Raw genomic sequence first — 72,089 nt, 5'->3', positions numbered from 1 at the left:
TGCAATGATCTTGCACTGCAAGGTTGATGTTATTAATGCTCCATAATCTGAGCAAAATCTTCATACTTCGTCTAGTGTTTAGGAGGGTTCACTTCTCAAAAATATGTAGTCAAGTATTAGAGTACAAATCAGTTGTACAATTATCTGTTGTTTTAGGAAGAGATGTTCATTTTGATTTTTGGTGTTTACTAGAACTAGCCTAGGTTTTTCAGTTATGAAGTAATTTCTCATCACCATTAAAGACTTTTTAGTTTCTGATTGTCTGTGTTTGAAATTCTTTATACAAAATCTGAAATTTAATGTTATCTCTTTTTAGCAGTTTCCCTCATTATGTATACCCTTGTTGGTAGTATAAACAGTCTTTATAATTTTGGTTTCAACACAGGGGATTGCATTGAGAGGACTTTTCATTATTGACAAGGAAGGAATAATCCAGCACTCTACCATCAACAATCTTGCCATTGGCCGAAGTGTAGATGAGACAATGAGAACGCTCCAGGTGACATTCCCATATATATTCTAAACCTTCAAACTATATTTAGATATTTATTGTTTACCTGTGCTAATGCTTCGCTGCATTCTACAGGCCTTGCAGTATGTGCAAGAAAATCCTGACGAAGTGTGCCCTGCTGGATGGAAGCCTGGTGAGAAGTCAATGAAGCCAGACCCAAAACTCAGCAAGGAATACTTTGCCGCAATATAGATGGGTTATCACCGATATACCAGATGCATATCTATGTTGATTAGGGAGTTGTAGCTGAGTTTTGTTATAATGTAATATCATTTACTGATTGTGAGTTTTTGGAGGCACTCTATGAAAATAAATTCATTGGATTTGAATGAAACTCATTCCTTGTTTATCATGTTGAATGCATACAGAGTCTCTGTATTTGAATGGATGAGTTATGCTGTTCTGATCTAGAAATAACACTCACTGATTATAGAAATTCTTATAAGCCGTAAAATAAAATTTTCACAGTTTCATAAACATGGCAGAGACTTGAATTTAAATTTTTTATTTAAAAATTCTAATATTTTATTAGTTTTATTAACCTTCAGTGTCAACTTTAAATTGATTAATATCCTTCAGCTTGAGATATTATTTTATTTTGATGATTTTAACCTTAATGAGAACTATTAGAAATAACTTTATAATTTTTAAATACACTTACATTATATTTAAAATTTCTGTTTTGATTTTTAAATTATAATCCTTTCATAAACCTTAACTCTAAATCTTGTAAATTATCAAATATTTATTATTTCAATATTTCTTATAGATGAAAATATATTACCTTTTCCATGGAGAAAGTGATCACCCTAGTGAATTCGAAAAAGGAAAAGTAAAATTCAAATTTAAAATTGAAAAATCAAGGTAAAAACAGAAAGAGTAATTAAGAAAATAGGAGGTATAAAAAAGGCTCTAATTAAGTTTGCAATTTAGTTATTTATTTCTAAACATTGGATTGAAATAAAGGGCAAATTAGAGATGTATATGATTTGATTTAACCTATAAAACCAGATTGAACTATTCAAATATTATAATTTGATTTGATTCAATTTATAAAACGGTTTGATTTAAGTTGATAAATTTTGAAAAACCGTTTTAGAATTTAGGTTATGATTAGGATAATTTTCAAACCAAACCAAATTGTAAATTATATTTTTAAAATTATATATATATGCTAGATGACTTTCCCACCAAAGTTTAATAAAATGATATATTTTCATCTTTTCAGTTTGAAAATAAAAACCATTTTCTCGTTTATATGTTAAACTTACTAAATATTTTTAATAAATTATTAAAAAGGTTTAAAAAATCTCAAACTAAATGACACTTTATCCTCAAATTTTTATTAAATAATTTTTTAATCCTTAATTTACGTTAATTTCAATTGAAAATAAAGAAAAAAAATTGTAAATACAAGTATAGATAAAGATGCCAATGACTTATAACTGTATAAATTTTTACGAATTTAAAATGACTTTTTTCAAAGGTTTTTGGAAATTCAAAAAAAATTAAAAGGTGTTTTTAAATTTTTGTAAATTTTAATATGTTTTGTAATAGTTTCAAAAATAACAATTATATCCCATAAAACATAATAAAATATAATAAATTAAAGATTTATTTAACTTATTTTTCTTTATATTTTTTATATATTTATTTTACATATTTATTTCATATTTTAGATAACTTAAAACATAATTTAAACCCAAAATATAATAGTTTTTTAGTTTAATTTAATTTAATTTGAAATCTGAAATTGTTTTATTTTATTTAAAAAAATTCTTAAATCATATCAATTCGGATCTTTTTCACCCCTATGAAAATTTACAAAGTTACAATATGATTAGCTACTAGTAATAAATTATTATAATATTTAGTACTTCAACTACAAAAATATAAAAATAATTTTTGTTAGAATATTGAAAATGACTAAATTATAGAATATTTTATAATCCTTTCATGATGACCCAATGTCACCCTTCCCTACAAATTTACCGTCTCATAAGGAAATTTATCAATGAATGGTTCATATCATGTCTTCCAATTAAATGCTATCAATAAATCTATTAATTCAGTATTGTAACTCTACATGTATCTTAATCTTCCCTTCACTCTATGTGTTTATCTACAATAACCCACACCACGCTATAATTAAATCTACCAATCAATGTTACAACTCTCCTATAAATTCTCCCAGTACTATAATCTAAGGGTGGATATAGTCCAAACCAAACCTAAACACCCATTGATTCAAAATTAGTTCAAAAAAAAAAAACTCAACTCAAATTCAATTCGAATTCATTAAACTAACATTAAAAATAATTCAAGTTTAATTCAAATAAAAATAATTCACTTTGAATTTAACTTAAATATGTAACTCAAATTCATGACTCATTCACTCGTTTAATAATTATTTCACATAATTTGAATTTAGCAACAAATTAAATTCAAATCAAATCATATCATTTATCTAACTCACGAGTTAAATTGAACCAAACTCTATATAACTCGAATTTAATTTAATTTTAAAATGAATCAAAATGCTTAATTTAAATTTAGTTTATATTCAAAATAAACAAATTTAAATTGAATCAAATCAAACCAAACTAATTTTTAAACTCAAACTAATTTGATCTGCATCCAATAATTAAATGGGCAATTAAGAGGCATTGAAAGTTATCATAAAACAGCATTATTAAATAATTTGCCTGGTAAATGGTGATCATGCTTCCTGTTTAGCTAAAATAAATAATAATTAAGTAAATAATATTATATATTAAGATTAGTACTAATGATGATTCATTTTTTTCAATAGCTCACAAAAAGAGGTGGACCCACGTCCTTTTTTCCTATAGAATTAGAGACACAGTTTGCTGCCTCAATTCCAAAAAGAAGTAGAAGTTACTGTGCTCGCCATCGACGGTATAAGGACCGTATATACGTATATACCAAGTACGCAAAAAGCAAAAGGGATGTCATTTCTGTGCTAATCATATAACGTATGACCTGGCAACACCGGATTCAGGAACATAAGCAAGCCTTTCCTCCTCCCACACCAACTTTGATGTTATTTCATCATACTCAGGAACATACTCCTGATAAACAAGATTGAATAAAAATGTCCAAATTATACCAAAGTTTGACGTAAAATTTATAAAATTATAGTTTTTGTTATGCATATAATCTTTACCTCGAGTTGTCTAAATAATTGTTTTGCAGTCGGGGCGGAGACGAGGATGCGACGGGCGGTTGGGGAGATGAAGCCCTCATCGACTGCTTTATCCACGAAAGACAATAAGGAATTGTAGAAGCCATCAACATTCAAAAGACCAACCTGCAACAAGGATAAAGAAGAAGAAACAAACAGCTTTTTAGGTTATGAAATGGAAAATATAAAGAAACAATTATGGCGATGTTGCTTACAGGTTTATCGTGGATTCCAAGCTGAGCCCATGTTATGACTTCGAGCAGTTCTTCGAGGGTGCCATAGCCTCCTGTTAATTAAAATTTGATTTCCAATTATTATATTAATACGATTCAAAATGTGACAAAAGGATGGAAGGGACGGTGCTCAGACCAGGCAGGGCTATGAATGCATCGGCTTGTCGGGCCATCTCGGCTTTTCTCTGGTGCATGTCAGAGACGGCTCTAACTTCTCCAATAGTCTCCCCAGTTATCTATGATAATGGAAAACCATTCAAGTTTTCATCAATATTTAAGTAAATTTATAATTAATTTGACAAAAAACAATGCTTTCCGGCTAATTTTTCTAAAACATTTCACACTTTTTTTCAGAACATTGATTAGATAAACAAACACATGCTCACAAATAACTAATTACTGACATGGTCGAGTTACTATGTTGAGAATCTAAATGGATAAAAAAAATGGAATTAGAGAAGTAATTTACCATTAACATATTGATTTAATTTTCATTCCTTTCGTACAGTCAAGTCAAGCACAATTCATTTCTTTATACAGAAAATTACACACACAAACATCTAAATTAGAAGAGATTAGTAGCTTTAGAGATTCTCAATATATTTACCTGGCTAGGCATCAGAGATCTGGGAATAATTCTGCAAAACAACATGAAGAAGCTGAATAATTAGCACCATTATTTGCTCAAAACCTTTTAAGGGTTTCGAATTGACTGGGACATAACAATGCAAAACTCAATGATTTAGGCCCCAAGGTGCAAAAAGTCGCTTTATAAAGCAGGATTTTGTGTTGCTTTTTGAGAATAAAAGGGGAAAAAGATGCGCTCCTAAAAAGTTCACTAACTTTATATCCAACTTAGCTTTTTCAATGTCTTATGTTCATAAGAGGAAGATACCAATGAGGACTCATAATTTCAAGGATTAAAAACTTTACAATCTTAATAAGACTAAAGGTTTTTTAACCATAAAAACCATGTTTCAGCAGAAACTTTTTCACATGAACGATTTTTTTTTTAAAATATAAAGAAGCATATTTTCTAAGAACCCACTTCATAAAAAGTAGAAAAACTTGCATGGTTCAAGGCTAAAAATGAAATTAAAAAAAAAAAAGTAGAAAATGTTAAGAGTAATAATGTAGAGGAACAAACCCTAGAACATGGCGCCCACCATCATGAACAGCTTGAGAAACAAGACCCATCAAGCCCACACTCCCTCCTCCATAAACCAAATCAATTTTTCTATCAACCTTCATTGAAAACCAAACCATCAACACACGTTTCACAAATCCCATACATAATGACTCATTTATCTTATATTATATATAAATAAAAACGAAATCATTTTTCATTGAACCCATAAATAAGAATAACGATGCAAAGAACACGCTCAAAAGAGTCATGATATCTAGATAGCACGTTTGTTTCATCTCTAGGGAAAAGCAAGAAAGAGAGAGAGGAGAGAAATGGTTTTCATAATTTTTTGTTTTTAAAAATTATAAAATCACAAACTAAAGATCATGCAAAAAGGCTGCTCAACTGACAGCCAGGTTACAGCTATCAATTCATCTTCTCTCATTCATTCATGCTAAACGTAAACCCTAAACCTTCTCTTCTTAAGCTAACATTTTCTCCATTAACAATCATATAACCCCACGTTCATAACCTTTAATTCTTTCATTTTAATAAAAACAAACTTAAAACAAAAACAATAATCAATGCCGATATTAAAATCATTTCTTCATAAACAGAAAATTCTTGCTCAATTATAAGACATAAATTAATGTATTGCACCAATGAAACAAAACTGCAAAGACTCGTCAAAATAAAAACTTCAAATTGTGAAAAAAGATTTTACGAAAGTAATGGAAAGAAATGAAGAGTTGTTGAGTTATTACCAGTTCTTTGCCCAACGCAACAGCGGCTTCTTGGTAGCTAGTTTTATTTCCAGAACTGCTACCACAGAAAACACAGATTCTTCGGAATCTAGACTTTGTCACCTCCATATCTCTCTTTTGTGTTTGTTTTTGCATCTTTTGGCTCTGGGAAAAAATGATCTCAGGGATCAAGGGAGGAGTGTTGAGAATGAGAACAAAGTGAGTAGTTTTTTTTTTTTCTAATAATAATAATTTATTATACGAACTACTACTTTCAACCTCAAGAACGCGTTCGACAAGTTAATAGTATTTATAGAGAAGGAAAATATTTTTTATTGAGAAGAAGTTTTCTTCGTAAAATAAATAAATAAATAAATACCACTACAAGCCTACAAGTCTTAACAAAGTTAGAGCTGTGATCTTCTGCTTCACATGTTAGAAATTTTATTGGTTCAACAACCAATCCACGTGGATATTGGAGTTTCAAGATTTTATGAGTCTCACTCTTTGCTAGCATTTTCATTTTTTAAAATTTTAAGGTTTTAGTTGAAAATAGGCTGATTTTGTTACAATTTTTTTTGTGGAAATGTTTTTCCGATGATTTTGGAGATTAATTAGTAAAATATATTTGCAGCTTGTTAAATTTTAATGGTGACAATGAAAATTTTTTATTATTTATAAATTAAATGAAATAATTTATTTCTTGATTAATTGCTAATTAGTTGGTTTAATCGCTTTCACGCCATTCCCTTAATACTGTCAGTTGTCATGGTTGATTTTAACGATAAATGATAAAAATACATCAACTTAACAGAAAGTTGGTAATGTTCAAATTTAAATATTCATAATTATAAAACTATGTATATACATTTTTCGTACATAATTTAAATATGTAAATGATATGTTATCACATGATTGGATGATTTCGAATAAAAAATAAAGTAATATCAAATTACATAAAAATATATCATCTATATATCCAAATTGTATATATATAATATTACTCTATTTCATTTTTAATAAAATTAATTTATATTCACTTTTAAATACATAAATAGATGCATATAATATGTCATTATATGATTAATTAATTTTAAATGCGTTATAAAATAACAACTAATTATATAATAATATGTTATACATATTTATTTATTTGTTTGTTTGTTTTCTTATCCCATTAGATTTACTTTAAATAAAAAAAAAAGTTAAATAACACTTATAAGGTAATTTATCAAGTTTATTACATTCAAATAAAAAAAAAAAGTTAGACTGAAATTATAACTTAAAAAGAAATCTAATTCAGATTAATAAATCATAACAAATAAATATTATATAAAATAGGAGAGTTTCCCTTAAGCTTCCTATTCATGTAAATAAAACACAAGAGGGGAACATAATGTTAGCCACCTTAAAGAACTTGCCCACTATAATTGATTTTTTTAAAAATGGTCATAATTTGAGAGCCACCTTCCAAGAGCAAGGGGACAAAAATTTATTAATGATATTCTTAGCAGCGAAGCATAAATAAGCATCATATTAATTTTGTAATATATAGGATAAGTCTCATATATTTTCTTTAATAAGTCACCAAACAGAAAATAAAATCTAAATTTGTCACAATAATAACAATCATTTGATATTAAATTAGTATATCCATTAAAAGGGAATCATCATTGTTAAATTCAATAATTACAATTAAAATATAATGACTCTCCCCGCAATATCTATGGAGCTCAGGACAACATCTGCCATTGTCATTGACCACTAAATTAACCTAAAATCATGTTATCCCAACTTTCACTACTAAGAAAACATAAAGAATGAGAGAGGGAGGAGAGATATAATATGCTACCTTCATGGAATGTTGGTATGAATAATAAATAAAATATTATTAAAAAGATAAATTATTTAAAAGATTATTGGATATAAATTATTATTATATTTAAAAAATACTTATAGATATAAATAATTATTGTGTTTATGTTATAAAAAATACTAAGATATTATTTTCTTTAAATATTCTTAATATAATTATTTAAAAATATTATTCATATAACTTGTTATATTAATTAAAAATGAGAGTATTTTTATCCTAAAAAATTAATAAGTAAAATTAAATTATAACAAATTAAAAATTATCTTAGTAATTTTTTAATACATATGATAAAATTGGTAATTTTATTATATTTTTATATTACTTATCACATTATTATCAATAATAAAATATTATCATAATATTTTATGATTTATAAACTAAATAAAATATTATTAATAAAAAAATAAATTATCAAAATAATCTTTTACCATTTTTAAACAAATGACCCCTCAGAGACACTTAGTAGTATTTCTATTTTCTGATCATATTGTAATCTTGCATTTATGAGATAATAACAACACTAAAGATATTAACTATTGATCATTCTTATTGAACTACATAAAAGTTACAGGTTTTTTACTTGTTCTATTATATTTATTTTTGCGTCCGAATCTCTCAAATTTAATGTCTTTCTTGTTCATGCAGACTTGCACATCAACAAATAAATATATTTATAAATCATAAAAAATAGAATATATTTGTCTTCTCTACAATAGAACATGCAGTTTTTAGGTTCTAAAACTAAAATCCTCTATGCTAAGTTTATTTGATAAAGTATAGATTATTAATTATAACTAATGCAACAACTATTTTCGGACCCAATTTTTATTTTTATTTTTTTGGGGGGTAAAATATTGAGTTGGAATTTAAATGTTTTTAATAATTTATATCATAAAGTAGGTTTTGAAGACTGGTAAGTTACAAAAATCATATGATTTTAAGGTGATATCGATGAAATCATATAGCTAGCTTAAATAAATTGTAAATATAAACTCTAAAACGGTTGTTAGTAATTTTTATTCCTTGGAAAAAAGAGAGTAAAAAGAATGAGAGAGAGTCCATTTTAGATAGATTTTATGAAACGTTTTTCAATATTTTTTTAATGATTTTTCTCATAAAAGAAATCAAAGTTAATTATGGCTAATGATATAATAAGTGTACAAGTAAATTATTATTTAAATTTTCATTATAATTTCCAAATAATTGCATTATACTTTAAAATTTGGAAGTGTCATACCCCTTAACTAATTTAATTTTAATTTGACAACTTAAAAATTGGTAATTTTATCTAATTTAAAGTAGTAACTTTAATTCATCCAAATATTTAAAAGTCACAGCATTGTATTAGGAACAGTAGAAATTTACTAGGCTTTGAAAAAGGCTTAAATTAATTAAGTTTATTGACAAGGTGTTTATAATTATTTAATATATTAAGGAAAATTTTTAATAATAAATTTTTTTATTTATAATATCAAAATTTTCAATTTGATTTGACTGATGTGAGAGACAATTTATTCTTCCACTAAAATCTAAAATTAAACCAAAATGTTCTTTTCATATTTGTGTATATATATAACCATATAGTAATTAGGGATCTTTAGTCAACCCCATAGTTTTTATAATTGTCTTAAACACCCTCTAGTATTGGAAATAGCAAGTAAACCCTCATTCCGTTAAAAGCTCTTAATAATAATATGTTAGGATGAAAACTACCGTTTATCCATATCAAAATTTTCAATTTGATTTGACTGATGTGAGAGGAATTTATTCTCCCTTAAAGTCTAAAATTAAACCCAATTTTCTTTTCATAAATATATATAGGGATTTTCAGTCGACCCCATAGTTTTTACAAATTATTAAAGACCCTCCAGTGTTGGAAATAGCAAGTAAACCCTCATTCCGTTAAAAACTCTTAATAATAATATGTTAGGATGAAAACTACCGTTTATGCCCTTCTAACCCCCAAAACCCTTTCCCTTAAACCCACCTAACTCTAAAATCTGACAAATTGACCCCACCTCCAAAAAGTATCACCCCCATACTTTTTTTTGAGAACACACCATCACCCAATAAAAACTTCATCTGTTAGAATTTATTATGATGAAGGAAGTTAATGTTGACGACATTTTTCACAACAAAGCAAGTGAAAATGCCTACAGCCAACATGTGCATAATTTTAATTTGCCGACAACACTCCACCGTAGATCTTCATCACGCAGTCCCGACTGGAGGATTTCAGACCGTGGATGTCAATTCGCAATAAAGTTTAACAGGGGAAAAGCCGAGGGCATCGGGACCTGCGCTGATAAATGAGTGTGACGTAGTGACAGAATACACGTGCGACGAGCCGCCGGCGAAAGTGGGAACCGAAGAAGAACACGGCACAAACTGATGTGTAAGTGAGCACGGTTTCCGGTTTGGTCTTGGTTTCGGTCAAATTACTGCCAATACCGCCCGATGTCACTGTCGTTTCGCTCACATTTACGTGCCGTTTTCTCGAGATCTGCAATGTGACTGAAAGATTATCTCCAAATGTTGACGGTTATGCCTGTGCCAATTCAGTTGAAATATTTTAGAAAAGAAAACAGTAATTTTATCAATATTTTTTCATTTTGTAAAATAATAAAAACAAAAATAAATTATATGATTGTAATACTTTTTAAATAATGTGAATTTCGACCAAATTAATTTTTTTTTTTTTTAAGGCTATCTGATACTAAGCATTTTAATAAGTAAATAAAGGCCGAGGTTGATGGCATGTTGTGAGCCCTCTTGTCGGATAAGCTCAAAGGCCAAGACAACAATGGCTCTTTGAATGGTCCCTCAAAACTCATCGTGATTTATGGTACATCCTTCTTTGTTAATTAGTCTAAATCCATCTCATCGTGATTTCAGCAGTTCTTGGCCTAAGTTTCAATCTGATACCTTTTTCTTTTCACAAAAAATTCGATTAATAAACTCTATATATTAAGAATAATAAAAATAGATAAATAAACTTTGTTAAACATTCAACTATAAAACATCGTTATCTTCATCAAATAATACACAATACGAAATAACATAGGTATAAAACGATACATATCTATGTCAAAGCATAGTGTTCTTCCTTCAAAACTTTATCCAATGGTAATGAAAATATGCCAATTACATAGACAGAAATAAAAGAATAAAACCCTCTAATTTCAAGAATAAAGCCAGCCCTTTGGCAAGAATTAATATTTATTATATTGAATTTCTAAAACATGAAGTAGGGTTTGGTGGATATATAGATTAATGGGCAGATTTTAAGTTATTGATAAACCGTCTTAATTAAGGATTAAGGAATAAAATTCAATCTAGCTGGATCCCAATTCCATTTTTTTAATCGACTGATTAAAATAGGCCAAATTGAAATTGAAATATGTATCTTGTGATAGTAGGTGGATTTCTACCAAAAATAAATTGTTATGAAATTAGCTCGGTTTGCTGTACTCCAATTTGTCCATGAAACAAATTAAATTAAAATTAAATCAATCCCATAAATAATTACAAGTTGATTAAGTTGAATAATATTATGTATATATAATTAAATATATTAAATAATACATATAATTTTATTACAATTATTTTACGTCATAATTAAAGGAAACATTATCCATTGTGCATTATTGATTTTTCTCTCCTCGGAGAAATCTAAAAATTGATTACTTAATTAGACAAATATTTATTTTAATTAATAAATTATCAGTAATAATCTAAAATAAATAATTCAAATCCAACTGGGATTCTTGTTGAGTTGTTGCCAGTAGAGTGGATGCAAACCGATAAACATGGAATTAAATAATAAAATTCGATTTAAAATCATCACTCAAAGGCGTGTTTGGTTCATTAGAATGGAAGAGACTTTCCTAGAAAACGCTCTTTCCATTATTTATCTAAAAATAAAACGTTGGAAGAACTTCTTGAGATAAGAAAAATAGGGAATTTTATTTATTAATTTTTGTCAGTAACGACAAATTTTACCCACATTAAATTATTATTTTTATAAGATTGAATCAATCATATTAAATAAAATAAATTTTAAATTCAATAAATAATTTCACAATTACTAAATCCAAATCAAATAAGTTAAAAATTTGATATTAATATATTATTAGAGAATATTTAAACTTATATTTTTTTATACATAAAATCTTATTTTTTATAACTTAAATTATCTTTTTATGGATGTTGTTATTAATTTACTTGCCTATTTGAGTGATAAAATATAATTTTTATTCCTCTTAATTTTGATAATCTTTTGTCAAACTTTAAAATTAGTAAGTTTTATGAAAGAAAAATTAACGTAATTTTTAATAACAATAACGTAATTCTTAAAAATTTTCTATAAAAATAAAAACAAAAAACCCAAAAAAATAAACTCAAAAAAAAGATGGTTGCGTTTTCTTTAGTTTTTGAATGATATAATATATGATTATTAACTCTTGCGCAAAAGAGAAACCTTAAGTTTTTTTAATAATTATTATGAATTATGATTATCCTAAAGTTTTTATTTATTTATTTTTGTGTGCCAGTACAAAATTTGAAACAAATGTAGTTAAGAAAAAATATAATTAATTATTACAATTATATTATTATTTAAATAGAATACAAAATCATATATAATTATGTGATATAATTATTTATTTTTTCTCTCATAATTATTCTATTGAATGTTAGTACAACATATTGAATAACTAAACCAATATTATTTATTTGTAAATATAATGTTATTTAAATAGGGTGTGGTTAAATTAAAAAACAAAAAAAAAAAATGGGAGCCAAGATCTTATAAGTTCTACAGAATTGGCCCGGAACAATTATCATCTTACAGCCCATGTTTGAATTGGGTTTTTTGTTGGTCCAACATTTTCACTTCGAGCCCTTTGACATATGTTGTAGGCCTTGAAGCCGCTAAACCTAATCAATCAAAGACTTGTTTACAAATTACTTAGCGTACAGTAAGATTATGTATATTCATTTTAAGTATATAAATAAGTATATATTTAATATATATCATTATAAAATTATATAATTTTAAATTAAAGATAAAATAATACTCAGTCATATGAAACACATATAAGTGTGTACTAATTTATATGCATTAAATGGGTACGCATATTATCATTCATGATTCCAAGTGTTTCAGTCATGAATCAACTTGTCAACTACATTTAGTTTGTTTTTAACCTAGATCGGATATTAACCAAGTGATAGAGGTACTCTAGTTCAATCAGTAATTAGATCATTGACCAGTGATTAGACTGAATATTTATTTAAAAATAATATTAACTTTTTTTTTTATATAATTTGTCATTAATGATATAATTATACATAATTAACATTAAAATATGTTTAGTTTGATAATATACATGTTCAAATACAATAAATAAGATCTTTTCCATGTTAATAAATTTACAAAATTTTGAACAGTAATTTTGTTTCTTTCCTTAACTTAAATGATATAAAACTATACAAATTAACTTAAAATTTCGCTTCACATTTATATAAACAATACTCATATGTATTAAAAAAAAAAAAGGAAAAAAGTTTATTGATTAAAATATTTTTTTTTAGGGATTTATTCGAATTAATCAAGAGGTTGAATACTAAACCAATACAGTCTAGTAACTAAATTAAATAGAATTTTGTATTCATCCCTACCCCTTCAACAAAACCCTAATATCTATCAACCCAAACTTTCATTTTTATTATCTTACACTCTCATTTTTTAAATCTAATATATAAAACACAAATTCAAGCAAGAATAATCAGCAATTTCAAGTCTTAAGACCAACATAGACTGACTTTTTGTTTTTAAGTTGGTGTATTGTTGTAATTTATGAAAAAGAACAATATTAACGTGTAAGTAATAATTACATTTATGAAGAAATATCAAATTATCACGTTTATAAATTTTATATTTTTCACATAGTTTAAAGATACGATAACTTACCTTGATCTATCTAATTTTGACGCATACAAAACATAAAAAGAACTGATAAATAATTTAAAATATCTAATTTTGACACGTACAAAACATAAAAGGAATTGATGAAAAATTCAAAGGATGTTAATTTCCTTCCGTTAACCTGTTGTCTTGATGACGAAGAAAAAGAAATTTAAAATTTTCTATTTATTAGATTTTATTGTTGTAAATTCTTGTCAATGATAGAAAGAAGGCAAAACTCCTATTTATAATAGTTAAGTGTAACTTACCATCGAAAGTTACATCATTATAAAGAGTCACATATTTTTATTATAAAGAGTTATTTTTTTATCAGTCAATAAAATTTACGTATTAAAAATTTTATTATGTAAAAATGAGTTATTTTATCAAATAAATACAATTATATTTGATAAAATAATTTTTTAATATTATGTAAGTCAGTCATAAATTTTAATATCTTTATTATATGACTATTATTTATTATAGACTTTGTGAAATCCTTGTATGGTTTCTTCCCCCTTAAATACGTTGTTTAAGAACTATTATTTTTAGAATTGAATTAGAGATAGATTCAATATAGGAGATAATTTGATATGATCGATAGTTATATTAATTCATTGTTTAAAAAATTTGCATTATTTATGATTAATTATATAATTTGATTTATTAAATTTTAAAATAAACTTAGTTTAATAGTATTATATAGATTCAAATGTAATAAATAAAATTTTAAGTTTAAACTTTAATAATAAATTTTTTATATATACAAAGTTAAACTTGATTTTATATCTAATTCAACCAAATGATTCGAATGATTTAATTTAATTTAATTTGGTTTGATTATAAAAACAATTTTTAAGTGAAATTAATCTGTGTAAATCCAATTTTTTAAACTATACAGAGACTAATCACCTCTAATGTCAGTACGCACGTGTGGTTGTGCACGTGTAACGTACTGCAAAAACGCTCTGTTGATCACATAACAAAGCATGTAAAACCAAAAAAGTTGCAACGGTTTTCAGAAAGAGACAAAACGCACGCACGAGGGGGTGGCTCTCTTGAGTAAAAGTAACTGACTTCGAAGCTAAATTGAAACGGTTGTCTCTGTTCGCGCGTGTGGCTAATAATTATTAGTTTAAAAAATAAAAAAAATTAATAATACCTGACTTATATGATATTATTTTTATAATTTAATAAAAAAATGTGACGTGCAAAAAATTTTATACCAACACCTTGCTTATATTGGTTTTAATATTTTATTATTATTAAATTGAAACATTAATGTAAGTCATGGTGGGTATTTGTTATTTTCTCGACACATCCTTTTTATGTATCATAATACTAATTTTAACTTAACATAATTTTTAATAAAAATAATCAAAATGATTCAATTTTAATGTCTTTATTATATGATTATTCTTGTTAATATTACTCTCAAACAATTATATATACAAATAAAAAACATGAAATATAAAAAAAAACATATAGATTAACTTAGACTCTCAAATGTATAAATTTAATATAAACATAATATTATATCATTACTGACGTTTGATAATACCCATCTTTTGAACATATTTATTAAATGTTTTGTGAGATAATCCTTTTATTAAAGGATTTGTAATCATAAGATTAATTTTAATGTGTTCAATTGATAGTTTTTGTTTTTTAATTTATTTTTTAACGACAAAATATTTTATATACATATGTTCAACAACTTTTGAATCATTTTTTATACAAGAAAACTATGACATAGTTAAATTTTCAGCAATTTAGCAATAATGTCGACAACCCAAGTCTTGAAATAAAGTTCCACAACCATAATTCATGAATAATGTCATCAAAGCATGCCACAAACTCAACTTCCATAACATTTAACATTTTAGTAAAACCATCACAATTCATGGATTGTGAAAATGAAACAAAATTGTTATCAATTCCTAACTCTTGTAGATAAACCACATAGTCATTAGAAATAACAGATCTTATTTCTCTTTGAGATCTTCGTCATCGCATCGTCTAGAAGTGATAACAAAATTTTGTCTTTTCTCTCTTCTTTTAGATCTATGACGTTTCGTTGTTCAGATCTGGATGATAAAAGATGGTCATTCGTCATCTTTTGTAATCGAAGATGGAAGATCAATAGAAAATATTGACTGTCGATTGAAATGATGGTGGTCAGAGAAGAAAGTAAATTTTAGAGATGAAATCTAAACTTTTCAAACTTTGAGAATGAGTTAAAGTGTTAGTTTTTAAAACCCAAAGAAAAAAATAATAAAAATTTTAAAGTTTTAAAGTTTATAAGTGAAATAATGATTTTATCTCCGTCTTTAACTAAAAATTTAGACAACAATTAGTCTATAGATAAGTATTTAAGTTTTTTATCTGTTGTGAATAAGATTTTGAAATTATATTAAAATTTGGATAAAAAATTATCTTTTTTTCTTTATTTATTTAAAATAGATAAACATAACTTTACGAAAAATTATATTACATTAAACATATTATATAAATCCAAAAGCTGATGGTTACAAGTTGGTAGTTATAATTGTATTAATTAATAAAAAGCTGAATGAGACTATTCCCACCAAAACTGGTGAACCAAGTTTTATAGGCGGTGGTTCAGTTTTATTAATGAACTCATCTAATTGAAAGAACACAAAAATTTTATCCAAAGAAATTCTCTACAATTTTAATATGTAGTTAATATCTCTCCCCCTCCCTTTTTTTTATCATTTTATATCCCCATTCCTTCTTTTTTGTTGTCTCAACTTCTCCTATCCTTTTACATCTCAAATTTATTTTTTTTCATTTTCTCTTTTTTCATAATCGGAACAAATATTTTTACGTATTCTCCAAACCCTAACCATTTTTTCATAATTTGTTACAACAAGTCAACTTCTCTTTAACTTTTTTTAATATCACACTTAGTGATGGATCCAAAAATTTATTGGGTATGGACCTTTTGAATTGTTCGTCAATCAATTAATAAAAATTTTTGAAACACTATAAAAAATAATACAATATCAAGAAATTGAGAAGAAAAATATAATGATACAAACAATTTTTATATGAAAAAACCTCTTCATGTGAAAGAGAGAAAAAAACATTTACTTAAATTTAATATAATTAAAAGTGTTTACAACAACCACACACACACACACACACACACACACACACATATATATATATCTATAGAGAGAGAGAGAGAGAGAGAGAGAGAGAGAGAGAGAGAGAGAGAGATTTGTATTATTGAAGAAGTAATCAAACTTCATGTTGTAACTCCAAATCCAATTGTCAAAATCAAAACTTAATTATTTGGATTAAAAATCTATACATCCTTTATTTACCAATTGAAAAAAGTTAGAATGTTATATTTTGAAAATTTAAATGGTTAAATATTACTTATTTAAAAATGAAAATAATTTATAATGGTATAACTAAAGTTTTTTAATTTAACATGGTTTTTATATTTCTATATATTTTGAAAGTGCTCAATGATATCTTCGTTGGTAATTTGGTGTATCAAAAAATCATATTTCTTATTTTGAATATAATTTGGGTATTTTGTCAAAATCTCATGTCTTTTTTGCATGAAAATATATATCCAAAACTTTAATTCTTATTTTGAATATATCTTAGATAATTTGAGAGGACAAAAAAAAAAAAAAAGATTATTTAGATATACAAACACACACACACACACATATATATATATATATATATATATATATATATATATATATATATATATATATATATATATATATATATATATATATATCATTCAATTAAAAAAAAAAGACATTAAAATTATACGTAAATTACTTATTTAAGACTTTGTTGTACAAATTTTATGATGAGAATAATATTTTTGGAACAAAACAATCAAACATTTCACTTTAAAAATAGGTTTTAAGAAGCAATATTGGAAATTTGGAGGGGAGAAGTGGACTAAGTATTACATGGAGTAAAGATTTTGGAGGATTTTAGGGAATATTTGGACTAATCAATAACTTCAGAAAAATTAAGGGTGGGGCCTATCCTCATTATGCATTAGGTCCGTGCTTACTTATGCTATTTCTCTTCTTATTTTAGAGTCAAGATTGGTTAAACTAATCAATCGTTGGAATAAATTTACATAAATATTTGTAATTACTTAAACAAAGGTGATTGGCAAAGACAATGAGGGTGATAATATGATGTAATGGTGGTGGTGTTAATATCTGAGATGATAGAGATAAATATTTAATATTCAACCACGTTGAATGTGAGCGTATATTATCGTCTTCTTCCACAAAAAAAAGTTATGATTTTTTTAGTTTCTTTTCCAGTGTAAAGTATTTACATAATTAATAAAAAGTAAAGATAAATTCGTAATTGATAGGTAATTTTGTATTTTTACTAAAAAAAGGCAAATAGAAATTTAAAGTGAATCAAATGGTTTGCACTAAGGGAATTGACAGATGGGTGATAAAATACACTGTTCAATCTTAACTATGGAAAAGGTGATTTCATGAAAGTTTGTGTAGTAAAGAGAGATTCTGCCTTCAAAAAACCCTCGAAAACATTTCACTCTAGCTGAGATGGCATGTTTTGTTAGTTCTTATCATGTCAGAAGCCAAACATATTTTCACTGAAATCGAACTTGATTCCAAAGTCTTTCTATCCGTTACCAACTTGCCTCATTACCAGGATAATTACTTTAAAGTTCAAAACTTTATGTAAAATCCTTTTATTCACTTAAATCAAAAAGTAACATTTTAATGGGACATAATTAAAGTGTTTTCTTCACTGAGGGGTTAAATCGTTACTTTCTAATTTAAAAGGATCCCATCATTTCATTTCTCACTAACGCATTCTCATGACCAATTTCATGGCTCTCTCTCATCTCCTTTCACTGCTTTTTCTCCTTACCACCGCCACAACCGCCGCCGCCACCACCATTACTATCCCACTCACTCCTCTGGAAATAAAGCACGCCTCTTCCGATTCCTATGGCTATAAGCTCCTCAACTCATTAGCCTCTTCTTCGCTTTCCAGAGCCCAACACCTCAAATCAAAATCACCAATCAAAATAAAAACCAACTCTTCTTCTCTTTCAACTCCTTTAAGCTCTCACAGCTATGGCGGCTACTCCATTTCTCTCAGCTTCGGCACTCCTCCTCAATTAGTGACTCTCATTTTCGACACTGGTAGCAGCCTCGTTTGGTTCCCATGTACCGCCCATTATCTTTGTTTGGGCTGTTATTTCCCCAACGTTGACCCAGCTGACATCTCTACTTTCATTCCCAAAAATTCTTCTACTTCAAAGCTTATAGGCTGCAAGAATCCGAAATGTGCATGGATTTTCGGGTCGGAAATTGCATGTTCCCAAACTTGTCCTTACATGATACAATATGGTTTAGGTTCGACAGCTGGAATTTTGTTATCTGAAACTCTAGATTTTCCCAACAAAAAATTCCCCGATTTCCTATCCGGATGCTCCGTTGTCTCAACCCGACAACCCGCGGGCATTGCCGGGTTTGGTCGTGGGAAGGAATCGTTACCGTCTCAACTGGGTGTGGGTAAATTCTCATATTGTTTACTTTCCCGTAAATTTGATGACACGTCGGTCAGTAGTAACCTGGTTTTGGATATCGGGTCAGATTCGGGTAATTCCACGACTTCACATGTGAGCTACACAACGTTTTTGAAGAACCCAACGGGGGCTGATCCTGCTTTTCGACAATATTATTATGTGCTTTTACGAAAAATTGTCGTTGGAACTCGGCGCATTAAGATTCCGTACCGATTTTCGTCACCCGGATCCGACGGAAAGGGAGGAACCATTGTGGATTCGGGTTCAACGTTCACTTTCATGGAGAAACCCGTTTTTGATGCTGTGGCAGAGGAATTCATAAAACAAGTGGGGAACGATAGCAGGGCACCAAAGGAGGAAATTGAGTCCGGTTTAAGGCCATGTTTCAAGATTTCGGGCGATAAATCGGTTAATATTCCGAAATTGACTTTCCGATTCAAAGGTGGATCAAAAATGGCTTTACCATTGGAGAATTATTTTGTGTTTTATGGTAATAAAAGCGCCATTTGTTTGACGATTGTCACCGAAAATTCGGTGGAACCCGGGATCAGCAGCACCGGACCGGCGATCATTTTGGGGAGTTTTCAGGTGCAGAATTTTTACTTGGAGTTTAATTTGGCTCAAGAAAAATTCGGATTCGCTAGGAAAAATTGCTCAGGAAGGCAAAAGTGATTGTCGTCATGTGAAAAATAAAACGGTGCCGTTTTTGTGTTAAACATTGTAATTGAAATTTGATAGGATGAATTTGGAAGAGAGATGGATGAAAAACAGTGAGGTGGGTGTATTAGTTGGGATGAAATTGTGATAATGATAAGATGATGGTGACTTGTTAAACTGTAGTTAACTTTTGTGATGCATTAAGTTTAGCAAAAAGGAATAAAGGGACTTGTGTTTACTTTGAAACCGTCAATTGTGATGTAAAGAGAAACTGTTGAAATACTTCTTCCACTATCATACTTTAGGCAAGAAGCAACTTTCCGGTGGTGTTTGTCCTTTCCTTTTCTTGTCGATGAAGTCTTCTTATTTTTTTTTATATAAAAATTAATATAAATATAATATATTATTATATAATTAGATATTATTTTTTATTAATTTAAAATTATTTAATTATATAATAATATATAAAAAAATATCTGAAGATAATTTTATTGATTTTTTTCATAATTTTAATGTTGATTTTAAAAAATTATTATTATACATTTGGGTTTAGAGTTTTTTATTGACTACATCTGTTTGCCGTTGTGGAATTTCAACTCCAACGTTAACATTTGTTTCCCAACGTTAACCTTTAAAAGATCAAATTTATCTATGTTCTTTATAATATTATTGTAATAGATTAACTTAAATTACATGTTATACATTTGTAAAATCTTAAAAACATTAAAAATAAAAAATTTAGAAAATTAACTTTTATATATATATATATATATATATATATATACACACACACTTTAAATACATAGATGATGCATTATGTGATTAAATATTATTTTATTTTTAATTCAAAATCATTTATTCACATGATGACACAACATCTATATACCTATTTTGTATATTTAAAATATGTACACATAGTTTTTATTTATACATACATGCACTAATCACTTTATCTAATGTCGTAATAATACTAAGATATTGTATCATGTTCTATATTCAATAAAATGACATTTCTTCATCTTTATCTCACACACACACACATGCATATTATTTATGTGATGAATGCCTTTAGAATAGTAAAACTGTGAGAAAAGAATCAAAGTGTATCTTAATCATGAGGACCTTATACGCACATATAGTGGTCATTCTAAAAATGTTAGTAGCCCCAACATTATCCTAACCAAAGACACAAATAATGTGATAAAGTTATCATCGTATTAAATGACTTTACCGAAAAGTAATGATAAATTTTTTATGTCAAAGTTATTTATAACAACTTGATGCAATACGTGAGTGCATATTATTGCATATTCATTAGACTGACTCGCTATAAGATTTCCATATAGATAATAATCCCAATGTTCATGGAACAAATCCTATAATGGAAGATGATGTATATGATCCATTAACTTGAGATTATTAGAGCAACTTATACACCAATCGACTTAGTTTGACTTAACCTAACGTAATCTTTTGATTAGCGTTATCAATATGATAATTGTTGGCTTTGTTGAATAGTATATCAAAACTATGGGTGATCGATATAAGATTCATCACTCCCAAAACAAATTTTAAAAATCATCTAGTTTACTCCTCATAAGCAGCCAAAATCTATAATCCAACTCTACAAACTCTAACAAAATCCCAGCTTAAATAAATAAGAAAATAAAGAGTAATGATAATAAAAAAAGTGATATTATGTGTACCTCTAATGAGTATTAATTTGATACCCAATAATAATGTGTTATCATATAATGATACATTACTTTATTTTTGATTCAAAATTATCCTATCACATGATGATACATTATTATTAAAAAGACACACCATTTTTTTTGATAATTGGGGCCCTACCTATATTTATTGGATTGATAAACTTATGACATAATAACTAGACCCATAACTGCTGTATCAGATAAATCAAGGTTTCATAAGTATAACATAAACTCAAACTTAGACCTTTATCTTAAAAGTTTTAATATTTTATTAGTTTTATTAATCTTTAGAGTCAAAAGACACATAATTTATTATTGAATAAAAAATAACTTGTTTCGATTGATGGAAGCTGTTTCAAGTTGAGAAATTAGGTCTTATAGACAAAGTTTTGTGAGTTGCTAGAATTTGATTAGATGCAATCTATATACCTTTGAGTACATAAATTGGTATATATAGAGAGTTTTATTAATAAAATTTATACAAACAAAAATTTCTTTTATCACGAGGACCTGACCACTCTCAACAAATTCAAGTGCACTTAGCCATCCATTTGTCGTTAACTTCATGTAGAAGAACCCATTTGGCCAGTTTGAATAAATAATATGGTCTTGGTAAAAATTTCCCATAAGAGTTAATAACACATTAATACACATGGTGTACCCAAAGGATTAATTTATTATTAAACGATACCCCAAATGGAAAATGACAATTTACCGTATAAGTTTATCATATAATGTGTTATAATTAAATGTATCATATAAAAGCTTATTACTACTTTTCCAAGAAATTATTATAATTTTTCTAGAATCAATAGAACTCTACATATCTTTTTTAAATATATAAATAAATATATATTTTATGTGTATAATCATGTGATTATATGATTTTGAATTAAAAAATAATATTTAATCATATAATCACACATAAAAATATATCTAAAATAGATACTTATAGTATTGTCCTCTATAAATTGCAGTACACAAACCAAACAAATGGAAAAGCAACAAAGTGAAGCACGCAGTAACAAAGTCTTGAAAAAGAAAAAAGAAAACGCATGATGAAATATTGAAAAAAAATTAAAGTGAATGAATAGGAAGAAAACAGAGCACATGGATGACAAATGAAATGGACTCTTTACTCACCGTTCCATTATAAGAATAAAATGGGGTGTGATGTATGTGGTGTTTTCACTTTATTTTTTTCATTTTTCTTTTTCTTTTGTCATGTATTATTTTATTGGAAGAGTTGGTTCTCTTCGTCTTTATTTATTTTTGGTGACCACAACATGCTTAATAATAATTTTAGAAAAATCAATTTTCATGTGGTTTATATTTTTGTTTGTAGGTTAACTAAAAGTAGGAGATGTTTAATATGAATTCGTGAAGATGGCAAATGAAAAGCAAATTGCAACTACTTTTAGGCTGAGGTTCCCCGTGATCGATGACACATGAAAAGATATTTACGACTGTATCTATCTGCCTCGATATTTTTCTTGGTATTTATCCATTACATTAATATTGAGTTTATGTAGACAACACTTATTAGACTATGTGCTGTCATATTTCAGACTTAAATATAGAGACCATTACTTAGGGCTGCCGTCCATTAAAAGATTTGGAGAGAGCGTCTGTTAAACGAAGGGATTGAGAAGATGCCCTAGAAGGATTCATGTATAAGAAGACATGGGTATAAATCTCTGGTCTAATGGTTGTGAGAGACCCTGCTTCAGATTGAGAAGATGAGGGAGAGGCTTTTCTCAAAACTAGAATTATCAATCAATGGCGTCAAGTATTTATTAAGCCAGCATTTTGTAAATGCACTTGACTCATTTTTCACTTGGTTAATGACACAATTGAACCTCTATGATTAGGATGAGTTGCTTGAATGACATAAAAAAAATCAGTTCTACTCAGCAACTAATATATATATATATATAATTATAAATTCTTCTTAGGGTATACATTTCTTCTTATGTGATAGAATTTATAATATAGTAGGACTTCAATTTTCAAACATGTTATTATTAGATATCTTTTATTAATATAATAGTTGAATCGTGTATCGAGTATCGTATCATATGATACAGTTTTTAAAAAATAAAATAATAAAAAAAACCATGGGTGTTTACATACGACAACCATGATTTTTTTTATATAGATGGAATAGGCCTAGAGTTTTGCTGTACTGTTGTTTATATACAACAAAATTAGATTCACCAGCTGGAAAAATTACTTTGTCTGAGGCTAAATATGTGTTACAAAAGTTTGAACGAAGGTTGAACGGAAACTACTATGGGTTTTGAGATTCAAGAAGGGATGGCAAACCCACCCACTCAAGTTAGGAGTTTAAGTGTTGGAGATATGGAGATTAATAGGCAGATTAAACCCACCAGTAGATATGGTTATCATATGGCTAATTCAATGGTTAAAACAAGAAAGTTTGGAGAACAAAGTCAGTATGTCTCAAACAATAATTTTAGTGCTCGTAATCAACCTGAAATAAGACAGAATCATGGGTGAAGGTCGAGGGAAGAATTTTACTAAGTCAAGAATTATTTGCCAAGTCTATGGAAAAATGGGACACATTGCCCTACATTGTTATCATAAGTTTGACATAACAACAGTTGACATCTAAGAGCAGGAATACTAGACAAATTTATTCTAGTTCCTTTTTCCTTCAAACACCAAAATAGTCTCAGCCTAGTTCACACATAAACCCCACTTACACACAAACCATGAGTGCCAATAATCCCCCCTCATATGCATCGTATAATAAGTCTTCAGTTTCAGATTGTAACAATCACAATGCCATTGCTGTTGGACAAATTTTCTCAGCTAAGTCAAATCGAACCACACAAAAATTTTCCTTTCCACACCCAACCATTTCACAAGCACCAGCAACCAATGTTGCAGCCGATCCCTCTATAACAGTTTCAGATCCGAAGTTGGTACATGGATTCTAGTGTAAAAGACTATGTGACCTCTAATCTCGATTAATTTATTACGAAGTCAACTTACAAAGGATAACAACAATTTCAGGTTGGCAATGAGGAATGTCTAGACGTTTCACACACAAGTGTAACATTTTTACATTCAAAATTTCTTGATAAATCTTATTTGCAAAAGTAGTATAAGAAGAAGAATGCTAGATCCATCTTTTTACATCTCCAAGAGCTATGCTTTGTGCATGCTCAACATGAGAGGTACGGGGGGTGTCAAAATCCCTATACTGATGCAAAATGTAAGAAGGAGCTCAGGTGGGCTCTCATGTGCTCAAGATAATTAGGTATACTCAGAGGCTTGTTGCCTTATGTTTTTGCATGGACAATGACCTATCCATAAAGTTGGTCTTGTAGTCTTTGCCTAAGTCTTACTCCTAATTCCTTATGAATTTTAATATGAGTAGGATTGAGAAATCTCTTACTAAGCTTCCAAATATGTTGAGGACTATTAAACAAGACATTGAGAATATTGTGCATGTGCTTTTAATTAACATTAAAGCTGGTAAGGGTAAGGGCCAGGTTAAGACCAAGCCCAAACCCAAGTCCAAGCATTAGGCACAAGCTCAGCCCACTCTACAGCCTACTGGTGGCGTCAGAAAGAATGATCTACTGGTGGCGTCAGAAAGAATGATGGGGAGGCAGTATGCTTTTGTTGTAGCAAGTCCGACCATTGGATGAGACTACAAGACATTCTTAACAAACAAAAAGAAGTAGTTGGAAGCTTCTGTTTCAAGAAGAAGAATAGCTAGCATTGTCTACGAGCTCCACTGCCATTCTCCATTGATTGTGCGATAATGTGGATGCTCCATGTGGATGAGTAGATACTTTCTTACACTCGGAAAGATTGTGGAAGGATTCTATCAGAGAGATCAAGAAGACAAGGAGCTGCAAATGACAAACATGTGTATTAATTCTTTCTCTAATTTGTTTTCGTGTTGTTTCACACCCCTAACTATGGGTTGGGTTTTTTTTTGTAATTTTATGACATTTTAACTTCCATTACGTATATTTTATGTTTATTTTTAGCACAAAAATATCGTTGCATCTTGCTTATATTAAATGTTACTTTTGAGTCACTTGTTGGCTTTTTGTTGAGGTAGTATATAAACCCTGCTTAGGGTTTTTGTCACACTCTTTTGAAGCATTTTTCTATGTGCGATGTGTTCCTTGTGTTGGCCATTATCACTATCATTGTAAAAACAATCTTTTCCCGATTAATCTTATTTTAACCTATATTGATCTCATATGAGTTTAAGAAATTTCACTTTGAAGGAACTTGGAGAGCAAAATGTGAAATGATAAAAATAATGTATTGAGTCAATCATCTACTCTCATGGCTTCTGACCATGACAAACTTACCCCAATTAAAATAAGTCCCCCTTTTATGTCAACTTAACTTGAGCCTGCACCATTCAAGAGGAAAAAGTTCATCTAGGCTGAAAAAGGGTAAGAAAAAATAACCCTAGGTTTGTCTAACAAATGCCTTGCGTTTTATTCACCTCACGTTGAAGAGCGTTTTAAGAAATATATCTATCATAGGCTTATGCTTTGTGAATACTGATTTTATGTGTACACAACAAAGCATGCACACATGTTACACTTTGTGATCGCATTTGAATTGACTCTTTCATATGTCACACTTGATAGATCTTGTTCTCTTTATATGAATTAGTTTTGAAATGACATGAATATTGCTACAATACGGACAAATGTTATTATCATGCTTTTTTGAGTTGAGTATTTAACCCAACCTTCTTTTTTGTTTTGAGTTGAATTGAATAATTACATTTTCAGTATTGTTTTTCACATAGATGGTCATTTTCATTATTGTTTGCATATTAGATTTGTCATCCTTGTTCTCTATTTTTTTTCTATCTTTTTTCTTGTAGGTTTGCTAGACTGATCAATTACAAAATACAATTCTTGACGTAGATATCAAATATGCCTAAACTATGGAAAAATTGCAAAATCCTTTTTATTTTTTCTGTTTTTATTTTGCTTTCGCTAAATTTGTTTTTGGATTGTTGTGTGTGATAAGTCTCTAACTGAAGTCTAAGCTTAATATAAATTAAGCAAATTAAACACATATCACTCTCATTCAAATGTGAACTTTTAATTATTAATAAATATCTACTATATTATTAGATTTAGTACAATTTCTCGTTTATGATCTTATTTGTAAAAGCACGACAATAAATATTTTATCCAACTGTGGCTTTATGGTTTTCCATGATTATTACAAAATCATAAATTTTAAGAAGATTTAAAAAGTTTAGAAATAACAAAATAGGAAAAAACAATTTTGAAATAACTGATTTATTAAAATTTGATTCTAGAGCTTAAAAGAGGTTAAATGAAGCTTAAAGAACACACTCTTTCATGACTTAGGGTATTTTTTAGGCTCTCATTATGTATAAATAATGATGTATTAATATATAATTATGTATTATTTTATTTTTAATTTTTAATTATCTATTTATATTATAATATATTATTATTATTTATATATAAAATTGTATGTAAAAATTATGTATATAATAATAATATATATTTTTTATTCAATCAAGGTTTAAATCAAAATGCTCAGTCAACCAAATTTCTTTATGATTTTTTCCTTAAACATGGATGATTATTTATAAAAGCCAAGATAATAAAATTTTAGGGCTACAACGATGCATAGGTAGACGTTATAGTACACAATTGCTTCTGTTGTGTCACCATGCCACGTTGCAATCTGTCAAGGCCAAAGGACTATTCCCCACTCAGTTTTAGCTTAGTTTGAAAAATATACTTAAAATTTTTATTAACAATAAGAATAAAATTATCATTTTATCACTAAACCCTATAAATTTATATAATTTTTTTCTTTTAGTTTAGAAAACTAATAATTTATCATATGATTAAACTTTAAAAAACTATATTTTCCTCCTAAGATTTCAAATTTTCAAGCAACCTCTCCCTCTCCAGCAATTGATAGCCTCTAACCATCTCTCTCCCTTTTTTCGGTCTCTAACTCGTTAAAGAATATTAAAACTTTGTTTGGATGAAGACAAATCATCTTTCTTTATTCGAATCGACGAAGATGATTCTCATCTTTGTAGAGTGACTGATGCGATCGAATCTTCGAGCTACGATGAGATTGAAATGACGACAAGACCAAAGCAATGAGGGGACTAAAATGATGACGAGACTTAATCTTCAAGCTACGAAGACGATGAGATTTGATTTTTGAGTGATGAAGATGAGTTCATCCAGATAAAGTTTCCTTTTCTCCGATAAAAATGAGATTAGAAGAAGTGAGAGAGATGGTTGAAGATTGTTGATTGCTAGAGAGGGAGAGGTTGCTTGAAAAATTGAAATCCTAGGGGGGGAAATATAGGTTTTCAAATCTTGGTTGGAATTTTTGTCATTTCATTTTAACTATATACATTGAAGGATATTTTTATTATTTCACTTTGAAAAGGTAAATTTGCCATTTTAACCATACCCTAACAAATAACATTCACATTAACGACCGATGGATGGGACTTTAGGGTTTTGAACTAACATCAACATGGTGGAATTATGAGATTAGGGTAAAACTTCGTCATATGTCAGAACACTTTTTTGATGCAATAGTGGCGTCGCTCTACACACTAGACTTGTAAAACGGCTTGGGCCATGGCGTTGTTATAATTCTGTCTGAAAAATTAAGATTACAGCTAGGGTTGGATTCGAGCCGAGCCAGCTCGAGCTCGAACTCGGCTCGATTGAGCTCGAGCCGAGCCCGAGCTGGCTCGAGTTGGTTCGGTATATTTTTTTAAAAATTTTTTTATACAAAATGGTGTCATTTTGATATATATATATACAAAATGGTGTCGTTTTGATATAAAAAATGAGCCAAACTCGAGCCGAGCCGAATTCAGCTAGAGTCAAGCTCGAGCCGAACTCGAGTCGACCATTAAAAAGCCGAGCCGAGCCCGAGCTGGCTGCGAGCCGAGCTTGATTCGGCTCGAATCCAACCCTAATTACAGCGCTATTACGTCAGTGATCTATATTACGCACTGTTGTGGTGTCAGAGTAAGGCTCCTGTTCTGGGGATATTAATTAAAATAGGCAAGAGGATTCCCGCCTAAACCTTTTTTGGCAATAATTACTCTGTTTTACCTTTTTAAGCAAATCATCTTTTTCATTCCAAAAATATCCCTAATCTAATTTTTCAAATGCAACGCTTGCTTTTCGCCGATTAATTCATTCCTATCAACACAGAAATAATTAATATTAGATTAAAATTAAATTACCTGAAATAAATAAAATTTATAAATTAAAAAAGGGATTAATGTTTATAAAATAATTTATTTTTATATATAAAAAATAATAAGTTTTTCTTTAAATTATCTGTAATGAAAAATAGATTAAATTTTATTTTTATAAAAACAGGTTGCAATGAATTTGGTAAAGGGTGCGTGAATTTGGCAAGGGGTGCGACACTCTGGTAAGGGGTGCAGGTGCGTGCGTGGAGGGTGCGACAATTGCTGGAAGGGTGCGTGGAAGGTGCAGCGATTTCTGAAAGGGTGTGGCAATTGTTGAAAGGGTGTGTGGAGGGTGTGACAATTTTTGAAAGGGTGCGTGGAAGGGTGCGACAATTTTCTGAAAGGTGCAGGAATTATAAAAGGGGTGCATGAAAATAATAAACACAAAACGAGTATGTAAAAATACAAACGGGTGCGTGACAATGTGAAGGGATGAGTGAAAATACAAAACGAGTGCGTAAAAATACAAACGGGTGCGTGAAAATACAAAACAGGTGCGTAAAAATACAAACAGGTGCGTGAAATTGTGAAGTGGTACGTGAAAATATAAAACAGATGCGTAAAAATATAAACGAGTACGTGAAATTGTGAAGGGGTGTGTGAAAATACAAACGGGTGCGTGAAAATGTGAAGGGGTGCGTGAAAATATAAATGAGTGCGGGAAAAACAAAAGAAGTGCGGGAAAATTATAAAAAAGGTACAGGAGAATTATAATATATATTATATTAATATAATATATTTATAATATAAATATATTATATAATATAATATATATTAATATAAAATATTTATAATATAAATATATTATATTAATAATATATAATAATTAATATATATTAATATATCTATAATATAAATATATTATATTTATAATATATATTAATATAATATATATATAATATAAATATAGCAGGTAGGTGATGAACCCATTGTAATGGGGTGCGGGAGGAAAAATTTCTCCCGCACCCCTTTTTATAACCCCGCACCCCTTTATAAATTATAAAGGGGTGTAGGGATAAACTGGCGTGCGCGCGCTGTGTGCGGGTGCGGGGGAGCCAGCGCGCGCACGCCTGCATGCACGCAGCGCTAGAGCGCGCGCACCTGCTCGCACGCACACGCACCCCTTACCAAAGTCCCGCACCCCTTACCAAATTCCCGCACCCACATCCACAACCTTTGTTATATTATATAAATATTATATATTAATATAATATATTAATATATAATATATTATATTAATATTATTTTATAAAATATTAATCTGTTTTTTAATTTATAAATATTACGGTAGTTTAATCTTAATGTTTTTCGTGAAAGGAAAGCAAATAATCGGAGAAATGCTACGGTAAAGTGAGAAATTAGACGAAGGGTATTTTTGGAATAAAAACAACGGTTTGCTTAAAAATATAAAATGTAAAAGTTGTTGCCGAAAAAGGTTTAGGCGGGAATGCGATTGCCTATTTTAATTAATATCCCCCTGTTCTGGCACAGATCCGGTGCTAAAATAGACTGCGTCACATTGGCTATAAATTCTTTTAGTGATACTTGAGATAATTATTCCGAGAACGAATGAAAGGTTGCCAGTCAAAGTTTTGTGATAATGACAAATATTTGTGAATTTACTTCACTTTGCGGGAGAAATGGAGAAACAGAGTTTGGGATTACTCATGTGCTTTAAAGAACTTATATGGCTCAGCTCATCGTAATGAACCAAAATTTTCTTTTGATATGATATATAATTAATACTGTTCTTTTTTTTTTTTCTAAATCTAAAAAGGTCAAATTTTTAATTTTTCTTCTTTTATAATAAGTGTTATTTTGTTTTGGACATGGCTTTTTTGGGTATTGCTCAAATCGTAAATCAAATTTTGTGAACTAACGGGCATCTTCAAATTGATTGAAAAGATTAGTGATGAGAGGGATTAGATATTTGTTCTTCATGGTGATAAAGGTCGAGAGCTCGGTAGTTGATGCATAGTCGAAGGGAACTGCCATGCTTCTTTTGAAACAAAATCAGCGCTCCACAGGGTGATTTTGATGGTTGGATGAGTAAAACCGAGCAAATAATATGAAAGACCTTGTGTCAAGTTCTTTCTTCTCCTATCTTTGGTTTAACCGGCAAAAAATGAACAAAACTTAATTGATTCATTATGGATAAAAAATACTAAGTAAAATTTCACGATTTAATTGAGTTAAATTAATTAAAATAATCCTTTTTAATTCAGATAAACATTATTAACCAATTTTCCATGTATTAAACTAATAAAGCCAAGAAAAAATATTTTGTCAAAATTACCCTTATATGTAAAATTGGTTTAAGACAATGAATATTCATTAATCAGCCCCTTACTTTGGCGTGTTCAAAATTTGGAAAAGATTTTTTGGCAGGTACTAAAGATTTAGACCAAATCTCAAGTCGCAACATTTCCATGAAAGTGCCTTAGTCTGAACGTCGAATTTCACAGAAACATAAAATTGTCAAAATAAATATAAATTTATCTATTTAAACTCAAAATCATGCGTCAAGTCACGTGGAGAAGTGAGTATTTAGAAAGTCTTTTTTTCCTTTAAAAAAAAAATGAAAGAGAGAAAAAAATTGGAAAAGAGGAAGACGTATCATTCTTGTGTACTATATAAAAAACTAACAAAAATATTGTTGATATAGTTATACCGATCATTAAGTTGAATGACGTAAAAACTCTAATGTTACATATATTTTTTTTGCTCTATATTCATTAGTTTTTCGTTTTAAATTCTCACATATTTATAATAAACTTACTCAAGTTTGCCAAAAACTTTAATGAATGCTACTAAAATTTATCTTATATAAGACTTTAAATTATGTATATTTGTTGATGACGAAAAATATATCAATAATTTAGAATTAGAGAGAAGACATATACATATCTCACTCTTTTATAATGGCTTACAGATAATGACATATAAAACGTTGGATAATTTATCTTCAAATAGTTTAGAGACTCCAAATTATTTGAATATAATATAGCTCTAAATTAATTTTAGACTTTTTATATATAAATATATAAATATTTTATTATGTGATTATATATTATTTTATTATTAATTTAAAATAATTTAATTATATAATAATATATTTGAGTGTGTAAATATTTAGGTATACACTTTCAAAATGGCGTTTGAAAAAAAAAGAGGAAGAGGTGGTGTAAATAATGCAACTCTAAAGCACATTTAAATATTTTTATTTTTTAATTTAAAAAAAACTATTTCCGAGGCATTATTTGGTTAGCGTTCTCCGTTAGGTTAGAAGGGAAAATCAGATCAAATCAAGCAAACACCATGTATAAAACGTTGACGGTTTGTTGCCATAAGTCCAACCCTATAACCGCCACCAAACGGCCAAACCTGATACGACTTGCGCGCTCACCATTTTACAAAATAATAATAATGATAAAAAAAAACATTTTCAGTGAATGAATAAATTATCTTTACTGCACTGCACTGCACTGAACTGCGAGATTTGGCTGTTTTGTACTTCTGCATTTTGATCTCTCATTCTCACTATGTGGCGCTCTGTTTGGCGATCGATCGATCGCTTCTCTCTCCAGCACTTCAAGTAACTTTACTAAATTTCTTTGAATTTTTCATGATTTATACTCTATTCTCTTAATTTCTAAGCAGTTGGTGATGTGCGATATGCTGTTTTAGTTTTGATAATTCGTGTATTTGGAATCATTTTGGGGCTTTAGTAGGTTTTGATTGTTGAATTTCAATTTTTTGACCATTGTTCTTTCTATTTTGAGTCACTAACTGTCTTTTCAATTTTTTTATTTTATTTTTTAAAATTTAAATGTTACTGAAACAGAATTGATCACTTTAGTTAAACAATTGAAGTGGAGAAACAGATTTTATATGATAGAATAAATTTGGGGAAGTTGATTTGCTTCTTACCTGTAATGTGTGTTTTCGGAGAAAGGAGTCATTCTTTGGTTTAGGGAGAAAGTAAGAGTAAAATGGAGGATAAATTTGCTGTGTTTACCATCATTATTGTAGTTAATTTTTTTCCTTGATGAATTTTTTGATTGTTGCTTCTAGTTTTGTAATTGTCATTAGCGTCATTGTGGTTATTGTCTTTGTCTTTATCATCATTGTAATTTATTTTCTGGATATAGATATGTGATCAATGAACTGCGACAGATCAAAGCTGTGGACTGGCATAACCGGGTAATTTTAGCTTTCATGTTATGTAAGAAAATGGTTTATACACTAACATCTTTTTATTATCTTATTTATTTGTATTTTCCTCCAGGAAGTCGTCATTGATCTACTACAATCCATAGTGGAGATTGTTACATATGGTGATCGGCAAGATCCAATGATTTTCGAGTATGTGTAGCTTTTGATACTACTTGTGTGGTTGTGCTTCTCACTAAAGCAATGATGTCATCGGAGTTATGTTTTGATCTGAGCAGATGTTTTATGGAATATCAAGTTCTGGCAGAGTTTGTCCGTGTTTTAAAGATCAGTAGAAATTCAAGAATTGAGGCACCATTGCTTCAATACTTGAGTATAATGATACAAAACATGGGTAGTGAACATGCAATATGTAAGATTCAAGTTCCTTTAATGTTTATGGTAAATTTCTTGAATATGTAGAGTCTTTTTATCACCCTATATATTGGCTTGTGGATGTGCACTTGGCTTTTGGAGGGAGGTTGTAGAAGCAATGATTGTTTTGAAACACAAATTCCACCATACAGTGAGAGATGGCTAAAAGTTTTTTCTTCTTGTCCTTCACTTTGATCCTTTACCTGTTACTCCTATTTCTTGTATAATACTGGTGATGCATGTGCCTATTGTATCATGCAGACTATTGTTTAAGTAATGACTACATCAACAACATCATAGAACATACGTATGAATTTGAGGCAGGAGACCTGGCTCCATATTACATGTCCTTCTTAAGGTTTTGATATTTTCTCTCTCTTCATAAATTTATATAGGATAGCAGTTTGATTTTCATCCTTGCTCAAGATTAGATACTTGCAATTTGTTTCTTTCTTACTGTGGCCATTTTGGTTTGAGTATTATGTAGGGAAATAAATTTTCTGACCAATTCGTGCTGCGTTTCGTGTCTTCCTTTTCTTTTACTCATCCTTCTCTTTTATTTGTTTTGTAAATCAGAGCAGTGAGCAACAAAATTAACAGGGACACCCTCTGTCTTCTTGTTAAGGTTGATAGTGTAAGTTAAAGTTCATCTTTATGAGATATTCTGTAAACATTTTAATACGCCATTCAGTTTTTGGTATAATTATGTTATAAAGTAGTTAGGAATGTGGTTTGTCTTGATGTGGTGATCAAAGTTAGGTCAAGGCATTTGAATTGTTAGTTCTATGTAATATTCCTCGATCCCCTTATCTTTTTAATAATATAAGAAATCAGATGACATTTTTTGGTATGCTGATCAATTTGATTTGTTGGAAGCATGAAATAAGTAATTTTTACACATCCTTTCTTGGGTAAAGCTCAGGGATCCCCTTTAGGTTTGCCAAAACATCATGGACCCACCACATGCTTTAAAAAAAGATGGGTAAATTTCAGAAACGTGTGCTCTCCATGATGTTTAAAAACAACAGGGGTTCCTGGGGATTAATTTTCTTTTGTTCAAGCATTTGGTAGGTGAACCCATTTTTTTATGCTAGAGAGGGAGGCCACTGGTTTTCAACTTGTCCCCTGAGGTGCGGTGGTGCAGCTTTAGACATAGGATTTCCTTGTGACAAATTGTGAAGTTAATCTCTGTGGAACTACAATGGAGGACTTAAACTGGTTTATATAACCTAATTAGCTGCTGAGTATTTTTTGGTTTGGAAAAAGGCTGAATATGATGAGTGATGATGAAATTGTGATATGAGGCTGTTTATTTTCTAGTTCTGTAGATACAACTTTCACTGGGGAACCTGTGCCTTTTAAATATACATTTTAACATTTGATAGTTTTGTCCCTAAGTTAGATGGACATATCATTTTAGGATCTCTGTGTCAAAGCCATTTAGCAAATGGTTATTTCTCTCCCTTTCCTTCAATTCATTTCCAATTATTGTTAACAGAATAGATTGATCTCAGTTATAAGTTTGTGCATGTGACAGTGGATCTTGCTTTTCCCTTGAGTATGACTCTGTGTTACCAGTTCTTCTCATTATATTGATTTGACCATAGAAACAGTTATATTTTTTTAATCATGTCTATCACTGATTACAGGATGCTGTAACTTCATTTCCATTGTATACTGAGGCTCTTAAATTTGCCCAACACGGGGAAAAAATGATTCAGACGGCTGTACGTGCATTAACACTTAACATATTTAATGGTATAGAATTGTTATATTTTTATGCTCTCCCAAGAGAAGAGATACATTAAAATTAGGATATAAGATATATTTTTGGTATTTTGCAACAGTATCCTTTTGGTTATGCAGTTAGCGATGACATGGTCTATCAGTTTGTGACAACTCCTCCAGCCTCAAAATACTTTTCAGATTTGGTTCATAGCTTAAGAAAGAAATGCATTCATCTTGATGGCCTTGTCAAAGCTGCACAGTAAGCTGCTATCAATTGTTACTGAACTTTATTTCATGACAAATATTAACTTTGCTTGTTGGATGCATAAATAACTATTGAAGGAAAACTACTTTGATGCAGGGAAACATATACTGATCAAAAGAAAAGAGATATACTTCTGGAAAGTGATAAAATTGTTGATGATATGTATTACTTTAAGGATATTCTTTCTATTAGTGAGTCTCATTTGAGTAAAGCCGTCACCAAGGATCTTCTCAACATACTTGTCTTTCCTCTATTGCTCCCCTCATTGCAACTGAGGCAGAGTAATGTGAGATATTTACTCAGCTTTTTTCCTTGTTTTAATGTTTTGATTGAATAATTAATAATGTATAGGATTGGGTATATTATTTGAGATGATGGTGGCATTACTATCTAAATGTAGCTTGGCTGAAGAATTTAGGATTGAGTATGGTGTTTTTGGCCAATTTTCTAATAATCAAATTGGGCCTTGACCTAGTCAAAGGCCTAGTTTGAGTTTTTCCTGATCCGACCACTTGGAATGACTGTCAAGCTAGGGAACCAACATGCTTTAAATATATATATATATATATATATATATATATATATATATATATATATATATATGTATAACATTTTACAAATGAAATTAGTGGTTCTATAGTGCTATCGTTGTATTAGCAAATGTTAAGACTTTGTCCCAACATTTGCAAAAAATATTGCAAAATGCATGCTGACATCACCATGACATATGCTGGCTTTGTCATGACGTCATACTAACGTCAACGTGGTATGTGTTGACATTAGCATGATTGTGAATTGGGGTAAAACTGGGAATTGGCACGGTTTACCTGGTTGAACTGCTGTTCTTAGCCATTAAACCGCTCAATCGAACCAAATTGGCCTTAGTCCCGGTCAAACCAGTACTATCGGCTAGTCCATTTATGTTTTCATAACCATTTGTTGGAATACATTTTATTAATAAGAGCTTCCATGCTTGCATAAATGATTGCTGATCAAAATAAACATTGTTTAATTTATGATTTGGATAAATGCCATGGATGCCAAGCCAATATGAAACTCTTGACTATGAATATCTTTCTTTTGTTGAAAACAGTATGTTACTAATCTGCAGTAGTGCACAGAAGGTTGAATATATAGATATTTACCTTGTTTGGATGTGGTTCTACTAGATTCTCTCATGGAGTTTCCAATGGATTTATCTGTAAAAGTTTGGGATGTTTTCTTGGGGTTCTCATTAAGTCTCCAAAAACTTAACTATTACCAAGAAAGAAACAAAAATTAGCCTACTATAATAAATCCAAAATCATTTCTCGTTGGAAGTATTTTGTCATTTATCAGAACTTATTGTTTGATTACTTTTTCAGGAATTTCATGTATCTGCAGCTACTTCTCTGTATATAGTTTCCCAGCTTCTTCAAGTTGTTGGTGGAAAGAACATGATTAACTCTGTAGCTGCTTTGCTTTTGTATCCTTATATGGCCTTACGTATCAGAGATGCTATTGAAGGAGATACAATTGATGGTACTGATGCATGTTCTTTTTACAACCTTTTGCATGAGTTGGAAATTGCGAAATTTTTTTCTCTCAAGTCTAAAGGAGAAGAAGACATGAATGGAAACCATCTATCTGCACATGAGGAAGCAATTACATCATCTAATTCTGATTCAGATAGAATCACCATGGATGGTGATACATGTGTAGAAAGGTTAGTTTGTGTTTTTGTATTGATGTTTGGGTTGTTCTTGTATTGATTGTAAAATTTATACTAAAGATTGACAGCTCAATGACTTTGAGATGTCTAATCCTATAAAATGTGTCCAAGATATGGTGGTGGCATGTGTATCTAGTAACTGGAGGTTCAGATCTTAACAATCTATTGCCAGTGCATGAAAAGTTAACTCTAAAATATGCTTGAATGATGTTTTATTTATTCTGCCCACTATCACCTGTGCTTTGTGTTGTCCAATGTTCATTTTCTCTTGTGCTAATCGAGAATTTAGTTATTACCTAAAAAAGAGGAAGAATAAGCAGTTATTTGAGCATTGATTGGCCTGGATTTGATATCTGAGTCAAATAGCAAATTAGAATGTGTCTGATATCCAGCTATAATAATTTGGAGGCAGATAATTATTTTCTTTTACTGTGTTATTTGAAAGTATGTGAATTTATTTCTACTGTACTTATGTTCAATTTCTTATCAGGTGCAGGAAAGGAATTCTGGCATATATTAACTCAGAAAATCACATTCTATTATTTGCATCCGTATTTTTATTGCTTATTTTAGCTGAAAATAAAGGTATTTTATGATAAATAGCATCCAAATGTATATAATGTGATTTTTGCATATACGTATATGTTTTTCTTACTTTATATAGTCATTTCTTTTTTGCGCTCTTTCCTTCTCTCTCTCAATCTCTCTGTCTTTTTTGGATTAGATCTTGATAGTTTGATGTCTTCAGCGATTGGATTAAGCGAAATGCAAGATACAATGGTAAATAATCATTTCACAAGCTCAATTAATTGTTTGATATTTGCTAGGCATATTCATGTAATAAAGGTTTCTTAACAAATTGAGGTGGAAGCAAAAGAATCTTTCATTCACGGGAATTATAAATCTAAACAAACTGTAACAATCAAGGTCCAAGACTCTTGAAACATAGAGGTAAAAAGCGCGAGATGGATGATGTAGAGGTGTTGATCCTACATTACCTTTATATTTAGAATTCTTTCTCAAATAATATGAAGGCTTTTGGATGATTCTAAAAACAAAATTGTTTGGGTTGTATTGAGAGTGACAATAGTATATAATATGGGAGTGAGTGACTCAACTTGGTATTTAAGCTCCCTTGTGGTGTGGGCTAGAGAATAGAATAAGCCGGGCAGATTTAACATGAGGGCTTTCGGCGTATTCTCTTTTCAAGTTGTCTGAAGCTTTTTGGGTGATTCTTATAGAAAAAACAACGTAGTTTAGGCCCAAAGTAGACAATATTAGGATTGTGAATTTACAAACTTGTGATGATTTCAGTATTATACTTAGCAAATGATTCCAGTGACCTGTTATTTAAGTGCATGAATTACCATTCTACATTTTTTTAATAATTGATACATTTTCCACAGAAACTTGGTACTTGTACATGAACTTAGTCAAGGTTCTTGAAATTGCCATGTGAAGGATTAGTAGTACCATATTGGTCATTTTAACATTTTTTCCATGTGATACGATTTTTGTCTACAAAGATGTTTATAGTCTATACTATGGTTAGACTTTAAAGCTTAATTAACCGGTGTTTAGATCACTTTGTATGTTTTATCTTTTAGATGACATTTGAACCTGTTATCTTTAATTATGTGCCTGCAGTTTTGGTTTTTGAGTTTCTTTGTAGTATATATACCTTTTGGTTATGTTCCTGCAGCCTTTTCTTTTTCGTATATTGCATAAATTAGTTTCAGAATTTTTTAAGATTTCAGTCTGTCAAATCTTGCAAACATGTGATATTTTATGTGTATTCTAATTTTATTTGTAGCTTTGTAGATATGATAGTTTTCTTTTTTTTTTTTAATTATGGAACAATTTTTAATGTACTTTTTGATACATTCTTTCTCAGAGATATGATATATCAGCTTCAGAAGTGGGAAAAAACAATATCCTCAGAAGACTTATGCCTCAGGTATGGGCTTTATCTGACAATTGGTGTTGTTTATTTTTAAAATGCATCTTTATATGTCAAGTGTAAATCTGTCACCAGGATATGTTAATCTGACAATAACTTTATTAACTGGAGCTTTCACATCCTGATTCTTTAGAGCTGACAATGTCATGAACACTCATCATCTTTTTATTGTTAACAGGTTTTAAATGCATTATTGAAGGTTTTAGCCAGCCAACCACCATTCTGTGCTCTAATACAATGGCATGCTGGGTGGATCTTGCGGAAGCTTCTTCTTTTTCAAGGAAACATACTCAATGATCACCATCTCCAGCTTTTCGATGTGAGGTTCAAATGAAATTGCATGTACTGAAGTTAATATAAATGTATTTTCTATTGACTTAATGCTGTAAACATAGTTACATCTTGTTTTGTCAAAATTAATATCTTCGGTTTACATGCATATTGTCACTGTGGGATATTTACCAGATGATGTTTAGTGCTAAGTCTCATACCAACTAGTGTTGGAGTCTGGTTTCAGTGGTGAGGCCAGACCTGTATGGGTAATGACCTTTCTTTACTTGATCTCTTATCTGAAACAATAGAATGCCTCCTTGGTTTTCTTAGTGTCTTCTTGCTGCGAACACTGGCCATTACACCAAGTTGCTTCAGAGTTTGTAACAGTTTTTAGCTAGAATTAATAAATGTGTTGAAAAACAATGTTTATAAAATATCTCATAAAATGTTGAACAGAAGTTGAAGTGTTAAGCACTAGTTTGCTCCAGTCAATCATGCATTCTTGTGGACTGCCATATATTCTACTACTTTTCTTCTGCAGTGATTGAGAAGAAACCTCACGAAATATATAAATCAAATTTCTTCAGTTTATAAATGTATAATTGAAATTTGTTTTTGGTTTGGGATTTTCTGTATTCAAAGTATCATGAGTCAGAGGGCTTTTTATTAGCCAAATTCAGGTGTATTGTATATGCCTCTTTGTTTGAATAAATATGAAATTTTCCTTTCATGTTGCAAAAAATTGAGCTGTGGAAATCAGTACAGAACTGATTATGCTTTGTCGTTCAGTTCTAAATAGTATATGAACACTTCCACTTGCCTTGCAATAAATCTTCCTTCTGATTAAACAATTATTACCTGTCAATCTTAAGTTATACATTTTCTAGTTCCTGTTGACAGACTTCATATCTGCGGTCATGTGAACGTCTTCAGAAAGAACTTGATGGATGCTGGTTTGATCAAATCCTTGAAACTTTGAAGGATGAATGGGCAAACTGTAAATCAGGTATGAGTTAGAGAATCTTGACTTTGGAGGGGAAGCAAAAATATAGAACTCTATAGCGGTGATCTTAAGTGAAGAGAATAAAATGATGAATTGATGGGAGGGAAAATATTTCTTACTAGATATTTCTATTTCAGACACTTAAATCTAATTGAATGCTGTGTACAGCTCTTCAGGAAGCATTGCAATCTAAAGATCCTTTGTTCCTGCTTGAGCTTGCTGTCTGCCAACAAACAATTGATGGTATTGGCCATTTTAGTGTTGATTTATGGTTCCTATTTTCAAAATTGGATTAACTTTCTTTCTTCATGACTAATACACACTGCAGGCAGTAGAACTTCTTCCATATTTTCTTGGGAAACAATGGTTGATGCAGTGAAGGTTTTTATCGTTCACAATTACAGCTTTTTTTAACTAAAATAATCTTTTGTCTCTAACTCGGTGCGATACATGTGTTGAAAATACTTAATAAACACGAATCCAATGGCAAATACAGATAAAATTTTTATAATTTATTAAAATATTGATTAGTTATTAAATACGATGTCTTTTTGTTAGCTTGACTCTGATACCTGTTGTAAGTAAATCAGACACTCAAAAGCTTAAGTTGTTGGGAAGAGCTCAACAAAAATATTCATGTTCTATTTTTTTCTACATGTATTGCAGAGAGAGGAACTGAGAAACAATGATCAAGTTAAAATAACGCTCTAAAGCAGCTACTTTTCATCACATTTCATATGAAGCCTTTTCCTCTCATTATTTATGACAATCTATTTACACAGCTATACAAAATTAATGGATAAAGACTCTGTTGTGCTGTGCATCCCATGCTTTCTTTGGTCTACACATTACATCTATCAATCTTGTACATCTTTTCCTTAAATCAGTTTTTACTTTTTCTGTGAATGTATCATTACATATTGCAAGCATTTATTTGCAGTTGCTATTTATGCTAAAAAAAAAGAAAACACTACCATTTATACTGCAACAATTTGCTGCTAAGTAGATCTCATTGTCCTCTTTCTTATAGGTTTTCACTTTTCATGTTCAACTGAAGACATTTATTGTCAAAGGAAATTTACCCGAGAACCCCTTTCTAGATTTAATGAGTGGTCCTGCCACAGATTCTGAAATATCCCAATCCTTAGATCTTTCATCTGCAAGCTTTGGGTCAGAGGTTTTTTTAGGTTGGGTATCAGTGCACTACATCTTTCATTTTGACTGTTCAAAATGTTTTCCAGGGTCATGCAATATTCATTTGCACTTTGTCAATCTTTTGTACTATTTGCAGGATCTGGATTTCCATGCAGAATTGCTTTCTCCAATGCTGGGGTCAGGGATATCTACCTGATACCTGTGGCTAGAGGAATATCTGGCAAACTGATTCTTGCAGAGAAGCATCCCTTTCGAAGTCAACGAGGTGTTGTAATTGCTATTGCTCCACTGGCTGGTTTGAGTGTAAGTTCTGATATTGGTAAATCTGTTAGTCAAAATGTGTTTGTGACTACTGATGTCAACTTTTTAGAGATGCATAGTATCAGTCTAATCACAAAATGAAGTTGCTTTCTGATGCCCATGGTAGTCAGTAGGATTGGATTCGGGCGGAGTTGGCTTGAGCTTGATTGTCAGCTCGGTTTAATCTAGCCGGGCCATGGTTTTGAAAATTTTCGAGCTGGTGCCAATTTTTTAATTATAAAAAATTATTTTTAATTTTTTTAATTTATATTTTCTAATAAAAGAAAACATGTATAAAAGCTTATTTGCTACGAGAAATAAAATAAGGAAGCTTATTTATAATGCATGGAGTGAGTAGTTCATATTACCCTAACCTATGTGAGACAATAGATTTGGGTTGAGTATGTATTTTTAGTGGGTGGAGTGAGTAGCTGAATATGTGCCTTTCCAATGTAGGACTTTTGCAGATCTCTATTATAAACTCAAAAGTCCCATAAGGGAAAGGTATGTTCAACTACCTACTCAATTTGTGGTTTAATCTTGTCAATGTCAGTTCCTGTATTGGCTCATTTGCAAGCATTTAGGCTCTTGGGTGGCCAAAAGGTAAGAGGCACCTCAAGGTACCTTGCATGGTTTAGAGAGAACTAAAAGTTTTTGGTTTTGCTAGATGCATTGAAGGGGGAAGTGGGAAAATTTTGTCAGACAATTAGCTACTCAATTTGTTTAAGAGGGAAGCATCTAGGCCAATGAAATTATATTAAATTACTCAAACTTTTTGGTTGGTTACAATATAGTTTCAAAAAACCTTGTCAAATAATGTTATTTGTTTAGCATTGGATTGTGAAGCATCCTCTAAATTCATGAAGACAAGACCTGATCATAGGTGTCTGGTATAAGCCCAACATCAAGGGACTTATGAAGCTAAGAGGAAAGTTCAGATAAATAATTTATAAGACTAGAAGGGGTAGGACATATGGGTTCCTTGAAAACATTCATGTTCTGCACCATTTACTTTGAATCAAGACTTCTACTACCACTTTGTATGGTCTGGATTTGGTCAATTTCTGATTTCGCAAATGTTATTGGCCTATTGTTTGGCCCTCTAGACGTTGTAGGATTTTCGGCCATATCAACTTGCATGATATTCATAGTTTTGTGTTTTTTTTTTTTTTTTGCATATTATTTATGTTACATCGCAATGCCTTGTATGAACTAGCTACATCTAAACAGATAACCATAGAATAGGATAAAACTAAAATATTTTAAGAAACTTTCTAAATAAGAGCTAGCTCAATCCTATCAACAGCCTGATTTGATAATGTTTACACTCCCCTTCAAAGTGGTGAATAAATCTCCAACATTCCCAACTTGGAAGTGTTGCTCAAACACTTTTCTAGGTACTCCCTTTGTAAGGATATGATATATCTGTTGACTTGTAGGAAAGTAGATATTCACAAATCTTCTTTTCTAGTTTCTCCTTGATGAAGTGTCCATCTATTTCAACTTGTTTAGTCCGATCATGATGCACATGATTATGTGCAATGCTACTGGTTGTTTTATTATCACAATAATGCTTTATAGGCTCCTCACTCGCAGCTTTTAGCTCAGTTAGAAGTCTTCTAAACTTCACAGATTCTCTGTGTTGCAGCTCTAAATTCAGCCTAGAAAGTGCTTCTAGCCACAACAACTTGTTTTTTACTAATCTAGGTAAGTAAATTACCATACACAAACATATAGTAGCTTGAAGTAGATCTCTACCACTCACAGACCCTGCCAAATCCGCATTAGTGAATACTTAATTCTAATGTCAAGATTCTTTCCAAAAAACACACCTTGACCAAGAGTCATCTTAAGGTACCTTAATATTCTAATATTCGAAACAGAACCTCCGAGTGCATTTCCTAGGGATTGTGCATGTGTTGACTTACAACACTCACAACAAAAGCTACGTTCTGTCTTTTATAGGATAGATAATTTGACAAGAAGTCTTTGATACCTAACCTAACTCTCTGCATGGATGCATTCCTATCAATACTATCAAACCTTAAATTATGCTCAATAGGTGTATCACTAGGTTTACACTGTAACATTCCATCACCTATAGAAGATCCAGAATGTTTTTTTTTTTTTTAAATATATAAATACCCTTCTTGTTGCTGGCCCACTTCCATTCCTCAGAAAGACCTTAAATGTCCTAGGTTTATCATTTTGAAATCATTCACAAGCACTTATTTCACCAACACTATTTCACCGAGATCATCTCCCATAAAAATAATATTGTCTGCATGGACTATTAGGATAGTAATCTTACCCTCATTATGTTTGAAGAAGAGGGTGTGATTAGTTTGACCTTCAACAAGCCATAGCTCTTAATGGTCTTAGTAAAATTCTTTAACCAAGCTGAGAAGATTGCTTTAACCCAGATAAGTACTTAGTCTATTTACTTGATTGATTGTATTCACTGCAAAACCAGGAGGTAGATCGAATACTTCCACTGATCAATCACGGTTTAGGAAGACGTTTTTTTATACCCAATTGCTGTATAGACCAATCTAAGTTTGCTGCAAGAGAGATTAACACCCTGATTGTATTCAACTTAGCCATTATAGCAAACTGTCTCCTCATTGTATACACCATAGGTTTTTGTGAAATTCTTAGCTACTAGACGTGTCTTACCATTAAATAGATCCATTAGCTTTATACTTTACTGACCAGTTCTCATGTTCCGTATTTCTCCAAAGCCCTCATATCTTCTTGCTCAACCTCCTTCCAGTTGTAATCACTGAATACCTCCTATACTAAGGTACCACTAGTTTTTAATGGTATTCATAACAAAACACGGAAACATGGTGACAATTTGTCATAGGATACATAGACACAAGATGTAATGTACAAAATCTGATCCCTTTTTCTAATGGCAATTGAGAGATAACTACTGTCATCACTCACTGGTTTTTCATTATATAGAATAGTATCTAGTGATAGTGTAGGTTAAGATGATTGTGAAGACTGTATAAATTCTACTCCTCATTCAGAGGACCGGAAATGAGAGTTATTGAGTTGTTTATCACTGTTAGCATTAGACCTTCTAGAATAAATTTTAAGCTCATGTTGATTTAAATTGTCAACCTTCCTCCTGTGTTTAGACCCTTATACAATTCAAATATGGTGGAATTTATTTCAAAAGAAGAAATATAATTATGTGGATTTGGTATACTTGGGATGAATGACAGAGACGTAGATATATCCAAAAAAAAATTCTCTTTTACACCTAAATTTTCCCATTGAAGAGGAGTCTTGGTAAAATAGAATTGTGACTCCAAAAAGGTCACATCATTAGATGCAAAATTCTTCTTAGTAAGAAGGCAAAAACACTTAGCAAGTACGAGAATATCTCTCAAATACACACTTGGGATCCAAATTCTTCTATTAGGAGGTGAAAGATGCACAGAAACAATGCAACCAAATTTTTTAATAGGAAGACAATTAAAAAACTTGTAATCAAGATTGCAATGTGTAAGAACAGTAACTAGAGTCCTAAAATTTAGCATTCAAGTTGGTAACAAATTGATCAAATAAGTGGCTGTTAGGACAACCTTTCCCCAAAGATAGTGCGACATATTCATAGTTAACATTAGAGCCCCAGACATCTCTAGTAGATGTCTATGCTTTTGTTTATATATTTTGCTTTGTTTTGGAGTTTCCACACTAAAACTTTGGTGAATAGTGCGATAATTTTGTGGATGGGTACCTAAAACAGTTGAGAAATACAATTTTTCATCTTATTTAGGAAATCGTACATTGTTACTAATTTAATAGGAAAGTCAATCAAATTAGTTCCTAGTTTCCACAATGAGTTTCTAGTTTCCAGTTTATATTTATATTAGTAATTGTATATAAACTAGGATTATTCCTAAAGAATAATGAGATTAATTTACCCTTCATGGTATAAGAGCCATAGGTTCATTGCTCTGGGACTGGACATTTTTTTCTCTTGATCTTAAACCTATACCCTTCCTAATATCACTCTTAAAAGCACAAAACCATGCGAACACAAACTTGACTAGCAGCATATAAAAAACAACAACGACAACTACATTCGTTGGAGGAGATGTCTTAATTCAAAGCACTGAGTTGTAAAACATCTAGACATCGTATAGTTTGAATAGAAAGAACTATTTGAAATGGTCTTAATTGGTTCACACATTTGTAAGGTGAATAGGCAAAGTGAGTCATACACTTGGAATTGGACCTAAAAAAAGGGATTCAAAATTTTTAGCTCAGGATGAAAAAGGCTCTATGGTGATGTTTTGGCTATGGAATTTGATGGTGTTAGAGATAAGTGATACTATTTTGTTCCTGAGTACTACCAAAGAGATTTGGGAGGCCATCAAAATTATATATCTAAAAGTTTGTGATATTGCCCAGATTTACCAAATAGGGAACTCGTTCAATTGCTGAGTAGTTTGATCTCTTGCAGACATTATGACATGAGATGAATTATTATAAGTGAATTCAAATGAAGTGTAGTGATGATGCATCCCTCCTCAAAAGGTTTGTTGAATAGGACAAAATCTATGATTTTCTTGTTGGTTAGGATTCCAAATTAAGATGTACTTCGAGTACAAATTCTTAAGAAATCAAGTTTCCCTTTTTAAATGAAATCATTGCCATTGTTCGTGCTAAAGAAGGTAAGCAGGGAGTAATGCTTAAGTCACCTATTGTGTAAAGCTTAACCTTGGCATCTAAGGTATCAGATGCAAAAATTTTTGGTTTAGATCGATATTCTGATGAATCCAAGAAGCAATTTAACCCATTGAAGCTAGACAATAAAGACACTTTATGGTGCAAGTATTGTAAAAAGGTTTGTCACATGATAGACAAGTGTTGAAAACTTTATGGTAAATCTCTTAACAATGGACAATCAAAGGGGAAGGGACAAACAAACATGACAAATACTTATCAAACGACTAAAAATGGTCCTTAAGCATATTCAAGAATAGTTGAATTCAATAGAGAAGAGATTGAAAAATTGAGAAGTTTGTTGGAGTCATTTGAGAAACCACTCAAAACAAGTAGTTGTATTATGATCTTAACAGGTATTTCTTTATTTTCTCATGCACTTAATGCTTTGGATATAACCCACCCAAATGCATGGCTAGTTGACTCAAGAGCTGCAGACTATATGACCTGTTTTTTCATTCTTCTACAATATGATCCAAACAATTAAATTTTGCAATTAAAAAATTTCGTTTGAATAATGCAAAAGATTTCTTCAATCAGTCTTTAGCTTTTTATTTTAAAAAAAGGTATAATTCATGAGTCGTAATGTGTCAATACACCCTAACGAAATGAAGCTGCTGAAAGAAAAAAACATACATTTTCTAGCCATTACAAAAGCAACTTTGTTTCAGAATAATGTTCTAAAACAATATTAGGGGGCATTAGTTTTGACAGCTAACCATCTTATGTACAAATTACCCTCGAAAAGCCTTTATTCTTAAAGTCAAATTCAACTTCTTACAAAATTCTTTCCTACCTTTAGGATCTTCAATGGTTTAGTCCCTAAAATCTTTGGTTGTGTGTCCTTTATATATGTCCATACTCAAACTAGATCCATCTTTGTTGGTTACTCTTATAGTAAAAAAAGTTAAAAGTGTTGTCACCTTCAGAAAAATTACTTCTATGTTTCTATCAATGTAATGTTTGTTGAAAATGAACATTTTTTAACTAGTCCTCTTTATGGGGACATATTACTTTTGGAAGAGAAGGACAATTCATGTTCCTTTCTTCAATCTCTTCGATTTCAATCTCTACTCTCTTTGTGCCTCATACTGTTACTTTACCTCATTATGAATCTCCTACTCTACTTAAGTCCAAGTTTCTTAATGTTCCAATTTTCTCAAAGTCAATTTCTCATATTTAGTCATAAGAGTTGATAAAGAAAAAACAATCAGATATGAATTGTCCACTACAAGTGTATTCAAGGAGAAAGGCACCAACTACTCAACCTGAGTAGGTTCAATCGCTTGAATTTGGTTTTAATTCCAAAACTGTTGAGGTAAACACTACTCCCAAATCTATTGAAATTGAAAATCCCTATCCAAATGATTTAGATGTTCCTATTTCCATTCGATTAGGTATTAGAACATGCACCAAACATCTTTTGCACTTGTTCCTGATCTACAAACACTTATCCCCTAACCATAAAGCTTTCCTCACCAACCTAGACACAATTCTCATACCTAAGACTTTCTCTGAGTCACTAGGTGATAGGAATTGGAAAATTGCCATGAATATAAAGATGGAGGCCTTAGAGAAAAACAGGACATGAGAGTTGGTGAAGTTGCTGAGTGGAAAAAACCTTTAGGGTGCAATTGGGTGTTCACTGTAAAGCATATTATATAATTTTTCTGTTTTCTTTTACTAGTTGGAGAGTTTAGTTTTACTGTTTAATAAAAAATTGGCCAATGTTAGGGAATTGGTTTGGAATGAGTGACTGATTTCCAACAATGTCAAATTTGTACCAAATTTTAAAACTAGCTTAGGAACATGTACAACTCGATATCCAAACTGGTTATTCAATTACCCGTTTTTTCGGTTTGGATATTAGGTCAGCTCAAGTATTGAGTGATTCTGAATAGCCCTATTAGAATCACATAAAACTTGCTAGTTTTGGCTTTTAGATTCCAGGGCTTTTCCTTCAGATCTGAATGCTCAAAGTAGTATTGACCCTCTCTTTCTCTTTCATTGCAAAACAGCCTCCGTGAAAGTATAGATCTTGAAATTCACAAGAACAATCAGAAAACTTAGCTACACAGTTCAATTTTTCAGTGAGTTTGTTGATAAACAGCCGAATAGGCAAATTAGGAACATGCAAAACAGAGGTCAATATAATTATATTAATAGTTGGATTGTTTCCTTTCCAACCATATTATATAGAGACCCATTAATTATCTTAATCTTTAAGACTTTATAACTTGAACTATAGGAGACACACATGCCAGACCCTTTTGTGAACTATCAACTTCTACAAGAGGACATGAACTAGTCTGATTAAAAATGTTAAAATGATCCAACTACCATTGTGTAAATGGGACAGGGCTTATACTTGTTTGTTCTTCTGTATCAACATGAAACCTTTCAGTTATTCTTCTGGGGTCGACCATGAAGTTTCCAACATCTAGCTTTATTATGGTTCGACCAGTGACAATAATAACACCAACTTCTCTTTTCTCTTCCTTCTTTTCTTAAAGTTCTTTGCTCATTGTTATGTTGTCTTTTTGAGCCTTTGGATCCCAGGGCAGATGATGTTGCTTCCTGAATTGTGCTTGAACCACCACTGCCCTGGACAACCATCATGACTCTTCTTCTGTTCCTCTCTTCTTACCTTAGCAAATACCTCTCGAATAGAAGAAAAAGGCTCCTATCCTAAAACTCTTCCTTTAACTTCATCAAACTCTTGATTTTAACCCTGCAACTCTTTTTCTTTTTCAAGCATTTTTGTGTATTTTATAATGTCCTGTGAACAAGTCCACTTTGTCTCACATAGAATAAATCTAATTCCTAGCAAATCTTAGTTGAAGAGTTGTAGTAGCGATTTACATATACTGGACCTTGCTTCATCTCCCTGAGCTTTGATCTAAATAGTTGTACTAAATTACCTAGATCAAAATATGTTTCTTTAGTAATATCCTAAATGTCTTTGGCTGTAGGGGAAAGCAGATAAACTTGGCTGATCTCCTCCACCAGAGTTAATTAGCTAGGCCATAACCATTCTGTTTCAACCTCACATTCTCATACCTCTGATCATCCTTTCAGGGACTTTGCAGTATTGGTAAGATAACCCATCTTTCCTCTTCCTTCAGCAATAAGCTTCATGGATTGAGACCATGGGTTATAATTCTTCTCATTTTGCATATGGATCGATATCTGAATGGTGTGTGTGACTATCACCAATGCTTTGCACATTTAGGAAGGATTGGATCTTCGATTGATCAGATGAAGATCCAAAATGTGTAGGATTGGATGGTGGAGAAAGATCTGATGGGACTGCTCTTCCTGTCATCATTTTTTTCGCCATTTTTCTTATGGGCCAGAAAAATGATAAAATAGCAAAAGATTACATATAGATAGAATTTCTAATCCTTAATCAATTAGGAAATTCTAATAAAGGAAATATAATATTCCAATTATAATTAGGATAAATCAAATTAGGAGTCAAATCTCTAAAATTAGGAAATCCTAACATTAGGATTTAGTTCCCTAAAATTAAGGAATCCTAACAAAAAACTTGGTTCTAATACCATGAAAAAACTTGTATTCTCTTTTTCCGTGTTTTTTTAATACATTATTTATGTTACATTGCATGGTCTTATGTAGACAAGCAAGGACAAGTGAATAGTACAATAGAATAGGATAAACCTACAACAGTTTAAAACTTCATAGATAATAGTTAGCTTGATCCTATCAACAATCCGACCAGATAATATCTATTGAAATAACATTAGAATATGATTGATCTGAGTTGCTACTGCAGAGCTCTAAATTACCAAATTATATGAAGGAGATTATTCATTAGAGATTTCGTTGAACTCCCTCTTGATACATGAGAGTCTGTGTTGAGTTCCCTTTTGATACAAAGGTAAAAAATGAACCCTATTATACTAGTGCTTAGGAAACTCAAGATACAACTATTAATCTGTTGAATTAAAGTCTGTCACATTCATCACAAGAATTCTTAGAGATAAACTAGAATATGTAAAGTCTTTGTAGAAATCAAAAGACATTCACTAGTTAAATTGTAATGTTTTGAAATTAAATTCCAACACTTCTAATTAATTTCAAAATATTCGTTGATCCCCCTTAATTTTGAAAATATGCTTATAACTCCATTTGCAATTCTCATGTTGCACGAAATTTCTTCAATCTCCATCTCGTTCTTCCATTGTCTTTTATTTTCTTTTTCATAATTGATTTTCTAATTACCTGTAGAAGAATTTTATCTTTTTTAAGTTGAATTACTTTGCGGTAGTTGACGTTGATAATCTGGATCAACTTTATTTTCTGCATGGTAGCATTTTGAAATTAAGGAGTGTTGTGATTCCCCTCACATAATAGAATTCAGTTATTTAAGGAGTGTTGTGATTCCCCTCACATAATAGAATTCAGTTATTTAGAGCAGCAATCCAGTGATACAATCTGGGAACAAAGCGACTCATCAGAGAGATCCATAAACGGGACTGGCTCTGCAGTAGCAACTTAGGATAATCATATTTTAGAGTTGACTTTCTTAGCTCCAATATTCATTCAGATATCCACTAAAGATCCTTGGTTTTTTTTTTGACATTCAAGAGGAGTGCTACAGTAATTTTCAGCTATTATGTAGACATGTACAGGCCATTATGATTTCTTTTTTTTTTTTTTTTGGGTTATATGATTATTCACTTTTGTTCATAAAGTTGGTCTGTTATGGTCAAATGATACGCTGAAACTCATAGATGTGTAATATTTTCTTTTGTTTGATTTCAAATTGTATCATCACTGAATATAAAAAATTAAGCCGCTGAATATTTCAGGTGATATTCTTGGAAGTCTTATGGTTAGAGATATAGTCACTGTTGTAACATTTTCATTTTATTTTTCACTTGAAACAGCCAAAGATAGACGAGGACCATCCAATGTGGTTGCATCTTCGGATAAGAGAATTTGACCCAAGATCTAATGCAAGTAAAACTAGAGGTTTCAATGCTAAGAAGTCTGACACCGGAGTAGACGGGAGATGGACACTTGGTTTTACCAGTAACAAGGCTTGTGAGGCTACTCGCATGTTGATACTCGAAGAAACTCGTAAACAAAGATCCCATATTGAGAGCATACTTTCTCCTTTCCTACAAAATGATTATCTTGAAAATTTGTTCGATAATCAAGCTGGATGATGCTCTTCTCCTCTCCGGGCAGGGGTTATAGGTTAGTTTACTGACCACTATACTTTCAGTTCTTTCATTTCTATATTTCTTCCTGCTTTTAATTTTGTTACCAAACCATTTTGTACAATATATTAGGAAGAGATGTAAAATAATAAGTTTCTGTAATTAATCAACTAGTGCAAAGGCGTAACTCTGGGAGCAATGAATTTATTTTATTTGCTAAAGAAATAATATTCACATTCATATTAGAGTAATATTATATATACAAACTTATTTATACAATTTGATATGATAACATTTGATTGAATAATTTTGAAGTGATAAAAAATATTTTATATATATATATATACATATATATATAGAGTTGGTTAGTATTGAAAATTGTTAATTATATGGTTTTAAATCATAAAGGGGGTCAGTTTTTTCACCTGGCTTTTCAGATAGATATAGAGGTGTATATAATTTAGTTCAAATCATAAAATTGAACCAAACTATTTAAAAATTATAGTTTCATTTAGTTTGGTTGAATTTGTTAAATGGTCTAGTTTGAGTTAGAAATTTTTTAAAATGTTTTTTTTTTCAGTTTAGAGTGTGGTTTGGATAATTTTTAAATCGAACAAAACAGTAAATCATATTTTTTTTAAAATACGTATGTATAACTATATTAGAAAGAATTTTTTAATAAATAATTAGATGTATAATTTTTTAATATTTATTTTATTATTTTTAATATATTGTATTTAATTTCATATTTATTGTACATATTTATACTATGTTTTAAAAAAATAATAATTTAAGTTATTTTATTAAATAATATATATTTAGAAGTGGAATATTTTCATCAATTTAAATTGTATTTTTTAATTTAATTTGATTTGATTCAAAATTTAAAATAATTTATAATTTTTTAAACTATTTTTTAAATTTTCTTTAAAAATATTTTGAAACCGTAATGAATTGCGTTGTGCACACCTCTAGGTGCATTCAAAAGTAGTTATCTGACTAGACAATTCAATACTTTGAGCTTCTCTAATTAAGTGGACTGAAACGAAATTCAAAGGGAAAATAGAAAATAACACATACTTGACAAAACAGAATCTTAAAACAATGTGAATGCAGAAAACACGACTGATATACATCATCAATGAGATAACTAACCCCGAATAATTAATACTAATTATAAATAAAATAATCTAAACTTTTGAGAAAAGGAGTGTGCGGTACGTAATTCCATCATCTTTACATTAACAAAGCTGTCATGTCAAAATTAGACAAACTTTCTTTTCTTCTCTCTATATGTAAATCCTTTAAAGTCTGGATAAATAAATAAATAAATAGGTGATATTATTCTCTTTTTCTCACAAACAATGAATTTTGTTCGTCTTCTCAAGGTATTGCTTTCACCCACATGGCCACGTAGAAGGAAGATGCTTAGCTGAAGGTTAAAGGCAAAAAATGAGCGGCCCTTTTGAGTAGATAATGCCATTATTTTACTTTTCTATTATATATATAATATATTTAAACGGAGTGCTTTGCTTTAACAAAAAGAAGCTAATTTTGATTAATTTAAATTTTTATATAGTCAAGTGCCCTGATCAGTACAATGTGTTCCCATGGAAAAAAAAAAATTTAAGATTTGATAGTGAAAGAAGAGGAAAGATGATCTATTAACTTCCACTTTGGCACACATCTTTTAGTGATGTCCAAATCCTCACATTATAATTTAATTAATAATAATTATCACTTAACTTTTAAATCAGTTATATAATTAATGCTTTGATTAAATTAAACAAAGTTGTTAAAACCTTATAGTGATGAGGGGTTAGGGTGTGTTGTAAGTAAAGTGTAAATGTTTTTCTTTTCTCTCCTCCTCCCCTTCTTTCTCTTTGGGTGTTCAAACACTTCTTTTTTGGCAATTACAGGGAATGGGATTGCTTTATTTGTTCAAATTATTTGTATGTCTTTTTAGGCCAACAAAGAAAGATGGAAGCTTTTTGACTGAGAAAAAATATTGCCGATTGCTCTTATTCTCACGGTCACTCTTCAAGAAGAATAAACAGTTGAAGGTTTTGGATTATTTGTGATTTATAAGCCTGACTCTTTGGGTCCTATGTTTTCATTATTTATTCCACTGTTTTTTTTTTTTTTTGTTCTGCTTGTCACCTGCTAATCATACGAGTACATAGTATAAATGAGGAACTATATGTATCTATATGTATCAAGATATCAAATCACCTTTTTGTATTCCAAAATCATCATTTGATACCATAAATGTAATACTCTTGTCTAAGTACATGCTCTCAAAGGTAATATGGATTAGAAAAGACATGTTGACTTAAAATTTATACTTAAACTCATGCAATAGAAATAACTTTAACTCATAGTATAATATATCAATAAAACTATGTGCATAACTTTGTGTAAAAACAATGATATATCATCATGTGATTAGATGTTGATTTATCTTTAATTTAAACTACTCAATCACATAGTGATATATCATTGTTTATGCACATAATACTACTCAAATTTAAATGCGTGCAAAAAAGTGTCTATAAAATACTAAATAAACCTCTTGCATAAATCATAAATCAAATTGTCAGTAAGTTTGAATTACAATCCAAATCCTTAAATGAAATGTCCAGAACTTCATACTTGGTCTCAACTAAAAATCCAATACACAACCAGAAGAGAACAAAAAATGACATAAACCCCCCTCCTCATGCAAGCTTCTCTATCTAAACCACTGACTTCCTGCATACTTGCTACTCACCTCATATGCCAAGCAAAATCACAAACAAAGGAATGTATGAGTGCTACAACATTTAGTAAGTAGGTAATCTATTAGACACCATTAATATAATAACCTTAATTAGCATTCCTAAGCTTAATAGTATTCTTGTGTAACATGTGGTCTACCCTCGAGTGTTTTTTGGCATCCTAGGTGCCATCTGACTAATCTACGATATAGCTTATGCCTAACTCTATAAGCATTATCATCTTGGATGACTAGTCCTAAGTTCATGGTATCGATTAGATACCAAACTCCTAATCTTAGCTTCTTGGATGTCGTGTGAAAGTATATTGAATGACATCCTAGATATTTACTACTACTATTGAACATAACCTAATGTTAGTTAAACTTTGGGTTGACTGAGCGTTGATACCCTGGTTACACGAAGAATCTGATCGCAATTCCTCCTTTTCAATGCATACATAACTACAAAACTACTAACTAAAAATCATCTTTGGATGGCACCTAACACAGACACATATATGAAACATCTCATTGACCACGTGAGGAGTAAACTAGTGCAATTCTTCTTTACTATACACACCTAAATATAAATGAAATGTTAATGTATCTTGACATTGAGTACATGATGTATCTAACAACAATCTTATTGCTTTTACATGTCTAGTTCGATGTACATAATTTTTTTTCCACTTTTCCCAACTTATCTAAATTCAATGTGAATCTACTTCAGTAAGGGTCTATAACATATTTTACACAGTTGAACACTTTTTATTTGCTAAATTCCTAACTCTCCTTTGGAAATGTCTTTTCTTTTCTTATCCCCATTCCAACACATAATATAAAGGTAGAACTATTATTTTATTATTGTGTATGGCCTTGAATAACCATGCATGCCCATACATCTAAAAGGCTATATACGGGTGTACACTCTTTGGAGTCACGACTATGCATCATACTTTATGACTAATGATGTTTAACTTTGATTTAAGTCCATTAACCCTAAACTTAGCTCATGCACTCCACCTACTCATGGTTGATTGTTCTCTTATGTCATATACAAGCGTACACCCCATAATGCATGATTGTATATAACCTTATTATATAACACTAATGGGTGTACATCTATGTATGAGAGGGTCATCCTTTACCTAGGGTGTGTACAACTGTGCACCTCTGTATGTATGACCGTGCACCATCATTTGTCCTAAATTTTTAACATTTTTTTAGTGAACCAAACAAAGTCACTATTTCCATAAAAATTAAATCTCTAGTCCTTATATTTATGATTTTATCCCTATTAATTGTTCTATCAACATGCATCCATATTACATATCATATCAAGCATATCCTAGAAATTCATATGTCTAGCATGCTTCCTATGGTGGTTTACATTAGCACATGAAGGATATACTCTAATCCAATGTAATATCATCATAATAAAAAGCTAGCAATATTTGCAAATCACCCAAGCAATCAAACATAGTTAACCAATTGAAAATTAAAAACAACCACAATACTTACTTGACTTTTGATGATGCTCACCCTTCACCTGGTTACATTGGTTTTTGATATTGCTACTCTCTGCTCTAACGACTTCTAATCACTCAAAAACCTCTCTCATAATTCTTTTTGCTTTGGAAGATGTAAAACTGAAATAACCCTATCAAATTATGTTATCCTCTTTTTATTTTGGCCATATAACACCACCCACGATTGTGCACCCTCCATGCGTGGTTGTACAGACATTTTAATGGAGAAGATCATGTCCTATGATCGTTAGAAATGTTTTCATCCAAAATTTAAACGCTATATATGGTCGTACATTTTAATATGCATGAGTGTATATTGCAACTAGTTGGCACTATTCATTATCTATTGGGTGTACGGACATGCATCTTTACTATGCATGACTGTATATCCTTCAACATTTAAACACTTCATGCATCATGCATGAACTGACCATCATGCCTTGCACTGATCATGTATACGCATACACTCCTAATGTGCACAACCGTACAAGGCCTCCGACAATTAATAAATATGCACAATTCAAATCCAAAGTAAGAAATGACAAAAATACTCTTAGCACAAATCTGTGGGTGTGGTATAGTTGCTTAAAGAAGTAAACATAAGTTGTTTGTGCCGAAAAACTTCAAACTATTATAAATTTTGAACACTTTCTTTTCCTATCTCTATTATTTTTGTGCTTATAATTATTGTTGTTTGTATTTATAATTTATGTTTTAAATTTTTATAAATTCTATTCACCACTCTGATTATTTTAGCCGTTAGATGTTTCACTTCACATCAAAAGATTAGACTGAATCACCACATATGCTTTGTTTAATCTCATTAAAAATTGATGAAGCTTTTCCTCATTTTCTTGTGTAATTACTCCACAAGTACAACTGGTACATTTTAGTTTTTGTGGTTTGGAGAAAGTGATGAGTTGCTCCCATAAGCTCTTCATGTCGGGGTAATAAACCAAAATGGTCATGTCGCTTTAGCGCATGTTTGCAACCTCTCGCTTTAATTCTTAAATTCTTGGACCACTAACCTGTGAGATTCTCTTTTCCAGCTGTCTCTACATAGCTTGGGCTGTGTCATGATATACTACAACGTCATGTAATTCTTCATTAAGAGAATTAAGTATCTACTACAAGTGACCCACTTTTCTTCATTTGGGTCTCCTATATTAGGCTTGGAAAGGTTTCCATTGACAAACACATTTCTTTGTTGCTTTGTTATGAGGGCATTCACCACAGTTGTCCTCTATGTTGAGTAATTTTTTCCCTTGAGTGAGTAATACCAGTCAGTTACCTGACTTATCTAAGCCACTCAACTGATAATGGAGTGACTTCTTGTTCTTGGATGGAGCAGTTGTCTTTTCCATGAAGCTTTCTTCAGCCATTTGATTTACAAAAGCAACCAACCCCGCTCTGATACTATGTAAAGAAAGCAAAGGGTTGAAAGTTTGTGGTTGCTCATATATTTAAAGGAATTGTATACACTCATATACAACTCGATAAGACTATATACAAAGAAATAAGTAATCTACATGGAAACTATATCAGCAATAACTAGGAATAAAAAATAAATAAATAAATAAAGAAAAATTAAGTAATGTAGATTTGGTCTTCATGTAGCAAGGTCACCTTAATTTTTATTTAAGAGTTTGCATAAAAAGAGAGTCCCACTAAGGAAACCCGTATCTTTTATCAAATTTGAGATATGCAAAGCTGAGTTGCCTTTGATTCTGGTGCATTCGTCCTGCTTGTCAGCACATGCACTCCACTTTCCACTACAAAATCGACTTTGGACTCAAAATTTACCCAACCTACAAGAAAAGTATTAGCCCACCTTGCATATATTTCCACTCTCTTCTCTCTCTCTCTCTCCCCTTCCCTCCTCGACCAAATTATCAGAATCTTACTCTTAGTTAACACACAAACCTCTTCTCAGATTCATACTACTTCAGCGCTACTACTTCATAGATAGCTCTTATGATCCTGAAAAAATCCCTTCAACATCATCTTCCTTGATCCCTCTAATCACCATAAAGTTAATTTTCTTTTTCACTAGTTTTAGGTTACAATAAGTTGGTGAAACATGAGAGCAGACGGCTGCACGGTGCAACAAGGCCTGACAGCTGAGGCTGCGAGTGTCGTAAAACAAGCGGTAATGCTGGCGAGACGCCGAGGCCACGTCCAAGTTACCCCGCTTCATGTAGCAAACACCATGCTTTCTGCTTCGACTGGACTTCTCAGAACTGCTTGCCTTCAATCTCACTCTCATCCACTTCAATGCAAAGCCCTAGAGCTCTGCTTCAACGTTGCGCTTAATCGCCTCCCCTCCTCGACGTCCACCCCCATGTTGGGAGCTCACTCTCAATACCCCACCATCTCTAACGCTTTGGTTGCCGTCTTTAAGAGAGCGCAGGCTCATCAAAGGCGCGGCTCGGTTGAGAACCAGCAGCAACCACTTTTAGCTGTAAAGATACCGTTAGAACAACTTATTATCTCTATTTTAGATGATCCGAGTGTGAGTAGAGTCATGAGGGAAGCCGGTTTCTCTAGTACTCAAGTAAAAACCAATGTTGAACAAGCTGTATCGTTAGAAATATGTTCTCAAAATAGTCCTGTAAGTAGTAATAACAAGTCTAAGGAAAGTAATGTGTTGGCCCTCTCTCCTCAGTTTGCTCCTCCTGCAGCTCAAATTGGAACAAAAGTTATGACTAAACCCAAGGTGATAGATTCAATTAGGAATGAGGACGTGATGTATGTTATAGAGAATTTGATGAACAAAAGAAGAAGAAATTTTGTGATTGTGGGAGAGTGTCTTGCTAGTGTCGAGGGTGTTTATAGAGGAGTGATGGAGAAAGTTGATAAAGGAGATGTTCCCGAGGCTTTCAGAGATGTGAAATTTATACCGCTTTCTCTTTCTTCTTTTAGGCATCAAAATAGAGTAGAAGTTGAAAAAAAAGTTGAAGAAATCAAGAGCCTAGTCAGGAGCTATATTGGGAGAGGAGTTGTTTTGAATTTGGGAGATCTTGAATGGGTTGATTATAAGGCTAGTGCAAGTGAACAAGGAAGTGGGCATTATTGTTCTTTAAAGCACATAATTATGGAAATTGGGAAATTGGTTTGTGGAATTGGACAGAATGGAAAGTTTTGGCTTATGGGGACTGCCACTTTCCAAACTTACATGAGATGGAAATCCAGCCATCCATCTCTTGAAACTGTCTGGGGTCTTCATCCTTTAACAATTCCTGCAGGAAGTTTACGCTTGAGTCTCATCACTGACAGGTACAAAAAACCAAACAATTTTTGTAAAAGTTTCTATATGTTACACTCTAAATGTAGAGTATTCTCTTTCTGAATTTTTTTTTTCTTTTTGCTTTTTATAAACTAACAATATCTCTGTGTGTGTACATATATATATATATATATATATATATATATATATATATATATATATATATATATATATATATATATATTTACAAATCCTTTCCTTGAAAGGAGAGAAAGATTAATTTCCCATAATCATTTTAATTAATTTCATCTTTTTTTTTTTTTTTTGGTTTTCTATACAGTGATGTGCAAAGTCAGTCCTCAAGTAACAGAACTGAAAGTGGAGATCAAGAGAAGAAACTCACTTGCTGTGCAGATTGTTCGGCAAAATTTGAGATTGAAGCTCGAGGTTTACAAAGCAGCAATGGCAATATTGAGTCTACAACTGCAAGCCTTCCTGCATGGCTTCAACAATACAAGGATGATAACAAAACACTTAGCAATAATAACAATGATAAGGTAATTATAATCATATATATTCTTCTTTCATCATTATATAAGGTCTAAATAATATATAAAAGTTAAACTAAACTTTTTTCTTGATATTTTGTTTTTCTTTTATAATTAGGACTCTTCTGCAGTGAGAGACCTTTGTAAAAAGTGGAACTCAATTTGCAATTCAATTCACAAAAAACCTTACTTTTCTGAAAGCACAACCCTCGCTATCTCTTCTGTTTCACATTCTTCATCTAGTTCTGGCTTCTCATATGAAAACCACCAATTCCCTAATTCTCATTGGACTCGCCATGATTGGAGTACTACTGTTGTTGAACCCACGGACTCGTGGAGGGAACACCATCTCTGGTTTTCTGAAACTTTTAACAAAAGTACACCTGAACCCCGTTTTCGAATGTACATTCCAGAGCTTCATCAGGATTTCAAACAGACCCTTTCTTCCAACCCTAATTCCACTCCAAACTCGGCATGTTTAAGCGATGTAATGGGGGAATATGTGCAGAATTTCAAGGAGTTAAACGCCGAAAACGTAACAACTCTATGCAATGCATTGGAGAAGAAGGTGCCGCAGCAAAAGGATATAATTCCTGAAATTGTGACAACAGTCTTGAAATGCAGGTCCGGTATGTTAAAAAGAAGAGGAAATTTTAGAGATCAAAGTGAGATCAAAGAAGAAACTTGGCTGCTCTTTCAAGGTGTTAATATGGAAGCAAAAGAGAAGATCGCTAAAGAACTAGCTCGGCTTGTTTTCGGCTCCCAGTTAAACTTCGTTTTGATTGCCTTGAGTAGTTTCTCTTCTACCAAAGCCGACTCCACTGAAGATAGTAGAAATAAAAGGTCAAGAGATGAGCAAAGTTGCAGCTACATCGAGAGATTCGCCCAAGCAGTGTTATTTAATCCGCATCGAGTCTTCTTCATTGAGGATGTTGAACAGGCGGATTATTGTTCTAAAAAGGGATTCAAAAGGGCGATTGAAAGAGGAAGAATAAAGAATTCTAATGGTGATGAAGTTGGCCTTAGTGATGCCATTATCATACTAAGCTGCGAAAGTTTCAGTTCGAGATCAAGAGCGTGTTCTCCTCCCGTGAGGCAAAAATCAGACAGCTCTGATGAAGACAAAGGCACTACGCCAGAGGAGACAAGCCCTTCTGTGTCGTTGGATTTGAACATTTGCATTGAAGAAGATAGCACTGTGGATCAGTCAATTGACGATATTGGACTTCTTGAATCCGCGGATAAACGGATTATTTTCAAATTGTAATTAGTAGTTGTTTACATTTATTCACTTTAGGCTTTTAGATTCTCAGGCATTTCGATCAAGGCCTTCAGTTTAAGGAAGAAATTTCCCCTCTTTGTATCTAGTCTTATTCTCTTTTATTTAAGAAAGCAAGATCTATAAAAATCAAATTTCAACATCATGGACCAACTCTATAATAAATTATGATTTTTATTAAATGGAAAAAGTTAGGCAAAAATCATGTCTCGTATGACTATTTTTATTTGTATTTTTTTAGATAAAAGTTTGAGAAATTCTTGATCCATGAAGTAATATTACAAGATTAATGAAAAAAATTGTAATAAATTGTTTTTAAATAAAACTATGTGTAAATATTTTTATTATTTAATCACATAATAACATATAATCTATATGTTTGATTGTACACTAAATACAATATATAACATTATTTGTTTTTTCCTAGTCATAATACTTCCTCCCCCATCACCATGCATGTAATAATTAGCAATTTTAGAATACCTTTTTCTACTAAATCTTCCTCGGCTTTTCTGAGTGGGATACGAATTTTCTTTGTTGTGTTCCTTTGAATGAATCGGTCATGGCCTCAACAAGAAATTAAAATACTGTAAGAACAAATTGTTGGGAAGCAAGCAATTATGCTAGCAAGACCAAAATCAAATTCTCCCATTCTTGATTAAACTATGTGACAGCAAAAACCTCTTCTTTTTTTATGGTATTCTAAAATTTGTTTGTTATTTATCAATTACTTTGTTATGTTGAACCTTATTTGACCCTAATTCATGAATATATTGGGTCGGATAGTTTATATAAAATAAATTTAAGTTTTTTTACATAGATAGGGATTGAAAAGTCCAACACAAATTTGATAATGGAGAAACAAATGAGATGCTTCCAAGTAGAATATCTTTTAAGCTGAACTGCAAAGGAATCATTTCTAATTCCCTTGAATAAAAGTAAAGAAGTTCAGAGTTCTTGAGAAAAGCTAGTTTTCTCCTTCCATGAGATTAGGCTATCTAGAATATATACATAATCAGAATATAATAACCTAAGCTAATTAGTTCATAGAGGCATTCTTTAATTAGGGCGACATTAATTTGATCAAGATTATATTAATAATTTTATAACTTTAATCCAATTATTTAATATATAATCCAAAAGTTCTAACGAAATAATTATTCTTAGTTTAAATTCTCTAATTTGTACATTCTACTATGTGATACGATTAAATTTTAACATTCGATGCCCTAGAGCTTAGATTTGAACTAAATTTTAATTTTACCATACATTCATTCACATGGGGAAAAGCATATTTCCCATCAAGCATCTTCATGCTCTCGATTTAAATCTTAACGTTAGGACTTCGAATATAAGTGCTGCTATTTCAACTTTATATATATTCTACTTGGTCTTCTGCACGTTGCAGGCAGATAAAGCGATTGCTGCTTTGAACACATTTTATTTATGCATATATCCCGTTTTCCAGCTGTTGGAATCCCAATTTGCTGTCATTCATGTGTTTGTAATTTATAACAGCCAAAATAACTAAATTGTTCCATTACAATTAATATATTTCCAAATTTTATTGAAATTTCAAAAGGTATGCAAGAGTAAGGCTAAGTTCTGAATTACTCAGCTTCTGTTTGAAGTCAAGGGTGCGTCATGGTCTCATAGAGATTGATTGTAGAATAGCACTTAACAATTTGTGTACATCAGTAATTTAGCATATTTGACATTTTTTTCCTACAGTATTAATAATATATTCAAGAAAGGAGAAGAATTATTTTAATTAAGCCACATTTATGCAAGAATATTGAAAATGAAATTGCATCCAATATCCTATGTTGGATCGGGAAGTTTTCTTTTGAAAAAAAAAAAAAAAAAGGTTCCTCAATATGGATCAGTCAAGATTTGTGATATCTAAAGATCATTGGTCTGTAATGATTAGAAACAATTTTTGCAAGGTTGAGATTGTAACTTGTAATTTGTCTGATTGAATAGTGGATTGACTATAGGATATCACCTACCTTAGATGTAAGATTTCATTTACAAAACTCAATCCAAGTAAACTGATGTGCCTTAATTTTTTTTCTCCCATATTTTTTGCTATCTCCTTTTTTAGCTTATAAATATGACTTCTAACAAATTGTATTAGAGCCATTACCAGATTCTTTTCTTGTTTCTTGTTCTTTTTTCTTTCAATCGTGTTTATAACATCCAAAAAAGTCCTTTCAATTTTGATGTGAACTAATAAACCCTAAGCTTCAAGAAACATTTGGTGATAAGAATAGGTCAAACTTGAATAAAAATCAAATGATTTGATGAAAAAGGGATCTTTTATTATATGTGAAAGAAGATGATGCACACATTTCTTGTTTATCAAAAGTGTGCTAAAGCCCTATGCTGTGAAAATGAGCTTCCAAACAAGATGTATCAAAAGTGTGATAAAACCCTAGGCAGTGATGGTTCTATCAAAATTCTAGTCAATGTGAGATTAGTACCCAAACCTAAGAGAAATCAAATTTCATTAGGTATGCTATATTTGGTTTCAGTTTCAGTTCTTTACAAGATGGAATCAAAATCGAAACCAAAATCGATCAGTTCCATAAAATTGGAATAGAAACCTATCTGTGGTAGGTCAATTTCAGGTAGGAACTGGAATCAAAAGCTGAGTACCTATGGTTTCAATTCCAATTCAATTTTTTGCTCACCCCTAATACATCATGCACTCAACACGAAGGTGCATTGACCACTTATTTCTGTTTAGTTTATGTATACATAGTAAAGGATAGTGGTATTAGTAGTTCTTCATATGATCAGTGAGATGCATCACATATGCCCCGTGGTATGAGCCATCGTAAGATGACAATCTAGTTAGCAATCATGTAGCTCTATATATGTGGTAAAAAAGGGATTGCAATCAGTTTTTCTATGTGACTAGGTTATCATAACTAGTTAACCTAAAGTTTGATTGGTATGGTGCGCAAGACACATATATAGTAGACATTTAGGATGTCGATTATTTTACAAGGGCATCGAATATATCAAGATCAGCTTAGTCTTTAGTCATATGAGATAACATTGCCTATGTAGTTAGCGCACGAGGGCATCAAGATGAGACAAATGGGCATAAGAGGATGTTGGAAAACAATCGATAGTAACCATAGAGTGAGATAGTAATGGAACACTAGTTTATGAGATGTTGTGTGTAAGGTGTCAAGAGGTCATCGACTTACTGAGTGTTTTTCATTTATGCATTCCTTTATATGGTTTTGTAGGTAGAGGAGAGTAGTGAGACATGCAAGGAGCAACGGTTTAGCTCAAGAGGTTGCATGAGGCTGATGGGCATTTTTGTCATTTGATATTTGTGAGTTTTATGTATTTTCCTTATGGACACTATTTATGTTTATGCATTGGTTTTATATTGATGGATCTTTAAACACTTATGTATTTGGGATTGTTGACCATTAATAATTTATGAGGTTGTTCAATCTATGTATGTTAACCTTTTTATAAGCTATATGTGTTTAAGAGTAAATCATGCTTTAAATTCTAATGTAATAAAATAAGAGTTCAAGTTTGACATGTCTCTTTGGATCATATTCTATCTAAGGGTATGTATTTGAAGAGAGGTATTATACTATCTTAGACTTATTTAAAATTGGTGAAGTCTAACGTATGTTTGTCTATAGAGGTTATTCTCTAGGCTAAGGGTTACATTCAAGTTTGAAGACAAGGTTGAGTATGTTGTAGTTATGCGTCTTCATTTGCTACGATAGGATAAAATAATCATTTTTGTTGGCAATATATCTTGTAAATATATAAACCTTTGTAAAGTTAGAAGAATTTGAGATTATTTTTTTTTAAAAGGTTTTTTTCTCTATTCTTTGTCCTTTATTTAGATCCTTTTTCAATTCCTCTTTTGTTCTTTTTAATCTCTCTTTGTTGTGAGCAATTGTATATTTCTTTGTAAAGATAAGTAATCTGTAATGATCTGTAACATTTGTTAAAATGTTGAGATTATAACTTGTAATCTGTTTGATTGAATAGTTAATTAACTAGAGAATATTTTCTGCCTTGGATGTAAGATTTTGTATATGAAATAAGAACCAAGTAAACTGTTGTGTCTTCATGATTCTTTTTCTTACATGTTTTCGTTATCTCTTTTTGTAGCTTATAGATCTAACTTCTAACAACCTGTTTTATTAATTGTTCAATCATCTTTGGTCATTGTTTTAGCATCATTGAAGAACCTCTAGAAAATTTGGGAGTGCTAGAAATGTTGTGTTTGTTGCATAAAGTTTGGTGCTTAGAAGGATAGCATGATAGGTGACTTTGAGATGGATTCAAATTCAAGAATGAGTCTTTTTCTAGTAGAGGAGAATGATGTAGTAAATTTGGAATGAGCATTCCGGTTGTGAGATGATACTAAAAAATAAGGCACCTTTGGTCATTCCAAAAGCATCAAAAGTCAAAAAGGCTATTCTTTTAAATAAACAGTCATTCCGTCAAGTTTGTAGAGTTTTATACACCATGAAACTTTCCATTTTTATAGTTTAATTTATTTATTCAATCCTTATTAGTTTATTTTTGAATCTTGGGTTTTCTATGACTATTTAAAGGATTATTTAGCTTAAAAATAGTACTTTTGGTTATCGATTTTTGAAATTTTTATTTTAGAGCAAAGTAATCATTTGAGTTATTGCAATCATCCAGTCTCCAAATTTTGATACAATTTAATAGTAGTTTATTGTATCAACATTTCTTGTGATTACTTAGTCATCTTTTGTTATTGTTTTGGTATCAATTCCAAAGCAACGAAGAAATATAACTAAACAATTAATGAAATGGATGATATGATAAACCACCGTTGAATTATATTAGGATTTACATATTAGATTATTAAAATAACTGATGATTGACCTTTTATTGCAAAACAACAATTTCAATAATCAATCATCAGTAAGTTAACAAGTTTCTTATTTCATGCTAAAAAACACTTTAAATAGTTAAAAAAAAACCCTAGAAACCAAAATAGACAATAAAAGAAAGAACAATTAAAACTCCAAAACTAGAAAGTTTTCTGGTGCCTAAAACTCTACAAACTTGATGGAATGACAATTCATTTGAAGGAACACTCATTCTAAGCTTGGGTGCTCTCAAAATGACCAAAAATACTTTTGGACCGATATTTGAAATAACCTGTTTTGGTCTCCCATCACATTTGGAAGACCCATGAGAGGAAAAAAAAGTTGAAATTCTTTGAAATATATGAAATTTGAATTTGAGAAGGAAGCCAAATATAAACTTCATGTCATTTGAATATAAATTTTTAACTCATACATGGATTTGTATTTGTGTTTTTTTTTCTTTTTTACAGTAGTATTTACAACTAATTTCTTTTCATATAAGATCATTTACAAGCATCTATGACATACATCATCCATATATATATATTTGGAAGTAAAAAAATAGATGAATATAATGAGAGAAGCATTATGCTTTGGATCATGTATGGAAAGGGGTGAACAAAATAACATTAAGGTATGTTCCATAACGTAAGGATTGTGCAAAGGGGAAGCAACTTTTTTGTGCTTTAGAAAGGACAAAGCAAAATCTGCCCTAAGGAATATCTAACAAGAGCACTACTTTTCATGCATTTTTACTATGGATTTTTTTAGGCCAAAGGACTATTTCCCACCCAAAGTATGTGCTTTTCTCAAGTTTCTCCCCATTAACTTTGAAAATATCATTTACCTACCCGTGACCGGTTAAAATTAATGGTTTCAAAGGTAAAATCGTTATTTTGTCTGTATTATTATAAATAAACTTAAATTAGATTTTATTTTCCCCCCTAAATCCTAAAAACTAACAATTTCCCCCAACTCAAGTTTTACAAAATTGCATTTTCTCCCCTAGGGTTTACAATTTTCTGAGTTAGTTTTTTGACGTTGTTTCTTCCTCTTCGGCCTCCTTTTGACGATTGTCCTGGGAACTGTCGTCGACGAAGACGAGTCGACGACTATGCCTAGCATAATCGCGGAAGGATGCCGTGTCAGAGAGGAAGAGGAGTTGCCTGGAGGTCACCGGAGAGAAAGAAATGGCGCCAGAAAACTAACTCTGAAAAATTGAAAATCTTAAGGGGGAAAACGTTGTTTTTTAAAACTTGGGTTGGGGAAAATTGTTAGTTTTTGAAATTTTAGAGGGGAAAATGAGATAAAATTTTTAGGGGTTAGAGTTCCGTTAAATTTAACAGCCTATGGGTGGGTAAATGGTATTTTTAAAGTTAATGGGAGGAAACTTGAGAAAAACGCATACTTTGGGTGAGAAATAGTCCTTTGGCCATTTTTTTAAAGAATAAGTTTTCCCTTTGATTTTCGTCCAACATTATAAATAAAAAGTGAAAGTTACACACACACACACACACATATATAATTGATTAATTAGTAACAAAACAAAAAAAATTTACACATTTCAAAACTTAGAGACGTTTCTACTTTAAAATCACTTAAAGATTGTTATCTTCACAACTTTAAATTAAAACCCCTTAAGCATAAGTAGAGACTTTGTCGCTTGTGACTTTTAAAAAGATTAGAGGTTTTTGGAGATGATGCATTATTAGGAAGACAAGGTGGGGTTTTCATGTGTTGCACTCACTGTAATATATTTCTTTCTTTCATTAGTTTCCCTTTCTTTCTAACTAGCTAAATCCGGCTTAGTAGTATTTCATTCTCTCCTACTTTTTACTTGTCTCTTTTATCTTTTTTCTTATTTATCTCTACCCCTAAAGGGAAGAAGCCTCCAACTTAATTAGACTGCGTTTCCTTCTTTAAGTTTCTTTTGGCTCTTCGTCTTTTCTTCAATTCATTTTACCCCCTCTATTAATCCCTTTGCTAATGAGTTGGTTCGTATCTATTAGCTTTTCATACTTACATACATGTGTTTATTGCCTCCTTTAATTTTTTTCTTCTTTTATTTAAGCTTCCACCCTTTGAGAGACACCCATTTAATGAAATCCTATATATATAGATATACAGAGCTTAATGAATTAACATGTTTCTCGACCATTATTGTAGTTTAAAGAGAAATTAATATGCATCTAGTGTTCCTTCGACATTTTTTATGTTTATCCTAGTTATATAAATTATGCACTTGCATATCAAATACAATATGCTTGCCCAATAAAGCCATAAATTTATATAGAGTGAGGACAAGTGACATTTCGATGAATTATTTAAGGTTTCGGATTGATTCTCAGCAATAATAGAAGAAAAAAGCTCTCTATTTTATATTTCTTAATAACTTGTAGAACTAGTCAAAGCAATACATTAATGGATCGTAACTCATAAGAATTTAATCTTGAAATTATTCTCTTGGTAGATGGAGCAAATCTTTGTTCAATTATACTGGTTTTGCGAGATCCGCGGTGATGGTCATGTACTTTTGTGATTATCTGAATGCGCAAATCTTGAAATTATTCTCTTGAAATTAGTATTTAGCCCTCTCTTTTCCAAGCCTTGTGGCTGGTATTTAGCCCTTCATAGCCGGGTTAAATAACTTTGATCTATGCATCTTTTTGTACATTCAACTTTCTTTCTATACAGCAAATTATTATAATTTAATATAAACAGAGAAAAGTTAGCATTTCAGCAGAATGAACATAACTTATTTTAGTCGAAAATTTGACCAACTTTTATCATGTTTCATGCCACTAATTAAAGAAACACATGGAGCGCATTAATTTTGAGACTATTGTTTATATAAATTAATGGAATGTCTAATTAACAACCACTCATCTATCGTTTCCAAATTTTTCTCTTTTTATGCTAAAAGTGATCACTAAACTTAATTACGTGAGGATCATAATTCATAATCCAAATTAAAGCCGATATTTTTATGTGTTTGCTTTCTTTTAGGTACTTATTGGGAGAGAAACTGAGTTGATGACCCAGCAAATAAATGAATTAATTTATCATTAGTGTGATCTGTTTTAATTGATTAGTTATATATTTAGAGTTCAAATATTTCTATGAGCTCTATTTCTTTTAAAATTGTATATGATTTTAATATATCTATAATGAGGATAGAATATGTTGATGAGAATTTTTGTAACCAACTGATATAAATAATTCAAAGTTTTATGTAAAATAGGTTATTGTAGTGACATTGAGGATCCAAAAATAGACTCTAATATCCACATCGGTAGTACGAAGTAAATACAAAGAAAATGTTGGATATAGAGTGGTTTTTTATGTGGTTTGGTCCTCTACTCAGGAGTCTATGTCTATAGGTTATGACATTAATAACTCTAGAAGAATGCTTCTGCAAAGTGAATATAAAGATTACATGAAAGAATTTTGCAGAAAAACACGAGTTTGGGTTGGAGCTTTAAATGGAATTGTTGGATTTTAAAGTCTTATCGCTTAACTTCGGATGAAGTGGATCTTATCCTGTCTATGGTGGAAAAGGGAAGTTTGGTGTCTGACTTTTTTAGTGGAAGTATATTCCCTTACTACTATGGTGGATAAGAGTATGTGTTTTACATGGACTCATAGAGGTATCTTAGGCCATAATGGATTTCCTAACAAAAATGCAATAGACAATCTCATATGGGCTTACTCTATTGTAAGAAAAAGGTGCGTTCTTATTCTTCCTCTTCCCCTACTTCAGTTTTGCATCAAAGAACAATGTTTTGAGGCTGATTGTGGTCTTTGCCCCAAGGGTAACTTGAGTAAAGTGGAGCTACTTGAAGAAGACTTCTGAGAGTTTCTTAGGATTTTCACATGCTAGTAAAGCCTGAGGTCTCTAGTGACTATGATGTAGATCGATGTAAAAAAGTTATACCTTTGTGGTCACTTGTTTAATTGCATTTCAAAAGCTCTGAATGATTTGTTTGTTCACATTCATAACTTCTAGGCATGCCTCCTCTTCCTTTTGGAGAAAGATTTGATCCTTATATGGGTAGAGGTTCTAGACCTTAATGAGGAAGCCTACTATTCATCTTTAGTAGAAATAGTGGGTTATGTGTGTGAACTTATAGTCATTTTCCACTTTCACAAGAGTGTCGTATCTTGTAATTGTAAATTGATACAATTAATAAAATCATGATTTTAAGTGTTTCTTCTTGTAACTTCATTTATTGTCACCCTACTTGTAACTCCAAGTACTTTAAAATGTGAGACTTGACTGCCATGAAAATTTCAAGCTATATAATAAGTTTGGGGAGATCATGATGTCCCCAGTTTGTTAAGGATGTATTTGCAATGCATTGCATATAGACTTGTTTTCTCTTTGAGATAAAAGTTATCTTGCTACTTGTCGTTATCCATGTGGTCATGATGGCAATGAGTTAACTTCAAAATCACAATTGTAAGCTGTAAAACATATTGGAGTTCTACATTCTTCTTTTGAATATCCATCACCTTGACATGATTTCTTAGTTTGTGTGATGGCGATAGGTGATATGAGTTATGGTTATCACACCAAGTTGATAGCTTAAGTTAGTGTGCCCTCAATTAATGTGAATTATATCCCCTCGGGATGTTCCACATGTATGGTTGGAATATTGTTGGTATAAGTTGTCATTGTGTTGGAGTAGGTGCTTTAGAAACATATTTGAATATTCAAGTGACAATCTTTATTTATAAGTGTATATGTTTACACATATGTTTAGATAAATGTTCTTAGGTTGGCAAAACCATGATAAAGGGATCAATAGACAACTTGATCATGAGAATTATATGAGCACATATAATGGCCAATCTAAAACCTTTATAGCCTCAATATTATCATAACCTAGTGCAACAGATGAGTGCATGTGATCCTTAGACTTGAGACTACTAAAACATCTTATATATCAATTAACCTAGTTTGACACTAGTATAATGTAGTCTTTTTCGAAGAGCTATTAGAACTACAATGATTGGCTAGTCGAAAAGTATAGTAAGGCTATAGTGGATAAACAAATGATCATTACTCTCGAGTATGAGGGCAAATATCTCAATCCACCATTTGGTTATGAAAATGAACTAAAATTTATGGTCATAAAAGGAACGGGTTGGTGCTTGATCTAATGTTAATGTGATCGTTGCTTAATCAACCAAACATTTATGTCAAGGACAAATTGAAGTAGACACTATTAATGTGCTTGAGCCTGGATAAAATATTGGTTGATTAAAAGATTTGAATGCATGAAAAGCATACCATTGAAAGGCTATATCAATTAACGACGATGCTTGGTTAGGTGGTCATGTTGTCTTACTAGAAATCACTCATGATTTGTGTGATGATTAATTGTGAATTAATCATTAATATTATTCACTGTCAATATATAAAAGAAACTATAGGTCATACACGTAAGGGGTTATTTGCTACAACTTAAATCGTTCGGTTGTTAAATGCAAAGAATGAATCACCTTGGTTGGTGGATTTTGATTTCTAAAATTGTGCTTGAAAATATTTAAGAATAAATATTGAAAACATAATTATGGTATAATTAATTATATCGAGCCCAATTGATATAATTAAAGGGTTTAGGTCAATCATGTAAATAACCATAAGATTCAGGATAGAGTATATAAAAAAAGTATTATGATTATGTCATAAATTTATGTTATTTTTTATAACCCAATAGAAGAGAGAGCCATTAGATACATATCTTTCTCTCCATGTTGCCTCTCTCTCTCTCTCCTTGGAAATAATTTTCTTCAAAATTTTTCACCAATCAAGAGATATACTCATACCATTTTCACATGCTAGCACTTGTGTGTCTCATTGTCATTGTAGAGCCCTTGTGTGGATGAGTAGAACCATGTAAAGCTTATAAAAGAAGCATTTTCAATCTAAGACAAATTTGGGGTGAATTCAAAGAGAAGAAACCTCAAAACACAAGCACGAAGGTTTCTGACCTTCTCTTTTTACATATATAATTAACTTTTTACCTTA

The 72,089-nt window shown here is 30.9% G+C and overlaps 5 protein-coding genes across 16 annotated transcripts in view; 4 read left to right on the top strand and 1 right to left on the bottom strand.

Moving 5' to 3' along the window:
- LOC123207751 (2-Cys peroxiredoxin BAS1, chloroplastic-like) overlaps positions 1-863 on the top strand; it is a 3,476-nt gene extending 2,613 nt beyond the window's left edge. The window contains exons 6-7 of the mRNA XM_044625204.1: positions 386-499; positions 587-863. Of these exons, the coding sequence (XP_044481139.1) occupies positions 386-499; positions 587-703 (231 nt within the window). The 3' untranslated portion in view covers positions 704-863. The remainder of the gene's footprint in view (positions 1-385; positions 500-586) is intronic.
- Positions 864-3,263: 2,400 nt separating this feature from the next.
- LOC123207754 (cytokinin riboside 5'-monophosphate phosphoribohydrolase LOG7-like) lies at positions 3,264-12,696 on the bottom strand. Of its 2 annotated transcripts, XM_044625214.1 has the most exons (8): positions 12,676-12,696; positions 5,843-5,944; positions 5,097-5,194; positions 4,557-4,587; positions 4,086-4,185; positions 3,932-4,002; positions 3,699-3,842; positions 3,264-3,603 (listed from the first exon to the last, which is right to left on the bottom strand). In XM_044625214.1, exons 1-8 carry the CDS (start codon positions 12,694-12,696, stop codon positions 3,499-3,501), a joined length of 672 nt encoding a protein of 223 aa, XP_044481149.1. In that variant the 3' UTR covers positions 3,264-3,498. The 2 variants fall into 2 exon arrangements, with proteins under 2 accessions (XP_044481149.1, XP_044481148.1); XM_044625213.1 differs by lacking the exon at positions 12,676-12,696 and having other exon boundaries at positions 5,843-5,977.
- A 5,806-nt stretch (positions 12,697-18,502) lies between these two features.
- On the top strand, positions 18,503-20,149 carry LOC123207749 (probable aspartyl protease At4g16563). Its single transcript, XM_044625199.1, has one exon. The coding sequence runs from the start codon at positions 18,530-18,532 to the stop codon at positions 19,916-19,918; it is 1,389 nt and encodes a 462-aa protein (XP_044481134.1). The 5' UTR covers positions 18,503-18,529; the 3' UTR covers positions 19,919-20,149.
- Positions 20,150-32,261: 12,112 nt separating this feature from the next.
- LOC123207753 (protein TRANSPARENT TESTA 9-like) lies at positions 32,262-54,113 on the top strand. 11 transcript variants are annotated; one of them, XR_006500481.1, is made up of 22 exons: positions 32,275-32,507; positions 33,064-33,115; positions 33,201-33,277; positions 33,364-33,497; positions 33,761-33,857; positions 34,076-34,133; positions 35,149-35,257; positions 35,366-35,486; positions 35,589-35,778; positions 36,857-37,197; positions 37,694-37,788; positions 37,928-37,983; positions 39,098-39,160; positions 39,342-39,482; positions 40,337-40,442; positions 40,608-40,682; positions 40,768-40,820; positions 41,470-41,626; positions 41,731-41,897; positions 51,551-51,863; positions 53,215-53,264; positions 53,746-54,113. XR_006500481.1 is itself a non-coding variant. In XM_044625212.1 (21 exons), the coding sequence occupies exons 1-20, from the start codon at positions 32,455-32,457 to the stop codon at positions 42,372-42,374; spliced, it is 2,169 nt and encodes a 722-aa protein (XP_044481147.1). In that variant the 5' UTR covers positions 32,270-32,454; the 3' UTR covers positions 42,375-42,398; positions 51,551-51,686. The 11 variants fall into 11 exon arrangements, 6 of the variants coding, with proteins under 6 accessions (XP_044481147.1, XP_044481146.1, XP_044481145.1 ...); XR_006500482.1 differs by lacking the exons at positions 53,215-53,264; positions 53,746-54,113 and adding an exon at positions 49,610-49,731 and having other exon boundaries at positions 32,270-32,507; positions 51,551-51,686; XM_044625212.1 differs by lacking the exons at positions 53,215-53,264; positions 53,746-54,113 and adding an exon at positions 42,351-42,398 and having other exon boundaries at positions 32,270-32,507; positions 51,551-51,686.
- Positions 54,114-57,692: 3,579 nt separating this feature from the next.
- Positions 57,693-61,286, top strand: LOC123207752 (protein SMAX1-LIKE 3-like). Its single transcript, XM_044625205.1, has 3 exons — positions 57,693-59,386; positions 59,677-59,893; positions 60,003-61,286. The coding sequence occupies exons 1-3, from the start codon at positions 58,191-58,193 to the stop codon at positions 61,149-61,151; spliced, it is 2,562 nt and encodes an 853-aa protein (XP_044481140.1). The 5' UTR covers positions 57,693-58,190; the 3' UTR covers positions 61,152-61,286.
- The last annotated feature ends 10,803 nt before the right edge of the window (positions 61,287-72,089 follow it).

Source organism: Mangifera indica, unplaced genomic scaffold (assembly GCF_011075055.1).
Source record: "Mangifera indica cultivar Alphonso unplaced genomic scaffold, CATAS_Mindica_2.1 Un_0100, whole genome shotgun sequence".
NCBI classification, from domain to species: domain Eukaryota; kingdom Viridiplantae; phylum Streptophyta; class Magnoliopsida; order Sapindales; family Anacardiaceae; genus Mangifera; species Mangifera indica.
Note: the sequence above shows the minus strand (reverse complement) of the source record. Positions and strands in the feature narration are given on the sequence as shown.

What these genes read in the sequence shown, in the direction of transcription:
- LOC123207753 (XM_044625210.1), top strand. Translation starts at nt 32,455, where the DNA reads ATGTGGCGCTCTGTTTGGCGATCGATCGATCGCTTCTCTCTCCAGCAC. An exon ending in TTCTTGTTAAGGTTGATAGT is followed by an intron (nt 34,134 to 35,148) that starts GTAAGTTAAAGT and finishes CACTGATTACAG; the next exon opens with GATGCTGTAACTTCATTTCC. An exon ending in TGGGTCAGAGGTTTTTTTAG is followed by an intron (nt 41,627 to 41,730) that starts GTTGGGTATCAG and finishes TACTATTTGCAG; the next exon opens with GATCTGGATTTCCATGCAGA.
- LOC123207752 (XM_044625205.1), top strand. Translation starts at nt 58,191, where the DNA reads ATGAGAGCAGACGGCTGCACGGTGCAACAAGGCCTGACAGCTGAGGCT. An exon ending in TTGAGTCTCATCACTGACAG is followed by an intron (nt 59,387 to 59,676) that starts GTACAAAAAACC and finishes TTTTCTATACAG; the next exon opens with TGATGTGCAAAGTCAGTCCT. An exon ending in GCAATAATAACAATGATAAG is followed by an intron (nt 59,894 to 60,002) that starts GTAATTATAATC and finishes TTTTATAATTAG; the next exon opens with GACTCTTCTGCAGTGAGAGA.
- LOC123207749 (XM_044625199.1), top strand. Translation starts at nt 18,530, where the DNA reads ATGACCAATTTCATGGCTCTCTCTCATCTCCTTTCACTGCTTTTTCTC.
- LOC123207754 (XM_044625213.1), bottom strand. Translation starts at nt 5,977, where the DNA reads ATGCAAAAACAAACACAAAAGAGAGATATGGAGGTGACAAAGTCTAGA. An exon ending in TTGCGTTGGGCAAAGAACTG is followed by an intron (nt 5,195 to 5,842) that starts GTAATAACTCAA and finishes TTTTCAATGAAG; the next exon opens with GTTGATAGAAAAATTGATTT. An exon ending in GGTGGGCGCCATGTTCTAGG is followed by an intron (nt 4,588 to 5,096) that starts GTTTGTTCCTCT and finishes GTTGTTTTGCAG; the next exon opens with AATTATTCCCAGATCTCTGA.